The sequence below is a fragment of the Saccopteryx bilineata genome, chromosome 4 (genome assembly GCF_036850765.1).
Source record: "Saccopteryx bilineata isolate mSacBil1 chromosome 4, mSacBil1_pri_phased_curated, whole genome shotgun sequence".
Lineage (NCBI taxonomy): Eukaryota > Metazoa > Chordata > Mammalia > Chiroptera > Emballonuridae > Saccopteryx > Saccopteryx bilineata.
The window spans coordinates 184,255,558-184,327,646 of NC_089493.1; the positions used below are offsets into that span (position 1 = coordinate 184,255,558).

Here is a 72,089-nt window from a genome sequence, read left to right on the forward strand (position 1 = left end):
AAAAACTATTTGCCCATATTCATGTGATTTTATTTCACTATTTTAACATGCCAACAGTTCCACTTGTATTTCCAACTTATTTTCATCCACAATTTTACCTGAGAAATCAAACACTTGTGAAATTTATTTTCCTCTTTAATTCACTAATAATCCACTGTGATGAAATGCCATTGTGGTGAAACACGCAAAGGAAAAATATAGTCATTGATTGCTGAACATTACAGCTCTTACCTTCAAAGGTGCAATGAGCACAAAGTAAGCCAATACAAAGCAGTTATTTCAGTGTGGTGTTTGTAAGAGCTTAAGTGGAAATTAATAACACGAACACCACATGGGTAGAACTGGATGATGCAAGGTGCAGCTTAAGAAATTGCTTAGCTATAAACTCCTCCTTTCTCTTGCCTTCCAAAGCACTTAAATAAAATAAATATTCTCTTTAGGAACCTCAGTTCGCCATTTTGCTTTTGAACAAGAGTCGCTAACAAACTAGAGCTGAGATCTGATGTATGAAAATGTAATGACAGCTGAGAAGAAAGTACTCCTAAAAATGTCTGTAGGTGTGAACTCGATAGTGTCACTAGCCTCCATTTACACTTTGGTGAGACATCCTTAGAACATATGTCCAGCATCAAAGACTGGTTCCCCAAAAATACTTAGATCAAACTGGCGTTGGGTAACGCATTTCAGGCTGAACAGAGAGATCTGTTAAAATGACATTTCAGCAACAGGAAGAGCACTGGGATTTGAAGATCCAAGATGTGAAATCTCTGTCCTCGTGCTCTCAACACGGAAAGGACACAGAAGGTGCTGAAATATCCTGAGTGTCATCATTTCCTGGTGAGGCTGGCACATATGAATGATTTTAGATACTCGGCTAACAACACGTCCTTGATGAAATTATATTGGTATAAATCTAGTGTAGACTTTCTTTCTCAGGTAAAAACCCTACGTGTCTTTTTAAAATTCATGTCTCTTCGGAAGTGCGAAAGAAGGAAGTTTTCTAGCCAACACATGTTCAAAAGTAGATGGAGGACAAATCAAGTAAGAGGCCGCAGGAAGGTCTTCTTTCTCTCTTTTCTCACCACTTTCCTTGCCTAGGGTTTGCTTCAGAGGCAAGCAGCTTCCTTGAGAATTTTTGGCAGAAATATTCCCCCCAAAGTACTGTGAACTTGAATGAAAAATGGGACTTGTAGATATTTCAAAAGTAGCACTCACCTCTCTGCCAGATCAGAAGTGTCTCTTTTCTTCCAATTTGATTTCCGTCCAAACAGAATGAAGAACTGCATGCCGGAATCCTGCAGGTTGCTAGGCCTGAGCTCCTTCCCTGTAACCAGTTCCTACAAGTCTTCCCAATGGTTCAGGGACAAACTATTTCATGCCACTGAGTAAGGATGTTGTACTTAGCGTTATGCTTAGTGAGAAAAATAGTGAATAGCCCCGAAAAGATGTTATAAGAACTGGAGAAATAGACATATTTGGAGGCAACTGAAAGTCCACGGGTGCTAGGGATGCTTATCACAATACTCCGAGAGAACATCACGTTATAATACATTTTGCAAATCAGACAGGGGAAAAAAATATTCCACCTTCACAGGAGAGCAATAACGCAGCATGGATTTCTCACAACAGAAGCATATGATTTGTAAAGGAGTACATAACTCTAGTAGGTAGAGAAACAGCTGATAGTCTCTTTTCCCTCCCTGTTTTCTAGAACGTGTGGCCTGCAGGCAAGTGGAGGAGCTACCCACAGGCTAAGTTTTCTACCCCTTCTCTCCCATCCAAACATCAGTGAGGGGACTGGAAGGAAGTTCCAGAAAGAATGAATCTCTGCTTTCAGAATTGGAAATCGTCCGCTGAACACTCCCCGATTTAATTTATTTTTCTTGGGAGTCTTTGTCCTGGGAATCCACTTCTCATTACTTTTATCAGACAGAGCTATCACACATGTTGATATTATGGTGTATAATTCAATAACGCAAAGTCCCAAGATTGTTCAACTGAAGAAACTGATTGAGGTTGGTATAGGTTTAATAAAAGGTGGCTGTTGTTTATCCTCTGTTCCCCAAATGACTTTTCTTTTCCCTTAAACAAGCAAAATATGCCCACCATGGCCAGGAAAAAAAAAAGCTATGAATACCAAATTTGGACAAAAAATTGTTGGGCTCTAAATAAGGGTAGCAAAAGTGTCCATACTCAGTCACGCCTCATAAAGTTCCTTCTACATAACTGAATTGCTATGTGTTTTTATATTCTTTGTAAACAGGACATAAAATGGCATAATGGTTCAATGAGTCCCATGCTGGAAATATATATACATATATACTGAAAGAAACTATGATTTATATTAGTCACTTGAATTCGTTGAGTGCAACCAAAAGAGACTGATACAAACTAGACAAAACAAACTATGTCCATGTATTGGAAAGCTGCAAGTCAGCCATAAATCAAAAAGATTACCTACTAGGATATAAAATAAGTATTTGTTAAAATTTGTTAAATTTAACAAAAGAGTGAAAGGCTTTGTATACTAAAAACTATAAAACACAGATTTAAGGAACAAAAGGAAACTTAAATAAATAGAGACATTTCATGTTCCCGGATGGGAAAAAATTGAAAACATTAATGTGTAAAATATATATGGCCCTGTGTTCATTGCAGTATTATTATTCACCATGGTGAAGACATGAAAACAACCAAATTGTCCCTTGTTAGAGGATTAGATGAAGATCTGGTACACAGATACAAAGGAATACGACCTAGTCATAAGAAAGGAAGAAATATTGCCATTTGTGACAACATGGATGGATCTTGAGAATATCATGTTCAACAAAATAAGTCAGACAGAAAATGTCAAGAACCATAAGATTTCGCTCATCTGTGGAATATAAATCTAAAGGCAACAAATAAGCAAACAAAAACTTGTATAGACTCAGACAACGTGTGGTGGTTACCAGAGGGCCGAGGGGTGGAGGGCAGTAAAGGTAAAAAGGGTCAAGTACATGACAGAAAAAAGAGATTTGACTTTGGGTGGTGAATGTACAATGCAATATGCAGGTGCTGTATTATAGAATGGTACGCCTGAAGCCTATACAACTTTATTAACCAATGTCACCCCAACAAATTCAATAAAAAAATAAAGATGGCTGTAGTCTCTCCATTTATCTTCAGATTCTATGCAGTCCCTGACGGCTGTCTTATATAAATTGACAAGGTGATCACAAAATATTATAGATGCAGAAATGCAAGGGCTATAATTAACAATGTTAAAATAAGGACAAAGTTGTAAGACTCACCCCTCCCATTTTCATCTCTTCCTTCATACGTACAGTAATCAAGACAGTATGGTGCTAGTATAAGGTTAGGCATATATTGATCAATAGAGTAGAATTGAGACTACGGAAATAAGACTTTTTACATTTATAGTCAATTGATTTCTGAAAGGGTTCTGAAAACATTTAATGGGGAAAACCATTGTCTTCATAACATCCCAGACAACTTGGATATGCAACAAAATAAAGTTAGACACTCACCCTACACAATTAAAAAAAATTAACTCAAAATGGACCATAGAACGGAATATAAGAATGAAATCTAAAAAGTCTTAGGAGAAACTATTAGAATAAGTTTTTATTCCCTTGGATTAGGCAATTGTTTTTTCAAAAATGATACCAAAAGAAGAGGTGACAAAAAAGAGATACATTGAATTTTCAAAATTTAAAAAATTGTGCTTCAAAAGACATCATCAGGAAAGTGAAAAAGCAGCCCATAAAATAAAACAAATGTTTCAAAATTATGTTCTGATAAGAGAATTGTATCCAGAATAAATAAAGAACTCTACCCTCAACAATAAAATGACAAACAACCCAAGCAAAAACTGGTAAAAAGATCTGAATATACAGTATATTATTAAAGAAAGTGTATACAACAAGAGGCTCAAATCATTAGTTGTTACATAAAGGAGGATCAAAATCAAGGTGAACTGACACTTCAAGATGACTGCAATGGTAAAATACAGGAAATATGAAGTGTTGGCAAAGGAGGTGAGGAATTGGAACTGTCATATATTGCTGAGGGCAGGGTTTTTAAAATGGTACAGCCACATAGGAAAAGACTTTGGCAGCCTTTAATTTAACATATGTTAAATATCGATTTACCACATGACCCAACAATTTCACACCTAGGTATGAATACAAAAGAACTGAAAACTCACTTTTACACAAAAGCCTCTATACAAATATTCATAGTACATTACTCATAGTAGCCAAAAAAAGCCTGACCAGGCGGTGGCGCAGTGGATAGAGTGTCGAACTGGGATGCGGAAGAGCCAGGTTCAAGACCCTGAGGTCGCCAGCTTGAGCCCAGCTCATCTGGTTTGAGCAAAAGCTCACCAGCTTGAGCTCAAGGTTGCTGGCTCGAGCAAGGGGTTACTTGGTCTGCTGAAGGCCCGCAGTCAAGGCACATATGAGAAAGCAATCAATGAACAACTAAGGTGTTGCAACGTGCAACAAAAAACTAATGATTGATGCTTCTCATCTCTCCATTCCTGCTGTCTGTCCCTATCTATCTCTCTCTCTGACTCTCTGTCTCTGTAAAAAAAAAAAAAAATTTCAGAAAAACATCAAATGTACATTAATTGATTAATGGGTAAATAAAATGTGCTGTATTCATAGAATGAAATATTAATCATAAACAAAATGAAATTCTGGTATAAATAAACATTTGGATAAGTCAATAAATGAAGGGTAGGCAAGTCTGCTATACAGAAGAATTACAAATAATTTATGTAGATACTCTGCCTTTAAGTGGTTGGATCATAACTCCTGACACCTTAAATATGGCCTGCACACAGTGACTACCGTCTCCAGAGTACGGCAGAGAAAGGCAAGAAAAAGAACAACTATAGAGTGGAGAAATCTGACAAACACTATTTCAGCACGATTTTCAAATTCAACATGAACCATAATGAATCCTGTTGCTAGTTGATACCTTTGATGTGTGATGAAAAGAGGAAATCTCTTTGATGTGGGTGCTGTCAAGGAACAAACATCTAATAAAACAAACATGTTTTATTCCTTTGCAGAAAATTATGTTAGACTATCTCTATTAAACAAACAGGTTTTCATGTATTGGACACACTGACAGGCTTCTGTGAACATTGGTGAAGCCAGGAAAGGCATAATAACTCTATATGACCCCATTTCTCCATCTAATAGAATAACCATAGATATTTGGATTTTTGAGGTATAGTATGAGGTTCTAAAGAACCCATTCATGAATTATTTAAAATGTTTAAAAAAAATGGGAAAAGATTTCTTACTACGAAGAACTGAAGTGGCAAAATTTCTCAATAGTTTTCTTTACACTCCCCTCCCCTCTCGCATGTGGGTGTTTTTGGTGTTAAGTTCTGTGTCATTCAACAGGTAAACTAAACATCTGCATAGATTCCATCAATAAAGGAGCATCAAAGTAGTAAAAATAATTGAAATAATTTTATATATATTTTTTTAAAAATCACAAATACTGTCATGAACCAAAAAATAATACGATGTGTACTGAACTTCCTTACTTTTGTTTTATTTTGAGGGGGTTATGTAACTTGAAATCTATTCTTAGGAATATGATTTTGGTTCAATAATGTTTTACAGATATTCCTGATCATGTTTTATTAAAAAGGGAGTATAAGAACTGGCAAATGGTTGTGATATTACAATTTATACAATCCCCCCGAATGTGTGGTTTTCAGTCTTGGAGGGCATAACCTTTCCTGAATCTTTCCTGACCAAATACTTCCTATAAAACGATATTAGTAGAGAAGGGTTCCTATTGGCTGGCTCAGAAATCAAGACTTAGAATAGGCACTCGAGAACACGAAGGCTCAGGCTGACGAAGAATAACTCAACTGAGTGATGCATGCACAGAGAATCACGGGAGTTTTGGACACCGTGCACTTAGCGTGTTTATAACCATGATGCTTTAATATTTTTCTCCAACAGTAAGCAGCCATCGGCGAGGACATTCAGTGTTCAGAGCAGGGTTGTCTTCCTGGCAAATATGTGAGTAAGGTAAGTGTGTTAGCAAACGGAGGTGACTGGTGAGAAAAGAGTTGAGACAATCAAGCTTGTGGTTCCACTAGGGCAGAGAGGAGACTCCCAGAAGAGGCACGTAGACTAAAGAATCAGAGGGAGCAAAAGACTGACAATCTCAATGAGAGCAGAAAGCCAGAGCAATGGGAACGAGGCGAAGAGAACCTTAGACTGATGGAGCCGGTCTTCAGAGAGTAAATATTGTTAAGTATTTCTGAGGTGGGGCTTCGGTAGGTCCTGAAGTTTCCAAGATGTGTCTCTGGAAATAGGTGGCTGAAGTGGATTCAATGAGACCACAGATGAAGTAAAAATAGATCCAGGATGAGCCAGTTACGTGAACAGTAAAACATCTAATTACGATACTTTCGGTGGAGGCGAAAGGTGAGCATCATGTTTCTAAGTGAATAAGGCCAAGTGACTCAGAGGAGAGCAGCTGACTTTAGATGTGCTGTCATTTCTCTGTGGGACTGATAAGTGACCTTCTCTGTGCGACTCACTCTTCGTGGCACTCATTCATGCTGTCTGTCTACCATCTCTGACTCTCTGCCCTCCATGCACACAACAGGAGTGTACATCCTGACCCTCTTTAAAATCAAGACAGTAGAATTCAGATGCGCTCAAACTTTCATTGTCTCCATTCATTGTAATAACAGTAATAGCAGATGTTATTCACTGAGGGCTTGCCTGTGAGGCCTGCACTGAGCCATGCAATTTAAATACACCATGTCACATAAACCTTTTAACACCAGCTCTTGTTATCTCTGACATGGGTGAGACAATGAAGGGGCACAATGTTTATAACTTGAAAACAGTGTAGTTATTTTGAACCCAAGCATTCTGACAACAGAGACTATTAGGACTAAAAAGTGCCGTGACAGTAAATTTTATGTGTCGCTGTGACTGAGCTGTGGGTGCTCCGATAATAGTTAAACATTTTTTCTGGGTGTGTCTGTGAAGATGTTTCTGTATGTGATTAGCATCTGCAGATTGAGTAAAACTGTAGATGAAAGCAGACTGCCCTCCCCAGTATGAGGGAGAGGGGACATCATCTGATCCCTTAGGGACTTGAACAAGACAGGGGGAATAAGGCAGAATTTGCTTTCTATCTGCGTGACTGTCTTTGAGCTGAGATGCCACTTTTCTCTTACACTTGGACTGAAACTAACACCATTTGTTCTCCTGGCTCTCTTGCCTTCCGACTCACACGAGATCTTACACCACCAGCTCTTCTGAGTCTCCAGCTTGCCTACTGCAGATAGTGCAACTTCTCAGCCTCCACTGTCACATGAGCCAGTTCTTAATGATAAATCTCCTTATATCTTATTAGTTCCGTTTCTCCAGAGAACCCTGACTTAAACAAGGGGGTAACAAAATTTGGGCAGCTTTTTTTTTGTCCCCAGCACAGACTTCTCCCCTTTCCTATTCTCCTATTCTTTTTCTACCTCCATGCAAAGTCTAAGAACATCAACATTTCTTCTATTGAATTTCTATTGAATCGCATATCTATTGGTGGATGCTCTGTGGGCACTAACCAAGTAAGACTGTAATGTAATAAGAATGCTTGAGATTTGATTGTTTTCCAACTTCAATGTAACATAACCTGCAGGTTTCTGGGAAGTTTCTTGGAGTACACAGGGGCCTCCTGTGGCTGATTCATCTACACCCTTTTCTAAAAATAAGAATCCACACTAAATAAAATTAAGCACATTCCTGGCAATACAATATTAGAACACCCATTGAGATGTCCTTGTAAATAGTTCCAAGTCATGAACATTAGAATAAGTATGCATTTACACCCACCTTTCTATATAACAAAAAATTAAAATAAAATAGTGATAAAGTATTTAGTTTTAAAAAATAATATCCATATCTACTTATATTTTAATCACTCACATTGGCACTTATTAGTATTCTCGAATAACATTATTTGCAATCGAGTAAACCTTTTTTTTTTTTTCTTTTTTCTGAAGCTGGAAATGGGGAGAGACAGTCAGACAGACTCCCGCATGCTCCCGACCGGGATCCACCCGGCACGCCCACCAGGGGCGATGCTCTGCCCCTCCAGGGCGTCACTCTGCCACCTGGGGCAGAGGCCAAGGAGCCATCCCCAGCACCCGGGCCATCTTTGCTCCAATGGAGCCTTGGCTGCGGGAGGGGAAGAGAGAGACAGAGAAGAAGGAGGGGATGGGGGTGGAGAAGCAAATGGGCGCTTCTCCTATGTGCCCTGGCCGGAATCGAACCTGGGTCCCCCGCACGCCAGGCTGACGCTCTACCGCTGAGCCAACCGGCCAGGGCTAGTAAACCTTTTTTATAGCCCATTAAATATATTTTAAATCAAATACTCAAATTAAGCCCTCTATTCTTAGGCACTGCATTTTACTGATATAAACATTAAATAAAAAGTAAGATTTACACAAAATATATAAAAGCAAGAATACCTTTGAAAAGTTGTTTCCTAGTTTTGTGCATCAGAAATAGGAAAAAAAAAAAACCAACAGAAATGACGAACTTACTTTAAGGTTTATTTTACATTTACTCTGACAGCATTCTCGGTGCATGTTTATGGAATTTCTGATCCAAGTCATGTTACATAGAAATAAACTGCCTGTCACTGGGTTCCACCTCTAGAATACAGGAATACCTCATGGAATAGCGATTCAGTTTATTGCTTTTTTCAGATAATGCCCTCCCCCTTTTTTTTCACAAATCGAAAGTTTGTGGTAACCCTGAGAGGAGCAAGTCGCTTGATGTCATTTTTCCGACAACATTTCCTCCGTGTCACATTTTGGTAAAGCTCACAATATTCAAATGTTTCCATTATTATTATATTTGTTATGGTGCACCGTGATCAGTGATCTTTAATGTGACCATTATAATTGTTTGGGGGTATCTCAAACCATCCTCAGACGTGTACAATGAGACGGATGTTGTTTTTATGCCTGATAACACAACACGCATTCTGCAGCCCATGGATTAAGGAGCGACTTTGAATTTCAAGTCTTACAGAGGACATATATTTCACAAGGCTGTATCGCTGCTGCCAGAGATAGTATTCCTTTGGTGGAATAAACGGAAAACTTTCTGAAAGAGATTCACCATTCTATAGATGCCACTGTGACCCTTTGTGATTCAAAGTATCAACATTGACAGGAGTTTAGAATAAGTTGATTCCAACTCTCCTGGATGAGATTGAGGGGTTGAAGACTTCAGCAGGGAAATAACTGCAGACGTGGCAGGAATAACAAGAGAAATAGAATTAGAAGCGGAGCCTGAAGATGCGACTGGACGGCGGCCGTCTCAGGACAAAACTTTAAGGGATGACAAATTGCTTCTAATGGATGAGCAAGGAAAGTGGTTTCTTAAGATGGAATCGACTCCTGGTGAAGATTTTGAGAAGCTTGTTGAAATGACAACAAAGGTTTTAATTTAGACTAGTACTACGTAACTTAGTTAATAAAGCCACGTGAGGATTTGAGAGGGCTGACTCCACTTTTGAAAGATGTTCTACCAGGGGTAAATGCAAAAAACAGCATCGCATGTACAAAGAAATCACTAGTGAAAAAAAGTCATTTGTAGCAAATGTCACTGTTGCCTTAACTTAAGAACTTGCCACATTCACCCCAACGTGCAGCAACTACCACCCCGCTCAGTCAGTATCCATCAACATCAAGGCAAAACCCTCCACCAGCGTAAAGACTATGACTTGCTGAAGGCTCAGATGATTATTAGCATCTTTCAGCAATAAAGTATCTTTCAATTAGGGTATATACATTGTGTTTTAGACATTCTGCTATGGCACAGTTAACAGACTACAGTACAGCGTAAAGATAACTTGAATATTCACTGGGAAAGCAAGACATTTGTGTGGCTCGCTGAATCATGATATTTGCCTTCCCGCCCTGGTCTGGAACTGAAACATCAATATCTCAGAAGTCGGCCTGGAATATTCCGTTCTCTTCTGAGGAGCCAAAATGAAGGCACCTCTCTCGAGCAATAAGGAACTGTGGCCTAAAGTGAGATCACCTTTCATCTTTCATAAATCTTAAGGGACTGGGTTTCCAAGACCTTCGAACGTAACTGATATGATGTGATGTGACAAATTACAAGTAGGTTTTAGTGGGTTGGTTTGAACATGTTGGGAATTGTATTTTCCCTTTGCCTTACTCATTCTCCTTCTTGAAAATGTTTTTTTTTGACATTTAGATTCTGCTGCCCAGCACACTGTGGGTGTTGGAGGCACATAATTAAATTTATCTCGATGATTCCTTTTGCATAAAAAGCTAATACGGAGCTGCATAAATCTCCCTCAGATGTGCAAATACATGAAGCGCGCTCCATGGGAGAAGCATAATTGAATAACAACCTTGAATTGTACATCGTACCTCGGTTCTTACCTGGTCATGGAGCTCTTCCTGAGTAAGTGTTACCGGAATATTTTGCAAGCTTGATCCAATAGCAGAGACTGTAGAAAGGTGGAGGCGGGGGGGGGGGGGGGGGGGGGGGGGGGGGGGGGAGAGGGCAGGCGGGGGGAAATCCTTTGCTTAACTTGCAGTGTTTCAATTTACTCTAATCTCATCTGAAATGTTACTACCTGAGTCTTTTGCTATCCATTGTAAAATGACAGTTATTAAAATATCACCTTTGTATGAATATCTGTATGTGTATATATACACATGCACTCAAGCATTTATTCAAATATATTTGGGAAGAATGAAAGCAATGATATAAAGTTTAGTCATTCACATGCTCACTCAAGCAATATTTCTTAAATACTTACTGCGTTTCAAACATTGTACTAAGTGCTATGGAAGTAACTCTTTAAACATCAGTTTACATTCTAAGTCGGAGGAGGGAGCTTTTAAATAAAGGCTTACATTCAAATATTTAACTACTATTATGATAAATGCACAATAGAAGCACCATGTGCCTTGGTAATACATACTCAAAACTAGTTATATGGGGGAAGATGTTGAGAACGGGTACTCTGTATTCCCCCATAATTAAGATGCACTTTTTTTTCCAAAAAATTTGGTGTCTAAAAACTGGGTATGTCTTCTACAGTAGTTGTAGAAGTGTGGCATTTCAAATGCCAGAGATGGAACTGAGGACGAGGCAATACATGAAGACAGTGATTCGTCATCAGACACAGACGAGGACAAGCAAATGGATGGGAGTTTTGACAGTGATGAGGAGTTGTATGAATTTTATGATGAATAAAACTTGAGTTCATTTTTCCCCAAATTTTGGACCCCCAAATGATGGTGTGTCTTATACATGGGAGCGTGTTATTCATGGGGAAATACGGTAGTTTTAGCTGTGAAATTGACATTTAAGTTGCATTTTGGTGCGTCAGTTACAAAGTAAAGAGGATTACCAAGCTTTATCCATCATAAGAGATGCATTCCTTGAATTATAAATTTAGAAATCTCTGAGGGATATGCCTTGGTGTAAAAGAACACATAATGAATAGAAGCTAGGCATCAAGTCTGTGAATAGTTAGCACTACCTCCAACCATTAGTACAAATGAAACATTATTTTGTAACTAAAGACTGAGACCAAACAATGTTCTTTGAGAAGAAAATTGTTTATTGCTTCTATTTCTGTGTTGCACCTACTATTTTCTCCATAAGTACTTTTCCCACTTTGACCCCCCCCCCCTCAAAGAGTCCTGGAAAAGGATTAGGAAATAGTGAAAGAAGCAGTATTTGAACAAAAGAAAAATAATAAACAGCAGACCAGAATATTATACAGTCATCCCTCACCATATCGCCATTCACTTTTTGCAATCTCACTGTATTGCTGAGTTTTAAATCGTACATATCTAATTTTGTATTGTGGATTTTTCACTATATTGCAGGATTTTGCGGTATATAGGTATTTTTATATATTTAGTATTTTGATTATTTTGGGATAAAATAAGCAAAGTAAGTGTGGGAAAGGTTTATAAGAGTGTGGGGAGGGTTTATAAAGCCTTAGAATATATGTAAATAGTAAAATAAATATAAGGTCGCTACTTTGCAGATTTTTGCCTGTCGCCGGGGGTTCGGGAACCTAACCCTGGTGACAGACGAGGGACCACTGTATATCTGTTGCAGATGTAAATGTTTCAAAAAATTCTGGCATGGGCCCTGGCTGGTTGGCTCAGTGGTAGAGCATCGGCCTGGCGTGCAGGAGTCCCGGGTTTGATTCCCGGCCAGGGCACACAGGAGAAGCGCCCATCTGCTTCTCCACCCCTCCCCCTTTCCTTCCTCTCTCTCTCTCTCTCTCTCTTCCCCTCCCATAGCCAAGGCTCCATTGGAGCAAAGTTGGCCCGGGCGCTGAGGATGGCTCCATGGCCTCTGCCTCAGGCGCTAGAATGGCTCTGGTCACAACAGAGCAGTGCCCCAGATGGGCAGAGCACCACCCCCTGGTGAGCATGCCGGATGGATCCCGGTCGGGCGCATGCGGGAGTCTGTCTGACTGCCTCCCCATTTCCAACTTCAGAAAAAATAAAATCTGGCATGCACAAAATGAAACATTCTTTCCTGGTGCTACAGAAATCGGGTCCCATTCAGTGCCAAGGCATGTGTGGAGGGCCTGGTCCCTGTCTGCCTGGCTCTGTGAGTTCCAGGGGTGGTTCTTTGTGGCTCCTGAGCTATTCCTGGGGGACAGACCTATGTTTGTAGTCCTGTTTGCAGGGTCTGCCATGGCATTTCAGTTCTGGTGCCTGGCCTCCGGGTGGGGTAGCTGGGAAGCACAGCACAGCTCCCTTGTTCTTTCCAGATTTGCATATATTTCCATGTTTCTTTACACCCGTAGCCTGGGGGCACTGACTTGACTTCTGAGTGAAAGCGTTCTGTCTCTCTGTTATCTTCAAACTACCTTGTTGATGCTCACCACTTCGCTTTCTTGAAGCAAAATCTGGGAACTAAAGTGTATTCATGGCTTTCTGCCCTGCCACAAATTTGCCTGAGGCAAGGAAGGACAGAATTTGCCACCTGCTTGTAGGGGGAAAAAAAATAAAGGTATAATGAAGGCGATGAAATAAAACATAAGATTTCAAAATATTTTCTGAGCAAATATGGAATTTGAGTGGTCTAGGATAGGTGGTTAAGCTTTGGTACATTATATACTATGGAACACTACTCAACCATAAGAAATGATGACATCGGTTCATTTACAATAACATGGATGGACCTTGATAACATTATACAGAGTGAAATAAGTAAATCAGAAAAAAACTAAGAACTATATGATTCTATACATAGATGGGACATAAAAATGAGACTCAGAGACATGAACAAGAATGTGATAGCAACGGGGGTGGAGGGGTGGAGGGAGGGGGGATGGCGCAAGTAAGGAGAGAGGGGGTGGGGGAGGGGAGGGGCACAAAGAAAACCAGATAGAAGGTGACAGAAGACAATTTGATTTTGGGGGAGGGGTATGCAGCACAATCAAATGTCAAAATAATCTGGAGATGTTTTCTCTCAACATATGTACCCTGATTTATCAATGTCACTGCATTAAATTTAATAATAAAAAAATAAATTAAAAAAAATGAAACAAAACAGATAATCCATTATCACTAGACTAAAACTGAGCCCTTGGGTGAGGTCCCTGAAACTAAACTCGCACTGCTTCCCTCTGTCTGCCTGCCTTTCCCTGTGACCCGCCTGTTGCATTGTGGTCATTGCATCCTTGTGATGTTTCCCCTTGAGACAGATCCAGTGCTCTGCCTTTCCGGTTGTTTCCCCCTAAAATCCACTCCAGTATTTGGCCGCTGCCTATTTGCTATCCAAATGACTAACTACAAAAAAGGGAATATTTTAACAACAGCATTTCAAATACATGAAGATCAAAAGAAACACTAGCATAGCGGTTAAAAGGGAAATCAAACGGTGGGTAATGAGGCTTCACAATGACAGTACAAAGCCTTTTCCATCGAACCTCGGGAATCACATGTAAAGTCTAGTACATACTAGAGCTAAACATTTGTTGAAATGTTGTTTACTTACTGATTTTTAGAGAGAAAGAGAGAGAGAGAAATGCAGATTTACTGTTCCACTTATTTATGCATTCATTGGTTGGTTGATTCTTATATGTGCCCTGACCACGAATTGAACATGCAACCTTGGCATACTGGGGTGACACTCTAACCAACTGATGTACCTAGCCAGGTTGTGTTGAAATATTGAAAAAAAATGCATAGCGTATATATTTTCATAATATATTCTTTCAAAACAGTCATTAGCAAGGTATTTGAAATTACATGTTGCCTAATTACCTGTTGGACCATACCTACAGATCTTATCAGGAACAGGTAGCTTACCACTTAGACATATAAGATACAAAAATGAATATATATATATATATATATATATATATATATACAGCTCACAAAAATTAGGGGATATTTAAAACTTCATATTCATTTTGAAATATCCCCTAATTTTTGTGAGTAGTAGATACAGAAAAGGTTGTTCAAGAGGCCACAAAGTGTTAGGCTGCAATGAAGTTCCCAGTGAATCACATGCTGCATGTCCCATACAGAAGAGCCCGTGACAAAGCTGAGCATGCAGGTGGTTTATAAGGGAGATTACCAGCTGAGGGAAAGAAGGGGTTGGACCAGAGAATTTTCCATTTTGACAATGGCCCAGCCAACCGAATGGGAGCTCTGAAACTGACATGGTCCCACACATTTGTCTCAAGTTCCAAGGAGAGGGCTAGATGGATATTTGTATCCACGTTATTGAATGCTGCTGGTTCCCCCCCCCCCCAAAAAAAAGGTCTATGCTTAGCAACAAGACATCAGCTGAGGGAATATAGGAAGGGGCTCCCAGCACTTCCAGCAGGTAGAGAGACAATTCCCTCATTCTTAAAAGAAGATTGCAGAAAGAGACACAGAATCTATTCCACAGAGTGTTTAAGGAAAATATGAAAAACAATGGTGTGCACACATAAGCAAAGAAGTTGGTGAAACAGAATTGAGAACCCAAGTACGTTTCCAGCAAAATGGAAAAGTGTAATATTAGAGAGGGGATACTACAATTCAGTAAGGAAAACATCGACTGTTCCACATTTGATATTAGAACATTTGCATTATAATTACGACAGGAACATAGATTCCATTTACAAAAATATAACCCAGATGACTCAAAATTTAAATAGAAAAATACTTTAAAATGATCAGAAGAGTATGTATTAGATATTTTTGTTTACAGGAAGAAATAATTTCTTAGATAAAACCCTAGATCAAGGGTCCCCAAACTACGGCCCGCGGGCCACATGCGGCCCCCTAAGGCCATTTATCCGGCCCCTGCCGCACTTCCGGAAGGGGCACCTCTTTCATTGGTGGTCAGTGAGAGGAGCATAGTTCCCATTGAAATACTGGTCAGTTGGTTGATTTAAATTTACTTGTTCTTTATTTTAAATATTGTATTTGTTCCTGTTTTGTTTTTTTTACTTTAAAATAAGATCTGTGCAGTGTGCATAGGGATTTGTTCATAGTTGTTTTTATAGTCTGGCCCTCCAATGGTCTGAGGGACAGTGAACTGGCCCCCTGTGTAAAAAGTTTGGAGACCCCTACCCTAGATCATATATTATTAAGGAAAAAAATTAAGAAAACATTAAAATAAAAAATGTGCATGACAAAATATACTATAAACAAAATAACAGATTGGGAGAGGCATTGGTTGAACATGTAAGCGCAAGGTACTATATATATATTTCTATATATCATAAATTAATTTAAAAATATGAACAACTAAGTAATAAAACAGATAATGGCTGTAAATAGGTAATTGAACTATGAAGAAATCCAGCTGGGCTACTAAACAATTTTTAAAATGCTATATTAATAGTAAAGATATGCAAATTAAATCAACAATGAGATATGAAGCCAAATGTTATCAGATTAGCAAAAAATAAAAAAATAAATCTAAAAATATCAAGTTTTGGTACAAAATAGACAAGAATTTTCAAATAAAAGTGCTGATGAATTGATGTATTGGTAAAACCACTTTGAGAAACAATTTTGCAATATGTAATAAAAGGGAAAGGGCACAAGCATGAAGTTCTTCAATGGCATTCATAATTGCATAATAAGAGACATAAAACCGAGGTTGTGGGTTTGATTCCATGTCAGGGCACACACAAGCATCAACCAATGACGGCATGAATGAATGAAACAATAAATTGATGCTCTCTCTCTCTCTCTCTCTCTCCCACTCTCTTTCTCCCTCCCATCTCTATCGCTCACCCTTCTACTCTCTCTAAAAATCAAATAAAAATTTAAAAGGATATGCATTATAACATTATGTGGAGTCTAAAGAATCAGAAACAATACAACTCAAAGGTTTATCCACAATTCAAATATAAAATTAAATTGTGGCACATACAGCAAGTTTAGAAAGTAATATTAGTAAAAGAAAACAAATGACAGATTGATAGAGTATAACAACATCTTTGTAAATTAAAAACATAAAATTCTCTATTGTACAAACACACACATAAAAATGCAATTTTTTTTTTTTTCCTGAAGCTGGAAACAGGGAGATACAGTCAGACAGACTCCCGCATGCGCCCGACCGGGATCCACCCGGCACGCCCACTAGGGGCGATGCTCTGCCCACCAGGGGGCGATGCTCTGCCCATCCTGGGCGTCGCCATGTTGCGACCAGAGCCACTCTAGCGCCTGAGGCAGAGGCCACAGAGCCATCCCCAGCGCCCGGGCCATCTTTGCTCCAATGGAGCCTTGGCTGCGGGAGGGGAAGAGAGAGACAGAGAGGAAGGCGCGGCGGAGGGGTGGAGAAGCAAATAGGCGCTTCTCCTGTGTGCCCTGGCCGGGAATCGAACCCGGGTCCTCCGCATGCTAGGCCGACGCTCTACCGCTGAGCCAACCAGCCAGGGCAAAAATGCAAAATTTTTAAAGGTGTATAACATATTTAAAACTTAGTTTACTTTCTCAAGTGAGTAGCATAGACTATAGAAGGAAATGAACAAGATTTAAGCTTGATCTGGAATTTTCTATCTCTAAAACATTTTACCAGAAGGAGAAAAAGACAAGGTTATGTTTATAATTCCTGTACAGGGTAACAGAATGCAGGGTTACATTCAGAATGCTCTCTATACATTTCTGTATTTGGAAAAGCTCTTCAGAATAAAATAGCTATTGCCAAGATGTTAGTTCTTCCTAAAGTGATCTATAGATCCAGTGCAATCTCTATAAAAACCCCACCATGTTATTATGGATATTGACAAACTGATTCTGAAGTTTATACGGAGAGTCAAAAGATCCATAATATCCAATAAAATACTGAAGGAGAGGAACAAAAGTGGGAGGATGGATGATACCTGACTTCGCCACTTGCTATAAAACTAATCAAGACATTGTGCTGTTGGTGAAATGGACAAACAGATCAATGGAACAGAATAGAGCCCAGAATAGACTCCAATAAATATAATCAACTGATCTATAACAAAGGACCAAAGACAATACAATGAAGCAAAGACAGGCTCTTCAATAAATGGTGCTGGAACAATTGAACATTCACATTCATGCAAATCATAATAATATAGATAGAAATTTAAATCAACAATGCGGAACAGGACGTTGGATTCTCACATAGAAATATGTGCTGTGTGTTTTGAGAATACAGACGAAGGGCACTTAAGCCAGATCCAGTTGATTAACACCTTTTTGAAATCAGTGATACTTGAGCAATGTCATACAGTACAATGAAGAGGTGAAAAACAGGGATGAAGCAGAGGGTAAAAAAGGTGAGGCGAGTAAGCAAAAAAGAAAAAAAAAGACATAGATAGTAGTTCAGTGAATGCCCAAGAGAAAGGGGGTTGGGGCAAGGTGGAGGAGGGCAAAGGAGGATAACTGGTGATGAAAGGGGACTTGACGTGGGGTGGTGAACCCACATGCAATATGGAGAGGGTGTATTATAGAGCTGTCTACTTGAAACCCGTAAAGTTTCACTAACTAATATAAGCCAAAGAAATTCAATAAAAAAAGAAAAGATGCTCCAGATCCTATGTCATCAAGAAAATCAAGTTAAAACAACAATTAGCTACCACTACAGACCCATTGGAGTGGCCACATCCAGAACACAGACAATAATACGAGGTGCTGGTGAGGACGTGGAGCCACGGAAACTCTTATTCATGGCTGGTGGGAAGCATGATGGCACAGCCTCTTTGGAAAACAGTTCGGTGGTTTCTTACAAAATTAAACCTATTCTTATCATGTAATTCAATAATTGCTTTTTACCCAATGGAGATAACAATTTATTTCTACACAGAATCCTGTATACATAGGTGTTTACAGCAGCTTTATTCACTATTGCCAAAACTTGGAAGCAACCAAGATGTCCTTCAGTAATGAATACAGAAATATACTGCCCCATCCCAATAATAGAATACTTTTCAATGTTAAAAAGAGACGAGCTGTCAGACAGGGAGGAAGCTTACATGCGTGTTTCTAAACGAAAGAAGGCAATCTGAGAGGATACCTACTATATAATTCCTACGATGGGATATTCTGAAGAAAAGCAAAGCATTAGGAACAGTAAAAAGTTCAGTGATTTCCAAGAGCTGGGCCAGGGGAGGATGGAACAAGCAGGGGGAGCACAGAGGATTTTTAGGGCAGTGAAACGACTTGTACGACCCTATAGCAGTAGACATGTCATTCTACATTTGCCCAAACCTAAACGTCAAATCTCTGTCGATTGGTCCTTGTATGTATAGTGGCTGAATTACCCATATTAGATAACAATGAATTTAGCAGAGTCTCTTAAAACTATTAAAAAGATACTGTGATAATAAGAAAAAAATATTGAAAACAAATTTCTCAAAATTCTCATTGGATTTTAGCACATATTCATGTAGACGTTGCCTGGCCCCTAAGAGCTGGGTGTGGTGGTGGCTGCAAAGATGCAGCCTGTGCCCTACCTACCCCCTGAGCCTTTAGCCCAGAGTAAGGGGTATCTCACTAGCACAGAAAAGGATGGGGGTGGTCAGATAGATCCTGGCTTTGGCGGCCAAGCTACACAGAGCGGGTTCCCTGCCTGGGACGAACCTCTTTGATGGCCAGTTTATCGTTCGTTCCTGACCCTCATCCTGCTTGACCACCTACATTATAATGGATGAAGAAAAGCTAAAAAGGAAGGTCCCTTGCTCTTGTAATCAGCCCAGTTTCCTAGATTTCTACAGCACATATCAAAAGATTTATGTTAAGATCCACCTAGACACTTATCTGTAGATATTCATTCCCCGATTCAGAAAGCAGGGGATATCCTAACTGTGTAAACCTCTGTAGCTAGCGACAGCCATGTGAGTCACCTCTCCTGCTTTCTCTGTGGAGTGCAGATGCCGTGACAAACGGAGGGAGCCGTGCTGCCACCACAGGGCAATGCAGCATGAACGCCAGCCGTGCCAGCTGCCAAAGCCAGGGTCTGACGACCTCCATCCTTTTCTGTACTGTGAGGGAAAAAAAAAAAAAAAAGCCATCGTGTGTATGGCACTGCAAGTTGGGTGTTCTAGTTTTCTGCCTAACACTCCTCACTGATAGGACGCCGTGATAAGCAAACAGGCGGCGGCCACAACAATGGACTCACAGCAAGTCCACAGAGCTACAGCTCTTTTCATTCTGACATCTCGGACACTGACTCTTAGCCTGTTCTCGGCAAAGCCTCTTAAAAGTCTATTTAAACATAATTAATTTGTTTCATGACGGTCAGGGTTTGTTAGAGAGCTATTACCAGTTTTTTTTGGGGGGGGGTTGTTTGTTTTTTTGTAGAACATCATTAGTCACTGATGAGTCATTAGCTCCAAACTATGCATCAAACACCTCCTGGACTCTTCCCTGAATGACCCCCCCACCCCCCGCCACATACACACACACACACACACACACACACACACACACACACACCAATCATTTATTTTTCTCTGTCTCAGGTTAAACCACGACTATATAAATAGCAATCCTCTTATATGTTAACTGAACAGGAAACATTAAGTCCCGTAGTGTGAGAACACGAAGGAGGCTTCTGAACCTCTCCCCGGAAGTCTCAGATGTTTATTTTCATCACTTGGCTTTGAGACTATCCCTTCACCAGCCAGTCAGTTTGGAATTTACATCTTATCCAAGTCCAACAGAGTCCATGTTAATAGACTTCCATTCTGCTTGCGCTTCTACAACATTTCCCCAGAGCTCATCACTGGGCTTGAACCCAAAGTGCTGTCCTCTCTCCTGGACTCCGGGCACCTGATAAATAGGCGAACAGATTCTGGGGTGTGGGGAGCATTGCCAGAAGACGACGCTCAGAAGTCCCCTAGTGGCCAGAAAGAGTTCATGCAGTCTACGAAAATGTTGCCTACTCCAGGGAGATGTGAGAGATTCATGAAGCTGCAAGAGCAAGCAGATGCCAATCAGCAGGCTCCTTCCCAGAAAGTCCTGGAAATGCACCCGGGATTTTACCTTGCCTTGGTTGGCTCTCTGTGGTTCATGCCGTTTACCCAAGGGTCCTACTGCATCTTCCTAACCTGGAAATTTTGCTCTTCATTTCAGGATACAGTCTTCTGCATTAAATAGCTCCTTTTAGGAGCTACTGACACTAACCCAATTATCTGAAGCAAAAAAGAAGAGGAATTTATAATAAAGATACAGTGCTTTCGGGAGGAACTGAAGGGCAGAAATGACACCTAGATTATGAAGAAATCGGGGAGGCTGTCAGAAATATAAGCAGCGGTTAGCTCAGTTTTTTTTTTTTTTTTTAAGTGATGTGTCTACTTCTTTCTGTACAACTACTGCATTTCTGGTGTGTGTTTTTTTTTCTTCTCCCTTTCTCTCTCTCTCTCTCTCTACATACCTATTTCTCATGTTGCATGAACTTGGTCCAGGAGGCCCTCCCCAACACCGGCAGCCTTAGCTGATGACACAGACCAAATTCTAATTTTTTGACTCCCTTTCTAAATGCTGGAGAGAAAAGATTTGATTTAGCCCCATATGATGACAATGATGACCATGGCAGTAGCAGTGGTAGTAATGCTGAGGGGTGTTTTTAATTCTTGTTTATTATGGGAAATCCCCTGTAATAAACACCTTCACGCATCTTTTCTTTTAATCCTCCACTAAGACCCCATCATCCCATTATATCAGCGATGAAGATGATGTCTAGAAATAATAATTTGCCTACATAACCTGCCTGCTCATGAGCTCAAGTTACTTGGTTTGGAAAGGGGTCTAATCAACAGAGAGTTGACATGGGATCAAGTAGTATGAGCATGACAAATAAGACCTTAGCTTGTGAAACAGCTGGGCAATTCTCACAGAAAAAAAAAAAGTGCTCTCATGAATAGTTTCAAAAATACAAGGAACCCTCATACACTGTTGGTGGGAATGTAAAGTAGTACAGCCATTATGGAAGAAGATATGGTGGTTCCTCAAAAAACTGAAAATAGAACTACCTTATGACCCAGCAATCCCTCTACTGGGTATATACCCCAAAAACTCAGAAACATTGATACGTAAAGACACATGCAGCCCTATGTTTATTGCAGCATTGTTCACAGTGGCCAGAACATGGAAACAACCAAAAAGCCCATCAATAGATGACTGGATAAAGAAGATGTGGCACATATACACTATGGAATACTACTCAGTCATAAGAAATGATGACATCGGATCATTTATAGCAAAATGGTGGGATCTTGATAACATCATACGAAGTGAAATAAGTAAATCAGAAAAAAACAGGAACTGCATTATTCCATACGTAGGTGGGACATAAAAGTGAGACTAAGAGACATTGATAAGAGTGTGGTGGTTACGGGGGGAGGGGGGAGAGGGAGAGGGAAAGGGGGAGGGGGAGGGGCACAAAGAAAACTAGATAGAAGGTGACAGAGGACAATCTGACTTTGGGTGATGGGTATGCAACATAATTGAACGACAAGATAACCTGGACATGTTATCTTTGAATATATGTATCCTGATTTATTGATGTCGCCCCATTAAAAAAAATAAAATTATTAAAGAAAAATAAATAAATAAAAAGAAAAAGAAAAAAATACCATTATGGTCCGCTCTAGACGCTTATGCTTTTTCTCAGATTCTCTTGTAAGAAGCATGCAAATCTCCCTCTCTCGAACCAGTTTTCTCTTCCAAGCCTTTGTTTATTACATTTCTGTTTCCCATAGTCCAGTTTCTCAAGAGTTATTTGCTGTTCATAAATGTAACATAAATCACCATACCTCTGAGCTCATTATGCAACTTGGAAGGGCCTTGTCTAATCCACTAAAAATTTACTCAACTTCTGAACCTCAGTCCAAATGCCATCTTTTTCATGAAACAGTCACTGACTCCCCCACCACACACAGCGACCTCCTCACTGTGTTTCCATAGCAGACAGCTACTAAACCATATTTTTAGCACTCAGCCTCTTGTCAGTTCTATTATGTTGATCTGGATATCTAGTCTGCGGGCTTCCTGAGAGTGACTGTTATTTTTGAGAACTTCCTTTATTCCCAGCACATGACAAGCACTTAATAAGTAAAGGTCACACTGCACCGATACTGTTGAATGGGTATAAACCATGAATTGGTATAGCTGTGTTCTTCTACAAAGGACTTGTTTGATCCCTCTAAAATTTGTGTCTTGAGATTTGAAATTGATATTGCCTGCTATACTTTTTGGGGGGCACCAAAGTGCCCTATAATGTGTGCAACATTCTCATCCTAACCATGCCAGAATAACTTGAAGCTGCTGTCCTGAGGACAGTCCTTTTCATTGTCCTTTGTTCCCCAGGGCAATTCTGTCCCATTGCACTGGAGTCCTAAAAGGGACCCCATGGGGATTTTCTACAGTGTTCCCCAAGAGCACGTGTATCCCTTAGCAACAACAACAAAAAATTATGCATAGGTGGGACATAAAAATGAGACTCAGAGACATGGACAAGAGTGTGGGGGTTATGGGGTGGGGGGGAGGAGAGGGAGGGGGTTGGGGGAGGGGAGGGGCACAAAGAAAACCAGTTAGAAGGTGACGGAAGACAATTGGACTTTGGGTGATGGGAATGCAGCATAATCAAATGTCAAAATAACCTAGAGATGTTTTCTCTGAACATATGTACCCTGATTTATCAATGTCACCCCATTAAAATTAATTAATAAAAAAATTAATATAAAAAAATTACGCTAGTCCAGTGTTTAAGAGCCCTAACTTTAGAAAACAAAAATCAGGTCTGTCATACAGAGAGCACAGTAGATTAAAAGTCTATACTTTGGGATTATAGGCCCTAACTAGCTCTGGGACAAAAGATGTTGTGGTCATCAGATGAAGGAAATTTCAAGTAGAAAAAAAAGAATCGAGGCCCATCCATGTTATTGTAAGTGTACCCTGATTTATCAATGTCATCCCATTAAAATAAATTTAAAAAAAAGATATACAAAAAAAAAGAATCAGAAGCAAGGCGGAAGTCAGGTCCTATAACCAAAAGGAAAAGCATTTAGGAGTGTTTAGCTTAAAGCGAAGAGGAAGTGATAGGTATCTTTGTTTAAATGGCTGCCATGTGGTCCTTCCCCAGGAAAGACCAAAGGTGCAAACTAGAACTAGAATGAAAGTTTCAACTCCACACAAGTAAAACAATTAAATAAAACAGATACTAATTATCACTTGCCAAAAATGCTGGAGGGAATGCAGATTTTGTTGTTGTTTTCATGAGTAATTCTAAAAGTCAATAAAACTATGCGATTCAGTAACATTAAGAAAAGTATCTACTGATAAGATCTGATGATTTTTATACTTTATTTTGTTAATGTGGTGTATTACATTGATTGATTTGCATATGTTGAACCATCCCTGTGCCCATGGAATAAACCGTGCTTGATTGTGGTGAATTATTTTTTTAATGTATTGCATTAGATTTGCTAGTATTTTGTTCAGGGTTTTTCGCATCTATATTCAACAGAGATATTAGTCTGTGGTTTGCATTTTTGTGTTATCTTTCCTGATTTGGTATCAGGGTTATGTTGACTTCACAAAATGTGTTAGGAAGTATTGCTTCTTTAATTTTATGGAAAAGTTTGAGAATAACAGGTATCAAATCTTTGAATGTTTTGTAAAATTCACTAGTAAAGTCGTCTGGTTCTGAATTTTACGTTTTGGGTGGCTTTTGATGGTCATTTTCATTTTATCACTGTTGATTGATCTATTTAGATTTCCAATTCTTTGTGATTCAGTGTAAGAAGATAATATATTTCTTAGAACTTACACATTTCTTCTAGGTTATTGAATTTGGTAGTGAGTATAGAAAGAAAATACTTCAACATAATAAAGGTCATAAAAATGGGCAGAGGACTTAAATAAACACTTCTCCCAAGAAGACATATAAATGGCCAATGGATATATGAAAAGATGTTCAACATCTGTAGCTATTAGGGAACTGCAAATCAAAGCTACAATGAGATATCACCACCCACCTGTTGTAATGGCTATTATCAACAAGACAGGTAATAACAAGAGCTGGAGAGTTGTATAAAAAAGAAGTAAAACCTCATTCACTGCTGGTGAGAATGTAAACTGGTGCAGCCACTATGGAAAAGATTATAGAGGTTTCTCAAAAAATTAAGAATAGAGTTACTGTATGATGCAGCAACCCCTCTTCTGGGTAGCTATTTGAAATATTTGAAAACATTTATTTGCAAAGATATATGTGCACATATGTTTATTTCAGTGTTTTCTATTATTTCTTTTTGGCTATACATAATCCTTTGAAATGCTTCTCAAATGACTTATGTCATTTCTTCAGAAATGACTCTTAATATTGTGCTCCATGCCTGCAATAGTTGCCATTGCTTTTGTGGAATTTAGGTTCTGAAGGTACAGACTTGGGTGAATTGGGCAGATAGTGAGTGGCTTTGATTTGGCAGGAGGATAGTGAGGCGCTACATTGAAGTCTTGTTTTTATGTCTCTGAATTAATATATGCATATTAACACATATAATCAATATATACATAATATATAACTAATATTATATATATATAATGCTTTCCTTTATTGTGTTTAACATTTAATTTAAAGATTAAAATTTTAAGTCTCTTTAAAGACTTCTCTTACTCCATTTTGCACCTACCAGACTGGGTAGAGAATGCTATTTCTTGTGTTCAAACATTTCATTTTGACCTGTGGCAAGCCTAGTAAAACAGTGCCAGCAACAGCCTCATTAACCATGCCCATGGATGCTTTACTCTCACAGCATTTCTACATGGGGAACTGTAATCAGCTGTTTCCAGACATTGTATCCTATAGGCAGCACTCATGAAACTGGCCAGGTTTCTAAAGATAGTGGTAAGACCCACTTACATATTGTGGCTTGAGAGGATGCACATTTGATGGGAAGGATCAGCAAAATACTCAAAGAAAACACTAACCCACTGGCAAAATGGCCAGGAATTGTTCTACTGGGTTATGTTTGTCTTTTTTTAATGAATAATTAGGGTCAATTTTTAAACACACAAGAAAGGTGTGTCTGATGCAAGAAAGCTGATGAAATCAGAAAGAAAACCCAAGAGGATCCCAGTATCACTAGACTTTTTCAGCAGGAAGAGCTGGGTAGGAATCCTTCTGTGAACCATAGAAATAATAAATGCTAAGCCCATTGGAACATAATCTCAATCAGCAAGATGCCACTGCTTTCCAGATTCTCTCCCAGGGCTCTGCTAATTCCATGCCAACACTAGCGGTGGATTTCTTCCTTCTAATCTCCCCTAATGCCTTATTCGATTATTGTCACTGTTCTCCAACCATGCACTGCCCTTTCCGACTCTCATTTCCCAAATGAGTCAGTCAGAGGTGGCTGGGTGTCCATCGGGACACAGTCTAAGATCACAAACCACCGTGTTCCAGGTGAAGAGAAAGAAACGAGTCCCCAAGAGAGCAAGGGGGACCCTTGCAATTTTTTTCTGGCAACCTTACCCTCTACTGGATTACTGGCTGGACACAAATGAGGAAAAGGGATATGAGGGGTCCAGAAGGTTGCTCTGGTTGATTGGCACAGGGGAGCTGGTCAGTGGGGAGGAGCAACCAGGACGAAGGCGAAGTGGGCATTCAGTGCACTGCAGAATGGCATCCCCTCTGCCCTGGCTGTACATTATTTTGTGGTGAGTAAGATTTTTTCTTCCTGATTTCTTTCCTTTTTAGCTCAGGGGAAAGGGAAAGCACATATCTCCCCCTGGGTGACTTCTATACCAAATCATGAAAGGAGCCTGGGTGGCATGGCATGTAGTTGTGTGTGTGTAGAGGGAATACAAGGGGGATTGAACAGCTCATTTTGACTGAGGCTGGCCGTGGGGATCATTGATTGTCTACCCACAGGGTAGAAAATGCCCTAGGGAAGCTTGAAGATGAAGGGAACTTCTACTCGGAGAACATCAGCCGGATCCTGGACAACTTGCTTGAAGGCTATGACAATCGGCTGCGCCCGGGATTTGGAGGTGATAAGCAGCATCCTTTGGTAGACCAGACATCCATACTCTCCTGCTCTCTCCCCCCCCCCCCACTTACTGCCATTCCAAGGTCTAGAGGCCTCAGAAGGAGAGCTGAGGGGGCAAGTGCAGGGGTACTGGAGAGAGGCTATGTGTGCATTCCCATTCAGGCTCTGCCTGTCCTCAGTTAGTGACCTTACATGTAAGCTATTTGCATTCCTTGAGCATCAGTGTTCTCCATTGAATGCATGAACAGTGCTCGCCTTCTAGAGTTCTGTGTGTTGGATGGGATTCTCCATGTAAGACACTTTTTCTTAGCGTTGGTTCTCATCAAAGCCATCAATATGTTAGTTACTGTTATTATTTTTATTGGAGTACTGACCTAGTTTGCTTCTTTTCCTTAAATTCCCCCAGTTGACCAGATTAACTCAAAATAAGGCAACTGGTATGAATTGTCAGAGTTGAAGAACTCAAGGGCCCCATTCCTGGGATTACTTTAGGTTGGGCTGCAGATTCTGGCTGTGAGAAGGGGGTCTATTATAAGGTCATTCAGTTCAGTTCCTTTACCATCACTGGTGATAACTGCCCCCAACCTTCTGGGCTAATTTCAGGTGCTGTCACTGAAGTCAAGACAGACATTTACGTGACCAGTTTTGGGCCCGTATCAGATGTGGAGATGGTGAGTGAGCTCTGAGTGAGGAGGGTAACTTTTCTTAGAGGACGAGTGGGCCATGTCCCAGACCCAATGATAATGGGCATTGTTACCAAGCAATACAATGCAATGTGCAACTCAGGCTGGGAGGGCATAGCCATTAGAGCAGCTTACTGGCTTAACTCCTTCACTAAGGGCTTTGCTTGCCCACTTTAATCTGAGGGATTGTATAAGACAATATCCTCTCTTCTATCCACACGTCATGCACTGATTCTCCCCTACAAAGAGAAGGTTTTCCTCATCCTTATGAAGTCCTCATAAATGTTTGGTGTAGCAAAATGAAAAGCCAACAAAGGCACCATGTAAGAGTATGTGGAGACTTATCTATGAAACTTAAAACATAGATTTTTTAATTTATTTTTGGAGTACTTCATTTTCAGTATACTTAATTAAAAGAGTAAAGGGAGTTATTTGTAAAAGCTAATGCATTTTACCTTTTCTTTTGTGACTAGACAAGTAGGTGATCTGGGGACTCTGCTGTAGGTACAGATGGTTGTGGGATTCATAAAAGGATATTTATAGGAAGTGGCAATGAGAACCTAAACTAGTCTTCTAGAAAAACAGTAGATTAAAATATGCTCTCAAAGTTCTTAGGTAGCCTTTCCTCTGAAAAGTACAATATAAATCCTAAAACCGAAATAAACATAACTTTCTAAAGAAGTGTCTCATTATGTTTTACTATAATTATAGATGAAAGGTTATTAGCGTATTTTTCAAAGGCTGCTTTGCAAGTTGTCAAGAAAAGAAAACAAGGAAGAGGCCTGACCTGTGGTGGCGCAGTGGATAACGCGTCGACCTGGAAATGCTGAGGTCGCTGGTTCAAAACCCTGGGCTTGCCTGGTCAAGGCACATATGGGAGTTGATGCTTCCAGCTCCTCCCCCCTTCTCTCTCTCTGTCTCTCTCTCTCTCCCTCTCTCTCTCCTCTCTAAAAATGAATAAATAAGAAAAAAAATTATTAAAAAAAAAAAAAAAAAAGAAAACAAGGAAGAAGGAAACAAAGGAAAAAAGGAAGAGGTGAAAGAGGAAGAGAAAGAGGAGAAAAGAAAAAGAAAGAAAATAAAGGAAGAGGAGGTCACAGGGAGGAGTAGTTTAAGAAATAAATGTCCTGAGACTCAAAAGGAGATCATTCATTAACCAGAATCTTCAATCATTTTACTATCATATGTTCTATTTGAAAACTGAGTCATCCAAGTATAAATACCCATAACAGCATTCTACTGTATTATTTGAAATCTGGGGATACTTGAACCTTATTTTATGTGGTTAGACTAGCTGATGGTAAGGAGAGCAGCACAAAACCTAAACTCTGAATCTTTTTCATATTTTTCTTCTAAATTAAGGATGGGGGAATTGATGGGCTAATAGATGGAGAGAGATGGGTAACAGAAAAAGAAGTATGGTGAGGATGTTCAAGAATAAAGAGGGAAGTTTGCACAAGACAGCACTATCTTTTATAACAATACAATCGTTGAGTTTGAGAAAAATAACAATTTACTGAAATTATGTCTTTCCTGATAGGTTATTATCATGAAAAGTTGTTTCACTCCTTAAGTATTAGGACTGGGTACATTATAATATTTGAGTAGTGAATAAACTATCCTTAAGAAACCATCTCCCCAGCCTGCATGAATATCTTATTTTCTCTTAGGAGTATACCATGGATGTTTTCTTCCGCCAGACTTGGACTGATGAGAGGTTGAAGTTTAGGGGGCCAACTGAGATTTTGAGTTTGAATAACTTGATGGTCAGTAAAATCTGGACACCTGACACTTTTTTCAGGAATGGCAAAAAGTCAATTGCTCACAATATGACAACTCCTAATAAACTCTTCAGAATAATGCAGAATGGAACCATTCTCTACACCATGAGGTAAGGTTTCCCCAGTTCTACTTCCTCTGCACAAATGCTTTGTCCATGATACTAACTCAGAACCATTCATTTCAATGTCCCTAGGCTTACCATCAATGCTGACTGTCCCATGAAGCTGGTTAACTTTCCTATGGATGGGCATGCTTGCCCACTCAAGTTCGGGAGTTGTAAGTTATCATAAAAAGCTTCTGAGAGTCCAATAATGCATTCAGAATATGTAATTATTTGGTTTTAATGAGAGACTGGAAAGCAAAAACAGGACTATTGCTATGAGATTCAAAGTGTGGTTCTAGTAATATATTCACTTAATCATATCTGTCATAGTTAGTGATTTTAAGTCACCCAGATTAAAGAAAAGCATTAAGTAAAATTTTCTTTTCATATAGACAAAATCTGATTTGAAATTTAAATCACTAGCCAGATTCACTATTATTTTTAATTTGTTTAAAAATTCAGATGCCTACCCCAAAAGTGAAATCATATATACATGGAAGAAAGGACCACTTTACTCAGTTGAAGTCCCAGAAGAATCTTCAAGCCTCCTGCAGTATGATCTGATTGGACAAACAGTATCTAGTGAGACGATTAAATCTAACACAGGTGAGAGTTTGACCAACACATAAATGCAATCCTGCAAGGTGACACCAATGTGCACCTCAACATATTTATTTCTTTTTCCTCTACATAAGCCATCCTTAGATAAGTTTCATGTCATGAAGTGATGAGTAGCTTTCTTTAAATCGATTTTGCAACCATAGCAGTTTGTGTATCCTTGGAATGAGTAGGTTTGTATGACTCAATGAATCCCACCCCAAACAATGAGCTGATGATGTATCTATCATCTGCTGATCAATGTATCTGCCACATATTAAAATATGCCTTCACTTGTTTTCTTCCAGCCCTTAATTTAAAGACCTGTGAGATTTATTCCCAGCTATATTCTTTTTACACACTGTCAACACAATAATACTGATATATGGGTCTTCCAACAGGTGAATACGTAATAATGACGGTTTACTTCCACTTGCAAAGAAAAATGGGCTACTTCATGATACAGATATATACACCTTGCATTATGACCGTCATCCTTTCCCAGGTGTCTTTCTGGATTAATAAGGAGTCAGTCCCCGCCAGAACTGTCTTTGGTAAGTGTCATTCTTTGGGCTCTATGCCAACTCATCCTCCAGCTCCTATGCCTGTTGAACATGTTGGGAAATATTCACACCAGTGCACTTTTTCAGTCCACAAAGGAAACAGCCTCATATCTCATTAAGACACATGTATCATGGAACATGACCCTTATATTATGGTAAGTTTTGTGCAACAAAGAAATCAGTCTCAGTGAGAGTTCTGGCTGGTTTCTTGTGACTTTCCCATGCCCTATTTAGTAGGGTTTCTTTTTTTCTAATCTTGATTTGATTTTTCATAACCAAGGGCAAGCATAAAAGTAAAGACTGACATGTAAATCCATAAAAGCAAAGGCTAAGTTATTGAATTCACTATCACATAAGTTGTAGGTCACTTACTTGTGTTAGTTTGAATTATAAAAATATTGCCATCTTTTTAGGTCTAAAAATAAATACTACTAGTTTCCCATGGTTCAACCTAAATATTTAGTTCCACTTATGATGTATAAAATCACTACTAGTTTTGATAAATCAAAGTAAAATAAGAAAAAGAGATGTAACCGAAAATATCATCAAAACTGTTTTTTCCTGAGTTTTCATGATTATGAATTCAGCAGTTCCTAAAGAAGACCTACATTGAACTTAAATCTCAGATGAATTTTGACTTTTAAATTTACTGTATTAAAATAGATCTTTCTGCAAATTATAAAATATCTATATAATCATATTGACAATAATCAAATTATATAAATTCCTCAGGTCATAATTTAAGACAGAAAACTTCTGGTAGATTAATGATGAAATTATTTCCTTACAAGTAAATATTTCACCTTAAAACCAAGCTAGAGATTTTTTTACAAATTCAGGAACCTAATTTATGATTATTACTCATACCAGAGAGACATCTTAACTATGATACAATATATTATTAGTTATTAAAATTGATCAGGAGTTCAAGGTTTTGTTACTTTAGTTATAATTTGCTTTAAGTTTTCTCAAGAAGTAAACAACTAGAATTTTCATGACTTAATTTATACAGTAGTTATGCTACATCAATTAAAAAAATATGTTTTGAGTTAACTAAAATGTACAAGTCACTACACTAGATATTGAAGGATACAAAAACGATAATGCTTACGATAATAATTGTGAACAATTATAAAACAATAAAATAACAGCAAAAATTACATTTGGAGAGTGTTCAATCCCGACCACTAACACGTTCCCATTTTAGCTTATTATTTGATCCTCAATGCTAATACTGCATCTCATTCTTTTCTGTGTTAGGGATCACCACCGTCTTAACCATGACCACTTTAAGCATCAGCGCCCGCCACTCTTTGCCGAAAGTGTCATACGCCACCGCCATGGACTGGTTCATAGCCGTTTGCTTTGCTTTCGTCTTCTCTGCTCTTATTGAGTTTGCAGCTGTCAATTACTTCACCAATCTCCAGACCCAGAAGGCCAAACGGAAGGCGCAGATGGCAGCCTCACCCCCCGTGACAATATCAAAAGCGACTGAACCCTTGGAAGCTGAGCTTGTCTTGGTAATTGTTTACTTTACTAATCTCACTAGAAAAAATAAATAAATGAGGCAATCCAAACAGTGATCACCAACAACCAGATAGTCCAAAAGTCCTATTAGTTGAGTACAACTTACATAAGCCTGGTTACAAAGCCAACTTTTATTTTTTAACTTCATAGAAAAAAGTCAAGCAACCATCCTTCATTTATCTTTGCCCTAAATGTTTGGCACTCCGTTCTCTCCCTCTCTAGTAGCGACAGATTCCAAGCTCTCAGAGACAAAAATTCTTCTTAGCCTTTAGATGTTTGCTCTGAACAAGTTCCCTTAAAACAACCATGGAGAACAAAGTAAAAAAAAAAAAAAAAAAGATCCTAATAAACCTTTGAGTCTTCAGAGTCTGAAGAAAACAAACAGGGACTCCTAAGGAACAGACAATTTTTATTAGAAATCTGCTTGCTGGTTTATGTCATGAGGGCAAGACGTGAGTATTAGGGTCTAGAAATGCTGAGTCATTAGCCAAGGTTTCAGTTCAGATGAAAACATCCTCATATTCATATTCATATATGATATTAAAGCTTGGATAATATACGTAGATGTGGCTTTATTCAAAGATTTATAATCAGTGAGAAATATCCATACAACTAAGTTTAGACTTCTGGCTAAGCTCTGGTCCCCTCAGGTGGTTTGAATATGAAACCAATGATAGCATTGATAATGCAAGGGTCATAAATGTGCCCCCAAATTTCAATTTCACATGTGAGTTCATTCTCCCAACAATTAAGCTGCACACACTTTTTAATGGAGCATAGAACTGACTGACAAGTATACATTTGTATATGAATATAAACTCCAAATAGTGGCTCTTGAAAATAGGAAAACTTTGTTCTGTAAAAGTTAGTAATGCAGGTACTTTAGACTGAAAATTTCCTTAGAGTTGATCAATTCTCATGAACCTTTCCAAATCATAAAATCACATTCAGTTCAGCTAAGTCTTGGTTAACTTTTATGACAAAAATTAAAAAGCTATGTGTATTTTACCTTAGATATTCAGGCATTTATTGGCTAAAAAAATAATTTTTTACTGAAACTTTTCTCTTTGGTAAATTAAGAAACTTGTTTGAGAATTCACATTTTCCCTAAGGAATAAAATAAGGCTATTCCCATGAGAAGCAGAAATATATCATTTAAAGGTTTTTTTCTTGAATTATCCCTTGTTAAAAAAACAAAAAATGTTATCTAGTGATTCAGTCTAATTACTTCCACTTACAAATTGAAAACAGAGAGTCAGAGAGGAAAATTATTAGTTGGTAGAAAAACTAGGAATTGATTTTATAATTCCTGATATCAACAGCATTGCAGAGCCCTCCCCTTCCTGACAATTCCTTAAACACTGAAACATAAAATATTGCCTGGCCTGTGGTGGCGCAGTGAATAAAGCGTCGACCTGGAAATGCTGAGGTCGCCGGCTCGAAAGACTGGGCTTGCCTGGTCAAGGCACATATGGGAGTTGATGCTTCCAGCTCCTCCCCTCTTCTCTCTCTCTGTCTCTCTCTCCTATCTAAAAATGAATAAATAAAGTAAAAAAAAAAAAAAAAAAACATAAAATATTTTCAGAATATATGTTATGTCATCTCCAAAATTCTTCCCTTGATGTAATGATTTTTAAAAAAAATATAGATATATTTTGAAAGGTCACAAAAATATAATTTTTTTCACAAAAATGTTAGTCTGAAAATTCAATCAAAACACTTGAAAATTATTTTTTTTCAGAAAAGATCAATTCCAAATATTTTTGAGAATTATTTTATGTTTGTAAAAATAAGTGATTATGTTGTAAGTCATAAGTCATCTGTATTTATATAAACATATAATTGACATATTGTCCAAAGGTCATATATTAATATATAGTTATCAGAAGGAAGAATTAATGTTTATCAGAATTCAGTTTAACAGTCTGTTACTTAAAAAACAGTAAAAATCAAAGAGAATTTTATAAGAAACAGGGTAAAAGAATAACTCCAATGACTTTGAATATGCTCATTGATCTGATATAGAAATAAAAAGACCATTTTCTTTACTTCAACTCTTTTGAAATATATATTAATGAAGGGAATATGATTTCAAATCTTTGAAGAAAGTGGAGTTATTATTTCCTTAGCCTATTATTTTAAAGTTATAATTTATTAATAAGATGGAATTTAAGATCTCAGGTCTTCATATAAACTATCTTCTGCAATTCTAAAATAGTAATATATAATGAGCAGTTCTTTTGGGAAGTTGGATAAAATATTGCATTTAAATCATCTCAAAGTACATTTTTTTTGCAAGTTGACTTTTTTTTTTAATGAAAAATATATTTCTAAGCCTGGCTCTACTTAAAATGTTTTAAGGAAATGAACAGTAATTTGGTTTCTAAAAGGCTAGGTCAAAGTGTAAAAATAAAAAAAAATAACTAAACCTAACAGTACAAATCTTGGAGATGTCAAAAATACATAGAGATGATTACATGGAACATTTTATTTTATTTATTTATGTCAAAACTGGGCAGTCTGCCATATATGTGTGTGTGTATATATATATATATATATATATATATACACATACATATATACATATATATATAATGTAGGGGAACAAAAATTACACATTTGCAATTTATACAACACAATAGTATATTATGATTGCTAGGTCATTTTTTTCCTTTCAAATACCATGACATTTAATAATGTCTATTCAGTTGTAACCAAAATAACATAATTTGAGTAACTTGGGCATTGCAATAGCAAGCCAATGATGAAGCTGAAATGAAATAAGTGCTTGGAAATTTCATGTAATGCTAAGTTGTGTATTCTCACGGACTCATTGCTTTTTATAAGGAATTACTTATAATGGATGTGGAGAAAAGTTTATCACTGATTTTAACCTTAAAATAAATTATAATAATAATAATGAATTCTAAACATTTCAAATCTAGTACTGCAACTGGAAGGACTCCTCAGAAGGGCTCTATAGACTAATTACTTTTCTGTTTTTAAGGCATTTAGAATACATATTTTAGATTTTGAGAATAAATTGTCCACAATTTCTTTTCTACTTATAGGGCACTTTTTTTTTAATGCTTGTATGTGGTATATTATCTTGGTATTAGAGAGCTATTTCTGCCTTCGTATTTCAGAACTTGTGTCTGAAGTATGCTTATTCTCCATGTAAAACCAAGTTCAGAACTTGATGTCTTTCTGAATGTTTTGCTAGCTTCCTTGTTAAGTTGAAAGCTAAAGCCCACATTACTTATTCTTAAGAGAATGCCCACTCTCCCTGACCCATGAACAGAGCCAGGATCTTTTTTTTTTTTTTTTTTTTTTTTTTCAGAGGAGCTGTGGGGTTCTTAGTAAATTATCTACAAACAAAATTGACCAAAATGTCATTAGTTAGGACAATAGGTATATTTTATACTGATTACATTGTTTATTCATTTATTCATTTTTTCCTTTGCACTTAGCACCTATTTATTGAGTACCTATGTGTGCACTGACCCTTTTTTAAGTACTTTCATGTGCCAGATCCTTTGTAGAAAGCTGAGGATACATTAATGAGTGACGTCAATAAGGGCCTCTTCCCTCATTGACCTTTTTTAGTGGGAAGAGAGGCAAACCACTGAGCCACATGACAAAGGCTGTGTTTAGATGGGTGGTGGGCTGACAGAGAGCCATACAAGAGACCCTAACCCAGACTGGAGTGGTCAGCATTCTGAGGGAAGAGATGCCTAATCTGAGAACAGAAGCAGGAACTTGGTCCTGCTCCAGAAGCGCTAAGTCAGTCGCTAGACACTTGGGCATAGAGAGGGAAATAAGACGTTATGTCCTTTCTGTTTCAAGGTTGGAATATCTGCTGGGCCATTACCATGCTGCCCTTTGAAGCACAGGAAACTGAAAGATTTACCTCCTCTGCTCCAAATATTGCCAAGGTTTCTTTGAGTGCTACCATCCCTCAGTAGAATTAAGGGTTGACTTAAGACCATCAGAGACACTGAGCACCAGAAAGTTCATGGCTCCCCTTCTCGTGGCTGTGCCATTGTATGACTTTAGAGAGAGCGAGGTCAATGACATGAGGGGTGTAGATGGTTAATTCTTTCCCCATATCTTCTATCAAATCCCCATAGAATATGTCATTCTTCCCTGTCCAAACACTCCGATATGGTTTCCAGACATGCCCCTAGAACCACCGACCCACTAGATTGCTGCCAATAAAGCTGCTTCTTTCTAGAAATTCCTGGTTCAGCTCTGTTTCCAATTCTACCAGCTGTAGCCTAGATGCAAGGAAATTTGACAGTGTTCCTGCAAAAGTGATGCATTATCTCCACAGTGATATAATTTAAAAATACTGATAGTTTAAAAATGTCAAATACTTAATGTTTTCAGAAATATTTTGTCATATTTTTTATGTCCCTGTTTGCTGGCTCTAGAAGCAGATACAGTGTCTGCCCCTTGAGTGATGCAGCCCCAGTCAGAATCTCTCTTGAGGGGTAACTCATTGCCCCTCCTCTGTCATATATTAGACTCACTGACCATTGTATGCAAATTGCTCTAAGTACTTCCCCAATGCCTTATCCCTACCTCCAATAATTGATTGTCATAAAGTCCAGTTTGATTCAAAGCACCTTTGCAATATGGTGTTATTTAAGACAAAGCTGCGCTCTAAAAATACCCAAGGCAGGATGGCACTCAGCAGCAGGGGAGCCCTGGAAAAATTCAAAACCACAGGTGTTCCACTCAAAACAGTGACAGCCCCAAGCTGAGCCCTCATCTGGACTCTGACAAAAGCCTGTTTTACCATCCATGGAAGCCGCTGAGCTTACAATGAGCAGGCGGGCGGGGTCTCATGCAAACCTGTGGCTTGGTTTGGAAAATTGGCTTTCTGTTCATTTCAGAAATTCAATGTGATTCTTTTTTTTTTAATTTTTTTTTTTAGATTTTTATTTATTCATTTTTAGAGAGAGGGGAGAGAGAGAGAAGGGGGGAGGAGCAGGAAGCATCCATCAACTCTCCATATGTGCCTTTACTGGGCAAGCCCTGGGTTCTGAACCGGCAACCTCAGCGTTCCAGGTCGACGCTTTATCCACTGCGCCACCACAGGTCAGGCTCAATGTGATTCTTTTAAATTGATGCCCATTCTCCTGTACTGCGAATTCTCAATTATCCAGGAGCTGCTTACCCAGCCTGAGTGTTGGCTGGGCTTCATGCATTTCCTTGGGTACCTCGTATTGCTGCCTGCTAGGAATTCTCCTATTGCCATTGGGCCATGGGCCAGGTGTAACTCTACAAGCCAATGATTCTCAATGGTAGCTGAATTTCCCCCAAGAGGATATTCTCAAGGTCTGGAGATATTTTTGGTTGTCAAAACTCCAGAGAGAGGGGGCTCCCCGCATGCTGCAGGCATCTTGTGGGGAGAGGACAGCAATGCTGTTCAACATCCCATGCTGTACAGGACAGCCTCCCACAACAAAGGCATATCCCACTCAAAATGTCAACAGTTCTGGGGTTGGGAAACCATCCCCTGCAATGTAAAGCTGACGGGAAGAAACAATAATTGTGAGTGTGTTCTTTGGAATCTGAGAAAGATTGGATTCAGGCACTGCCAGCTACTACTTGTGTGAGCTTCCTGCCTAAGCCTTCATTGGTTCATCTTCAAAATGCAAATGAGATTTTTTACATGGCAGACTCCTTCTAGGAATGAGCAACATGATGCTGCAAGGCGCGGCGCCGTGCTTGCCGCCAGTATGTTACCTATAGCATCATGTAAAATAATACACTAAAGTGTGATGAGTCAGAATCATAAGATCTTTTGTTCCTTTCTTTTTGCCTGACTACTGAAAGACATTTTGAAAACTGTTTAGATTTTCATTCATTGGTTGATTCAGCATAGGTTTATTAAGCATATACTATGTTCTGTGCACTGGCTAGGCATGGCAGAGCTCTTACACATGACAATGATAAGCCTCTACCATGCATGTCAGGAAAGGAGGCAGGGCATCACAGAAGTAGTATTAGAAGGAAGGATGTTGGATAGCTAGGAGAGCTGTAGTAACTAAGCAGGCCAAAAAGTTGTACAAAGTGTGTGTGTGTGTGTGTAAAAATTTCAAAATAATTTTGAAAACGTGAAGTGTTTGATGGCGTTTTAGGCTATCTGATTTTTTTAAAACTATCGTATCACTGTGGAGAAAATATATCACTATGGAGAAACTGTCAAATTTGCTTGCATTTAGGCTACAGCTGGTAGAATTGGACACAGAGCTAGACCCAGAATTTCTAGAGTCTTTCTCAAATTCTTAAAGAAAAAAAAAAGCACAAAGAAAGTAATAATTGTCCCTAACTCTAAAGAAAGTAAATTGAAGCTTATGGGGAGTCTATAAAATCTATGACACGTTTTAGTCATACAGCAGCTGTGTAGTATATGTGGGCTTGAAATCTAGGGCTTTCTGACTTTTCTATCCTCTTAACTTCTTTTAGGTGAGAGGAGGGGAGATAGTGAGGCAGACTCTTGCATGCACCCCAACTGGGATCCACCAAGCAACCCCATCTGGGGCTGATGCTTAAGTACCAAGCTATTTTTAGTGTCTGAGGCTTATGTGCTCCAATGAATCTTTCCTCAGTGCCCAGGGCCATGCTCAAACCAATCAAGCCACTGGCATCAGGTGGGGAAGAGGGAGAGAAAGGGGAAAGAGAAGAAGGGAGAAGCAGATGGTCACTTCTCCTGTGTGCCCTGACCAGAATCAAACTGGGACGTCCATATGCTGGGCTGACACCTATCCACTGAGCCACTGGCCAGAGCTATCCTCTTAGCTCTTAAGCAACCCTCCATAGAGATTGTTTGGGAAAATAAATGAGGAAAAGAGGGAAATCCTATTGTAGAGAACCTTTAATTCTAGGCTAATGCCATTGTGCTTAAATTTTTCATGGCGTTTGTTTGGTCTTGAATGATGTTGCTGAATTCTGGACAAGGAGTAATTTGGCAACCTCATTTTAAGTCATTTGTGACACTGTGACAATGTCAGGAGATTGACAGTTATCTTTCCCTCCCCCACATCTCTTAACAAAGAGGGAGAGAAGAAACAATGCCTTGCATTTTCATGACACATTATGTTTTACAATCACTAGCTCATGTCAATAAACTTTTTAATACCTGCTTCCTTTCTCCCTAAAGAAGAAAACAAATAAAAAAAAACACCCCACCAGTCTCAGCCCATGTGTGCTATTAAAAGCTGACAAATTGAGAAAAAAACTGCTCTGAAGGCTTACCCTCTATTGACTTAATCATGATTTTCAGAAATTTTACCAGAGTTAAATATTTTAACTGTCCATACATCTGGGAGGAAGAGACTCTTTTTTGGAAAACGAAACCATAACACATTTTGCTACATCTGGTGAAGGATATATTAATAACATAGTTACTGAATGAAAATTCAAATTAGAGTCTTAGATGATCAAAGCTTACATGAGATGGTGCTTGCTGTGCTTACTCTCTAAGAGAGCAGCATACATTGAGACCAAAACACCACTGCCCTGGTCCTATCCATACAATATCTGGTGACCCTGGGCACAGTAGTCCTTAGCTGTCATTTATTTTTAATAGAAAGTATCACTTATTTCCTGCCCTAAATCAGAAGATTCTTCCCTCAACTATTTTAAATTATCTTTTGCATACAAAACCTGTCATTTCTTCAGTTCGGTCCAGAGTGCCCAAGCACAATACTGGGCCAAAACAACTAAAGATATTACATGCTAGAAATTCACCATGATCCTATTGAATTAGACTTGACTACACAGCTTCACTTCCACTTTTGGGGAAAGAACAGATGTTCCCATGTCCCCTGCAAGCATCCTGGGCTTGAACTCTTCTCTGTTGACGATTATTATTATTCAGATACTCAGTAAGAAATCAAACAGCAAAATTCAGGAAGGGAAACAGCAAAGTGGCTCTCATGGCCGTTGTCTCCCGCAGTCCAAATGTCACCACATCGGCAGGTCGATCTGGTCCTGTGGCTCACCCAGCGCAGGAGAGGTGGCTGTCTCATCCTGTGGCTGCAGGGTGGCTGGCTGAAGCCACAGGAGTCTACCCACGTGAGCAACAGACCCTGCCAGGCAACAAAGTGGTGATTCCGCTGCCAGGGAGGAAACAAGGTGGTTTTACAAGAGCAGGTGATTACGCACAGCAAGTGTTGGGAGGGGGAGATCCAGCCAGGATGACCTGGCCACAAGGAGAGTGACCATTACAGCCGCGGTCCCCAACCCCCGGGCCGCGGACTGGTACCGGTCCGCAGAGAAAGAATAAATAATTTACATTATTTCCGTTTTGTTTATATTTAAGTCTGAACAATGTTTTATTTTTAAAAAATGACCAGATTCCCTCTGTTACATCCGTGTAAGACTCACTCTTGACGCTTGTCTCATAAATTCGACAATTATATTTAAAAATAGCACAGATTTTACGCCGGTCGCATAATTTTATTTTGTGCGTTTATCCGTCCCACCCTGAAGGCTGGTTTGTGAAAATATTTTCTGACATTAAACCAGTCCGTGGCCCCAAAAAGGTTGGGGATCACTGCGTTACAGAATTCAGGTAAGAAAAGAGAGGAATCAGAGGAAGGGCCCCTAGTCTTCAACAGCATGAAAGGAATTGAGAGCAAACAGAGTTAGAATTGCTGAATGAGGCCCAAGGCTTTAGCATAAAGATGACAAAATTGGGGGATGTAACACACACTGAAATTGACCAGGGCGGTTTATCACCAGCTGTGTGAGCCACCAGGGCGGTGGTTGGGGCGGGGCCACATTTCCCCCACCTGAACCTAGGCTTTGTCACCTATCAATTCCTGTGCTCAATATCCCTTTCAGGACTAAAATGGGTTGTCTTATGATTTCAATGGAACAGAAATTTAATGACAGAGAAGAGTGTATAACAATTTTAAGGTTAGTAGTAAATGAAACACTTTATTGGCTTCTTAAGGTGGAGGGAAACCAGTGGAGACTCTCTGAGTGGGAAGCAGAGAGCTCTCCGTAGAGAACTTGTGAGCGAAGAGGCAGTTGTACTGCAAGGGATGAGCGGTTATCTTACTCAGCTAAGGTTACTTCTACTCCGTCACTAGCTTTGGACACGCATGAGCACCCTCATCTGTTTTTTCTTTATTCTCAGCTGGCTCAAATTTAGGAGTGGGCAAAGGTGATGAGGCAGGCTGGGCATCCAAGCAGAAGAATGACGTCAATCAACTAAGCTGCTATTTTCTTACGTGAATTGATTGTCTGCATAGCACACATTGAAATCTCCTCCCATTGCCCAAATTCATTGTCCTGTAGGCTTAACCATGACTGGGGGTGGATAAGCTTTTCCAACTTGGTTCATTTCCTCCTAATGGTACAATATTCAATACAGTGTCCGGGACATGGGCCATGCTTGGCATCAATTGCTGATGTAGTAATTCATAGGATGTTGGATGAAACCAAATCAGTTTCTTCTAAAAATGTGTTTGACTATTTACCTGGAAAAGAAGTACCATTATACACTATAAAAATTTGTGGCTCTTTTGTCTTCTATAGTAGGTCATCAACCACTATCTATCAATAATGAAAACAATGAATCTAAATACATGGTCTCTATTCTTTATCTAGGCTGTATATTTATGTGTGTCCTTTTTCCCACAGCATCCTGATTCCAAGTATCACCTGAAGAAAAGAATCAGCTCCCTGACCTTGCCCATAGCTCCCTCCCCCGAAGCCAGCAGAGTCCTCACTCGAGCTCCTATCTTACAGACAACACCCGTCACGCCCCCGCCGCTCTCGCCAGCCTTTGGAGGCACCAGTAAAATAGATCAGTATTCCCGGGTTCTCTTCCCAGTCGCGTTCGCGGGATTCAACCTGGTATACTGGATAGTTTATCTTTCCAAAGACACAATGGAAGTGAGCAGCAGTGTTGAATAGCTGGCAGACAGGACACCCTGTATTATATAAGTTCTCATTTTCTGATTTTTTAAAAAAAAAAAAAACAGCATTGAGACTTGTGTAGATGCTTTTCTGAACATAAAATCAAGACTGAAAATCTGTAACACATAGCTTTCAGTAAGCATATAGGATCCAAAAAGCAATAATATTACTTCTCAGAATTGGAAGTTGAAGGTTGCTGAAAAATATTACTTAGGGTGGTGAGTACACAGTGCAATATATAGATCGTGTATCATAGAAATGTACACTTGAAACCTATATGATCCTATTAACCAATGTCACCCCAATAAATTTAATAAAATACATGATGTCTGTATATAACAGAGAAAAAATTTTATAAGAGAATAAGATGATTCAAGGTGAATTTGCCAATCTTTGCCCTTATTGTTCAATATTTTAATTGTCACTGTGAATAGTACATACCACAAAGCAGATAAAATAAGAAAGGCTGACAATTAAAAAGGTTGCCTTAAAATATATTCTTATTTTGGCTTACTTATCAAAAGAGCAAAATATAAATAGTCTAAATATTTATCAGTAGGTGAATACCAGCCCTTTGGAGGCCTTTGTGGTAGTAGAGTAGCTTTCAACAGTATTGAAAAGCCTGTACTGAACTTAGCCATGTGTTTTTTAACCTTGCTGTGCTATTTTACCTCAATAAAGTATGGTGTTTGTACACATATGAATTATACATAGATCATAAATTATGTAAGCATATGTACATAGCTTTAGTTGGGCTGCAATACAGCATTGCTTTATCTTATTATGCTTTCCTTTTAAAATAATGTGTTCATCATGATTCCATGAACTTATAAGAAAAAATAGTGACCATAAGGAAGCCTTGTGTATTATGACTGTGGTTATATGTTGTATTTTCTACCTTCCTGTGTATAGCACTAAATAAAACAATGAACGTGGTTAACTGGATCTGACCAACAAAGCTAGGATGCAGAGTTTTTTAAGTATAGAGAAATGGAGTGGTTACCTCTGCCCCAATGTTGCTTCCCTGCTGATTCTAACAGAAGATGTAGAAGGCTACGCTTGGGCACTGAGCTCTAAAGAAAGACTTGAGTTTGTATTCAGATAGTCAATCCTTCCTCTCCTTTCTGCTCACTGAACACACCTTCCGTGATAAGATGAATACGATCCGAGGGTCTCATATGTAACATGATGGCTACAGTTGCAATATTGTATTGTATAACTGAAATTTGATTAGGGAATATGAACATAAATATTCTCCCCCCCCAAAAATAATAAGAAGGTTTATATATGGGGGGATAGCTATGTTAACTGAATTGATGAGGAGAATCATTTCACAATGCATATATGAATCAAACCATCAGGTGTGCACTTTAAATATCTTGGAATTTTATATGTCAAACCTACCTCATGAAGCTGAAAAACAAATGAGACTATTTTCCCTTTCTACCATTCCAGCCCTTCCTTAATCTACTGCTAGCCATGTTTCCCCACATAGAACAGCCTTCGGGAAACTGGAACGAGGAATGAGAGAAAGCATCGACTGTAGTCTGTCCAGACCCACAAACCCCTCATCAGCTGATGCTGGGCCTTACTTATCGCTGGGACCACCCTCAGCTTGAACCCAGAAGGAAATATTTTCAAATGACCACTCTTGCTTTTATCCAGGAAAATGCAAAAATCCTACAGCCAAACAAGTTAGATTTTACTAGAAATAACACTCTCCTGAAGGTGAAGAGACAGATCTCCAAGCAACCTCTCCATTAATGAACTTCCTTGACCAACTCTCTTGGTCTCTGGGAGAGTTTGTGCTATTTTAATCCGCGGCATCAGGGGCTGGAGTGGACGCCTCCCCAGGTCCTTCCATGGTGAACAACTTGTATTTGTTTCCTGACTGTTCTTTTCTATCGAAATTAAAATAGTCAGTGATACACAGCCTGCTTCTCTTTGAGGAAGCACAGTAAATAATTCAACTTGAGGTAGATGTGAATCATTTTGTAGCTATATTACATTTAGTCTTGCTCACAGAGTTAAATGGATCTACTACTATTGTCTCTCCATTTAAAGATGAGAAAGCAAGGCGCAGAGAAGGCAATTGTGTTCAAAATCAAGTGGCACTCAAGTGCCACCACTGAGTCATACCCAGGCCCTGTGAGCACACAGCTCATTCCCTTAACCACAACCATTCAGGTCCTTATCTAATCCAGCCTGCCTCCACTCTAATCCTTTCCCTGAGCTTCTCACCTTGTCTTTTGTTTCCTGTAATAACTTCCCTGCTGTTCTGACATCCTTCCTGCCTTCCCTTGGCATTCATTCTACGTTTTCCTGCCAAGGGTGTTATGCTCAGTCAACATGTATGATTAAAAATGAAACAAATAAATAAATCCAACTAAAGCCGTTAGATATTAAAAACATTAGATTTTTTCTCAATGAAGGGATCTTGAAAGATTTATAAAATTACAAAGCTTTTGAATAGCTAAGGACTCCAGGGAACACTATTTCTCAATGTTCATCATGGAGTGGTAATAGAGATTACTTTACAATAAAAGTTTCCCTAACTCAAGGAATGTGGAGAGAGATGTTGAGTCAAAGTGAAATATATAGGTTGCTTTCTACTGGTCTGCTTGGAGCCTTTGTTATTGTGCCCTATGGCTTTCTCATGGTTTGCTATAGTACTTAACATTCCTCAAATCCACTGGCTATAAGTATCATTTTGCAAGGGAGAAATGCTGAAACTAGCATTCCCCACAAAATGATTTGGGATACACTACCTTAGTATTATGTATACTATCCATTCTACAACTATCCCCCAATTAAACACATACGGGATTAAGTCTCTGAATGACTTACTCCAGTCCTCACAGCTATTAGAATAAGCCAAATTAGGGCTGTGTTAAATAGAAACCAAACTAGGCATTTCAGTAGAATGAAAGTTAGAAGGAACTGTGCTGCTGGGGCTGGAACTGTTTAATTTTCATTTCTTCTTTGCCACTAGGCTTTCTGTCGGGTTCTTGCAGTAGGAGGTACTGGAGAGGGCCTAGCGTGCAGGTGTAAAGGGAAAGGAATGTTCTTCCCTTTAATGTCCTTCTTCACCTTGTAACAATTACTTCAGTCTCCAAATTTTGCACTCCCGGAAGCAGCCGCATTGTGCCCACCCCAAAAGTATCCGTTTCCGCGAAACAGATTCCTCCTTCAGCAACACAGAAGTAGTAACTGCAAGAGGCAGACACAGGGAAGATGACAGGGTACCTGAACTTAGCAACCTGACCAATGACAGAGCTGGGCTCAGTCATCTGAACAGAGGACCCACTGGGATGGAGACAGTAGCTCAACAGCTCAAAGAAGGAAACCCAAGAGCTGGGACCAGAATTCCAAGGACAGGGTGACACCTGGCCGACACTCATATCACAGGTAATTGGAGGAGGGGCTGCTTAGAGCTGAGTCTTGGGCCTCTGAATTCTGCCCACATGCCACTAGCACTCCGGATGGGGCAGGAGAACAGTTGCACACCTGTGATCAGACTCACAAGGAGGAGACGGTTTGGCGGAAACTGATACTTTGGGGTGGGCACAATGCGGCTGGTTCTGGAGTGCAAAACTTGGAGACCGAAGTAATTGTCACAAGGTGAAGAAGGACATTAAAGGGAAGAACATTCCTTTCCCTTTACACCTGCACGCTAGGCCCTCTCCAGTACCTCCTACTGCAAGAACCCGACAGAAAGCCTAGTGGCAAAGAAGAAATGAAAATTAAACAGTTCCAGCCCCAGCAGCACAAATTGGAGCACAGAAGGTTGGATATCAAGCTGACAGATAAGTGCTTAGTAACAGACAAATCACCCCTTTGGTTATTCTGTTCCATATATATACTTCTGCATGCATTTATACTGTTTCCAAATGATAAGATGAAACTGTCCTTCATACAAACAAAAATGCTCTCATCATTTGTCCAAGCAGGAGATACAAAACACCAACAGTCATTGTACCCATCTCTAAGCAAGAATCACAGTATCCATTTCTGAGTGATGATATTTAACCTTCAATGCAATTACAATACCACCTGAATATTCTATTTCTCAAAACTCAATTGTAAACCTATTTATGATGGAAACATTTTATATAGAACAGTAAGGGGATAGGAAAAGGGAGGTCAAAAGATACTATTCAATACATACAAGTGACAACATGTTTAAATATCTATGTGATATTTATGGATAGATAGAGCTATATCTATCTCTGTGGAAATAACAGCAAGCAAAAATAAAATATGTGTAGTCTATATAGCCCCCGTTTCTATAATTAGTTACATGAGTGTAGTCAATATAAAAGGCTTTTCTTTTCCTCAGTCAGCATCTCAGCTCGATGATTTTGAGTTCATTACCTGGCAGAATTACAGAAGACATATTGGGTAGTCTTCTCACATCCATGAAGGTAAGACTGCTTCCACCACTAAGAGAATCTTAGAAAGCCTTGGCATTCTCAGATTCTCAGCATTGCTCTAGTCCACTCAGTTGTTACCAATCAAGTGTCAGCCTCACTTTCCTTCCCAGTTAATGTCTTTTATCATGAGAGTCACAGCAAGTGTAAGATGTTGATTTATCATTCTATAATCAGCATTCTTAAAATATGCCTCAACTTTTTCTGAGAAGCCAGCCCTGCAGCTAAAGAAATCAGGGATCCTTTTAAGATTGCCATGAAAGCTCTTTTGTTCTCTGTTACTGAACTGAGAATTAAAAGCCATGAATTTGAACATTTCTGTCCATAGATTCTCCACTACAGTCAGATGAGGTCATCTCCCCACAGTTCCGGTAGTCATCATAAATACTATAGAAGTTAAGGTTTGAAGGCAGTTGGTTCTCAGGATATTTCATGACAACAAGAAGCAATATTTTAATTAAACATGATGCGACTTCATATTATGAATTACTAATATCTAATTTCCCACTCGAAAAGAGATCAGTGTTTATTAAAGAGCACGAACATGAACAAGTAAATCTCAGAATCTTCTGGTATCAGGTACAGCTCAGATAAAGAAACAGCTACTCTCCTTATGGATGGGGAAGAATAAGAAGGGACTGGGATTGTCATCTTGGGGAAGATTCCCAAGGAGCTGGGGTAACAGACATTTAAGAAGGGGAGAATGCCTTGGGCATGACGACGCTGGTTCTGGGAATACAGCGAGAATCGAGCCACTAAACCAAGTGCAGCTTGTAGAGCTGGGGGTCACTATCAGGACATGCCTTGCACAGGAATAGCCTCAGAATGGAATGAGGGAGTCCCTTCCCTTTTCCTCCTGCCTCAGCTCCCTATAGCGCCTCCTATTCTCAGCACTGAAGAGGAAACATCTTAAAAAGAGAAACAAAACCGGGGCATTTTAGATCTAATGTAATAAAGTATGGAGGGTGGGTTTGCGACTTGGAAAGAACAATTCTAATAGGAACACAGATGGGGGCAAAAACCATGCTGGTATCCAGCTTCAGCTCTTTAAATGGCTGGTTTTGAAGAGCCATACAATCTGGTGGGGCAGGGGACTCATCAGAAAGCACTCACTGCTTAGGTCCCATTTCCATAAGGTATCATCAAATGAATTGACATATGTAAATTGCTTAGAACAGTGTTTGATATATACATGGTGCCATAATCAATCATTGTCTATAGCAGTGTTATCATCATCATTGTATCACCTTACTATAGACTGATATCATGCGTCAACGTACAATTGGTAAAATTAAGGTTAAAAGTGCCTGTGAGTTCTATGAAATGTATAAATATAATCATGTCTTTGCTCACAAGTATTAGCTGGTTTCTGAAAAAAGTTTTCTGCTGAGGCAAAAAACTCTAGCTCCAAGTGATTATAAAGTTCAACCTGGAAATAGTGATGTCCTTCAGAACAAATTATTGATATGTGCACTGTCATAGTCCATTTTAAAGGAATCTCGAAACAGTATTTTCTATATATAAATAAAAAACTCAGCATTTCAAAAGTAAAAAATTAAACTGTTTGCTATCACACCAGAAATAAAACAAAGAAAACCACACATCACTGTGGAAAGTATGAGTGATGTGCGGTGACAGTGACCCAAAGGGTTCACTTTCAAAGAGCTTCTCATAACGTTTGGCGATTTGATTGTGTGTTACGGTTTAATAATGTCCTTTCCCCACGAGTTTGGCAGTCTAATGCTTTATGTCTCAGAAAAATCAATGATGATTATTGTTAAATCCTCCAGAAGGTGAGCTCCATTCGTCTTTCTGACTGTGTGTGTTTGTGAGCACGTGGGCAATGCTGGGGGACACGGGAGGTTGGCACTGTGACAGTGGAAAGTCCCTTTCAAGGGGAATTCTTCCAGACCAGATGTCTCATGTACAGAGTCAGACAGGTAACCATCAAATAGACTTTCCTTCCATTTCTAAAATTGATTTGCTTATTGCCCAATTATTATAAAATGAATCGAAAGACTGCCTTCTATGTTTAGCTTCTACATTTTAGTTCTCATTGAATGCATTAAAATCTCATAATTTAGGCACTTCTTGGATTTTTTGTTGTTGTTGTTGCTGGTGGTGGGTCATGGTAATTTATTAATTCATTTTCAATGTCTCTCATTTCTGTATTACCCGAAGGTCAATGTGACAATATCTCACTTTTCTCTGTATAGGAGTTTACTTTCCTAGGGATTATAATTTTTCAGAAAACTGAGAACCTGATGCTTATGCTAGAATTCCCTTAACTCCCACCACCATCCACGACCATGGACTAGTCAAAAATATAAACCAAATGAAGGTGTTGGAGGGCAAATCTTTCACTCATAGCAGAGTCACTCCACCTTCCCTCAAAACCTATGTACTCGTATTTTAAATCGAGTTCACACTAATTAATTTGTTTCTTAGCTGAAAGTGAGTAAGAGGAGGAAAATGTGAAAAAATAAGGGGGCTTTCGAGTCAAACCAAAAATAGAAATGACAGTGAGACAGAGGACTGTAAAAAGCAGCTTCAAAACTAGGGGCTCACTGTCACTGTGGGCACACTGTCCTCCCTTATAAAAGTAAGGTGGTGCAGCCATAGCACCCTGATGTCATCGGTGCATCAGGATAGATTCTTGCACTGGGTTAAGGAACCCATGAGCAAGTCATTTACTTCCACAGCCCTTCAATTCTACATCTTTATAAGTGGGGGCTCTGCTTAGATGATTTACAAAATCATTGAACAAACTTTCTATTATTTTATAATAATTTTATAATGTTTTTCATGAACTCAAATAGAGAGCTCAGAAATAAACCCACATCTATATAGTCAATTAATTTATGGCAAAGGCGATGAGAACATACAACACCAGGGTGAAGATGTTCTATTCAATAAATTGTGTTGGGAAAATTAGATGAATACATACAAAAAAATTTTTAAAACTAGACCACTTTCTTACACCATACTCAAGAATAAACTCAGAATGGATAAAAGACTTCAATGTAAGACTCAAAACCATAAAAATGCTACAAGAAAACAGGCAGTAAAATCTCTAACATTTCTCTCTGCCATATTTCTGACATATCTCCTCAAGCAAGGGGAAAAATAAACAGGACTACACAAAAACAAAAAGGCTTTGCACAGCAAAGAAAACCATCAACAAAATGAAAAGACAATCCAATGAAAAGACAACCCATTAAATAAGAGGAGATATGCACCAATGACATATCTGATAATGGGTTAATATCCAATTTTTGTGTGTGTGTGTATTTTTCTGAAGCTGGAAACGGGGAGAGACAGTCAGACTCCTGCATGCGCCCGACCAGGATCCACCTGGCACGCCCACCAGGGGGCGACGCTCTGCCCACCAGGGGGCGATGCTCTGCCCCTCCGGGGTGTCGCTCTGTCGCGACCAGAGCCACTCTAGCGCCTGGGGCAGAGGCCAAGGAGCCATCCCCAGCACCCGGGCCATCTTTCCTCCAATGGAGCCTCAGCTGCCCGAGGGGAAGAGAGAGACAGAGAGGAAGGAGAGGGGGAGGGGTGGAGAAGCAGATGGGCTCTTCTCCTGTGTGCCCTGGCTGGGAATCGAATCCAGGACTTTTGCACGCCAGGCCGACGCTCTACCACTGAGCCAACCGGCCAGGGCCAATATCCAAAATTTTTAAAGAACTCAGACAACTCAACACCAAACAAACAATCCAATTAGAAAGCCGACAGAGGACCTGAATAGACGCTTGCCCGAAGAGGACATGCAGATAGATGGTCAATAGACTTATGAAAAGATGCGTGACATCACTAATCATCAGAGAAATGCAAATTTAAACCACAATGAGATGTCACCTCACACCTGTCGGAATGTCTATCATCGGAAAATCAATGAACAAGTGCTGGCAAGGATATTGAGGAAAGGGAAAGCTAGTGCACTGTTAGTGTACTGCAGATTGGGGCACCCACTGTGAAGAACAGTGTGGAGTTACTGAAAAACTTAAAAAAGGAACTTATATGTCTGAAGAAATCCAAAACACTAATTTGAAAGAATATATGCACCCCTATGTTCACTGTAGTATTATTTACAATAACCAAGATATGGAAGCAACTCAAGTGCCCATCAATAGACAAGTGGATGAAAAAGTGGTGGTACATATGTACAATGGAATATTCCTCGGCCATAACCAAATGAAATCTTACTGTTTGTGACAGAGTGGATGGACCTAGAAAGTATTATGCTAAGAAAAACGAATCAGACAGAGAAAGACAAATATCTTATTTACATGTGGACTCTAAATAACAAAATAAACAAACAAAATAGAAACAGACTTATAGAGAACAGACCGATAGAGGTAATAAGTATGTATGGTTCCAGGTGGATACTTGAAATATGGAGGGGGGGGCATTTTGTAAAATATATGCAAAAGAGCATCAGACCTATGGTAAGTGTTTAAAAAAATGTTAGTTTCTATTAGCTGCCTCAGAACTGTCCCTTAGGAGCCCACTGGTAACTGGAGATACTCTAAGGCTCTGTTTGGGATCTATTTTCCTTTCTTTCCCTACTGCCCAGTACAGTCAGCAGCTGGCATTTTATAGATGCTCCATTCATTTTTGAATGAATGTCATTACTTCTCCCAACTTGTATTTTTTTTTCTTCTTTAATGGACCTAAAATGCCAGCTTTGCTGACCTGAAAGGATTATTAATAATAACAGGTCAGATAATATAGGAAATGGCTGATTTTGTTTATTTATCTCTTTGCTCGTTTATTTACCTTAAAAACTCTCTTAGAAAAGGTATTATTAAGAGTCTTTCCCTACATTTTACAGAGAAGGAAAGAACTCATGTAATTTGCTCACAGCAAAGAAAAGCAGAGTCAGAACTTGAATCCGGGCTGCCTTGTCTCTGAACCAGGATGCTTTGCAGCTTGAGAAAGGGCTGAGAATATTCAGAAGCACTGTGCCAACACATCAGGCATCTGTAAATGCGAGCAAGTTTGTAGCAACGGCCTCTGAACAACTAGTTCCCTTCCGGAAATCACGATCTCTCTCCCTATTTATAGCAATAGTTTACGGATTAAAAAGCCATAGTCAGTCTAGAACAAATGACAGTGGAGTGGTCTTGCCATTGCCACACAGATAATTCATGAGAGTTAACTATCCAAAATGTGCATTATTCTGATGCTTTTATCTTTCTAAGTAATTGTCCAGCTGCTGGCTCTTTGCTCACTGTTTGTAGCAAAAACATATCTAGATAAAGCCCTTAGGAAATTCATTAGCAAGACATCTGAAAGTCTGTTGGACAAAGAAAGAAACGCTGATAAATGTGTACAATTATCTATGAATTTAGTATCATCATTTTTACTTCCACGCTCCAACATACTCATTTGTATAATAAGAATGCCAAAATCCCTTCACTATATTCATGAGAATTGAAATTTAAGTGCCGCGATCCCACTACAGCACTGTGAGTCTATTTGGAGATCAACAAAGCATAGCATATTGTACACAGCGACTGGGATGAAGGTTGTAGTTTTTTTGTTTTTGATTTTGTTTTTGATCTACAAAATAACCAATGTCAAAGAAAGTGTGGCTCAGTCTTCATATATTATGCAAATATTTAATTCATATCAAGTGTAGCCATCAAGTTAATAGGACTATACAGAAAGCACATGAATTTAGCAAGTATGGTGACCATAAATTATGTGTCAAAATCTCCATGGTATATAGATTGATTTCTACTTCAATACATGTTGTATATATGGCTTCCTGTGCTTTCTATTTTTCTGTATTTGTTTCTCATTATTAATCTGAAATCTAAGCATCATTCATTCATACTGAGCACTTGTAAGGTGCCAATGTCGTACTAAAACTTTAAAAATAATAATATATAAAATATAATAATAATATATATCCTATGCCCTCAAGAACTCAGTCAACTGAAAAGATAGAAATATTAACAGATAATTAGAATCTAGGCAAGGAAGGGCTAATAGAGATATTTATTACACAACAGGACAGTAATGAAGAAGACATGGGTAAGTGAGCGCCATGCTCTGCTAGCGACATTAAGTAACAGAGGAGGAGAAGAGTAATCTTTGCCAAATTGGCTCACTCCCCAAATTTGTTCGTTTTATTTCTCAGTAGAAACTGCTTTAATGGAAGATAAGAAATATGGAGGCAAAATAGAAATATATACAGGTTGATGACTACATATTTTTCATCCATGGTCTAGTCCAGGAGAGGAAAGAAAGGAAGCCATCAGAAAACTAAATCAAAGAGAATTCTTTCTACACACACACACACACACACACACTCCATCTAGTAGCTCTTTGGACAAAAAGAAAGCACATTTTCTCATCTCTTTTGTTACCTTCTATTCTTCCTTCTTTTATTTACAGCTTATCTAGTCCTTAACACTGGCAGATCAGTGAATAAGAAATTAACAATTTGGTTACAAAACTGCATTAAAGCCTGACCAGGTGGAGGCGCAGTGGATGGGGCGTCGAACTGGGATGCGGAGGACCCAGGTTCGAGACCCTGAGGTCACCAGCTTGAGCAAGGGTTCATCTGGTTTGAGCAAGGGTCACCAGCTTGGACCCAAGGTCGCTGGCTTGAGCAAGGGGTTGCTCGGTCTGCTGAAGGCCCACGGTCAGGGCACATGTGAGAAAGCGATCAATGAACTACCAAGGTGCCACAATGAAAAACTGATGATTGATGCTTCTCATCTCTATCTGTTCCTGTCTGTCTGTCCCTATCTATCCCTCTCTCTGTCTAAAAAAAACAATGCATTAAAAATAAGGTCTAGGTTTTGGCCAAATCTGCAGTGCTGATTAGTGGTAATCAGTAGTCAACTTCAGATGTTTTTAAATACTACCTTTTGAATCCCTCTCCCGCATCACTTCTATACACTGAGAAAGGAGAGACTAGGATCTCATTACTACAAGGATCATGACCGATTATAAAATACTAAAACTTTTTTTTAAGCTTCTAATTTTATTTCTAATTTATCTATGATTCACTTGTTCAATGAAAGAGGAGATAAGTGAGTCCTACTTAGCTGTATTCTTCATATACACATTGTGCACACACAAATATATCTTTGTACCTACATGTGTATACATTTGAGAATGTCTTAGAGCATTGTGGTATACACAATTAGTTGTTGTTTCAATAGGCATTATCTTATTTTTAATTTTTAAATTTTATTGAGAAAATTAACTTTAACAGAGTGACATTGATCAATAAGCGTACATAGGTTTCAAGTGAACATTTCTATTGCATTTGAACTGTTGATTATGTTGTATACCCATCACCCAAAGTCAAATTATTTACCATCACTATATTTGTCCCTCTTTACACCCTTCTCCTCAAACCCACCCCCCCCACACACTCTCTCTCACTTCCCCCTCCCCCTTCACTTTCATCTATGTCCATGAGTCTCACTTTTATATCCCACCTTGTATGAAGTCATACAGTCCTTAGCTTTTTTTGATTTACTTATTTCACTCAGTATAACGTTCTCAAGGTCCATCCATCCATGTTGTTGTAAATACCACAATGTCATCATTTCTTATGGCTGAGTTGTATTCTATTGTATATATGTACCACATCTTCTTTATCCAATCCTCTATTAAGGGACACTTTGGTTGTTTCCATGTCTTGGCCACTAAATACTGCTGTGATGAACATGGGGGTGCATGTGTCTTTACATACCAGTGTTTTTTAGTTTTGGGAGTAGATACCCAGTAGAGGGATTACTGGGTCATATGGTAATTCTATTTTTTAGTTTTTAAGGAACCACCATATTTTCTTCCATAATGGTTGTAATAATTTGCATTCCCACCAGCAGTGAATGAGGTTTCCTTTTTCTTCACAGCCTCTCCAACACTTGTTATTATATATTTTGTTGATAATATCCAATCTAACAGGTATGAGGTGGTATCTCACTGTAGTTTTGATTTGCATTTCTCGAATGGCTAGTGAAGATGAGCAACTCTTCATATACCTGTATTGCCATTTTATATCCTCTTGGGAGAAGTGTCAGTTCAGTTTCTCCCCCCCCCCTTTTTTTGTGACAGAGACAGAGAGAGGGGCAGATAGGGACAGACAGGCAAGAAGGGAGAGAGATGAGAAGCATCAATTCTTTGTTGTGGGACTTTAGTTGTTCATTGATTGCTTTCTCATATGTGCCTTGACTGGGTGGCTACAGCAGACCGAGTGACCCCTTGCTCAAGCCAGAGACTTTGGGCTCAAGCTGGTGAACCTTGGGGTTTCAAACTTGGGTCCTCCGAATCTCAGTCCGATGCCCTATCCACTGTGCCACCTCTTGGTCAGGCTCTCCCCATTTTTTAATTGGACTGTTTGCTTGTTTGTTGCTGAACTTTGTGAGTTCTTTATATATTTTGGATATTAACCCCTTATCGGAGATGTTGTTTGTAATTTTCAATTTCAATGGATAAATACTGTTATGAGACATGAGAACAACATTATTTTAAATTTTTACAATGCACCTAAGAAATTTATCCTACCTGACGATGATGCATCTAAGAAATTTAAATACTAACAAAGCAAATAAATTAACAGCCTTCTACAGTGAGGAACAAAGTTAAAGAACTTGGGCACAGACACATGGTAAATTAATAAAAGAGCTGGTAAGTTCATGAAGGTTGGTGAACCAATTCAGTTATTAAATTCTCACTTGGAAAATCAGGAAAAAAACTGGAATTCATTAGGCTGTGGAGCATAATTGCTTTTCTTGAAATAACATGTTCATGAAATAAATCTGTAAGATAATCTATTTTTGACCACATGAAAGGAACCTATGTGGTATCACTGGAACACTTCATCAAACCATAGGTAAGGAGGTAATTAGTGTTAAAAATAAAGCTAGGGAAGGTGTTTTTTAAAGTAAAATTGGGCATCTGTAGTCATCTAATAATACTTGCTACTTAACATCCCTCAAGGGGATATTATTATGATTAATTGAATTGTGACTAGAGAGTAGTTTTTGAAAAAAAAATAACACCCGAGTGCTCAGAATTATTATCATGATTTCACCACAGTTATCTCTAATTTTTGTACTTTATTGACTTAAATTTTTTACTTTATTGGTTGCTTGAGAAAAACAGAAAAATTAGTGCTAGAGGCACAGTTTCTTTTAAGAGGCTGTGGAAAGGATAAAGAGAAGCAAACTTTAGTGACTCCATTTGCAATTTGTCATCTCACGATCTCCTCAATCAAATTTTCACTATTTGGCAGCTGCAGCTCAAAGAATTCAGGAAATCTTAGACATGTGTTATGGAATGGTATGGCGAAAGGGAATCACAGAGAGCAATTAGTCCGAGTACTCTATTTCATGTGAAAAACTGACAGCTAGCATAGTAAATGTTTGACCCATTGCTTGGGGCACACTTGACTTGAGTTCTTCCACTTTCTATTCTGTTGTTCAATTGTTTCTTTCTTCAGTCTGTGGGCATGTGGGCTTTGGGCACTCAGAGAAGTGGTAAGAGTGTATCTTTTTCCCCGTATGTAAGAAGGATGCCTCCTGAAACAATGTTTCTGACATCTGAAAACAAATAACCTGTTAGATTAATAGTGAGATACCCACAGAAGCTCATCCACTGCAGTGCTTATCTTTAGCATGAACACTGCTCAACTGATAACTCCTGGCCAGATTATGTCCATAATGAGAACTACAACAAGAGGCTGCCAATCAGAACCTACCCATAGTAATGCAAAACCCACTCTGGGCTCTGGCAGGAAAGCTTATACTTATTTGCTAAAAGTAAAAGTCATCGGGTTATAGCTAATGTAGCTTTACTAGCTTATTGAGCTCAACAAATCAGTGTTCACAATTTTTTTTAATGATGTAAGAAAAAGCAACCCACACTTCCAAGTTGCTATGATGCTGCCACTAGAAAATAAATGTTTAAACTAATTTTAGGAGTGTCATCAATGGATGACAATTTTCTATTTGTTGAGTGACAAAATTATTTTTCTATTTTTTTTAGCATAAATCCTAGGCTCCTCAGAAAACACTGTAATTATACTTGCCTGATTTCCTTTACAAATCAAGTATTTGTCTATGAGGTCAATTACACAGAGGATAAGACTAGAAGTTCAAATAATTTAAAAAGAATTAGTTGTAAAGACTAACATTTTAAACTAATGGACAGAGCAAAGGGACCTAAATAATGCTGACACTTCTTTCAAGCAATCATATCTATAAGATTGTATTTACTTAATTCAACTTACTTGCCTCCGTTGGAAAAGGAACAAATAATAAATAAAAAATTTTGCCTGACCTGTGGTGGCGCAGTGGATAAAGCGTCAACCTGGAAATGCTGAGGTTGCCGGTTCGAAACCCTGGGCTTGCCTGGTCAAGGCACATATGGGAGTTGATGCTTCCAGCTCCTCCCCCTTCTCTCTCTCTGTTTCTCTCTCTCCCTCTCTCTCTCTTCTCTAAAAATGAATAAATAAAATAAAAAAAAAAAAACTTTACAAAACCATGGGCTTGCCTGGTCAAGGCACATATGGGAGTGAATGCTTCCAGCTCCTCCCCCCCTTCTCTCTCTCTGTCTCTCCTCTCTCTCTGTCTCTCCCTCTCCTCTTTAAAAATGAATAAATAAAAAAAAATCAATCAAAATTTCCTGCAAATTTTGTTAAAAGTTTATTTTTCATTTATTTCACTCTTCTTTCTTTTTTAAATAAATGCAATTCTCAGATTATTTAAAAGGAGTTTGTGAAGGCAACATCAGTAATTTATAATAGTGGATTACATATTTATTCATTTTTGCATTGTACAACAGATCCACAGTATACCCTTTAGTGTATTAGTGTGTGTGTGTGTCACTGTGTCAATATATGTATGTCAATATGTGTACTCTAGTTTTATTTAATTTTTTGCAGCAGCTTTATTGAAGTATGATTCATGTACAAAACTCTGCATATATTTAGTGCCTACAATTTGATGAAGTTGAACATATGCATTCATCATTGATAATATCACCTCAATCAAGATTGTAAACATATTTATTACCTCCAAAAGTTTCCTGGTTTCCCCCTTTTTTCCCCCTCTCTATTTGTGGGTTTATTAATTCTATAAAAATTCACACATCCTTATCATTTTTACATACATTTGGTTGCTGTCCTTATGTTTCATACATTTCAAAGCCATTGAATTCTATGTTCTGAATCTATCTTCAGACTTGCAGTGAAATCCACATGAGCAGGTATCATTATTCTCATTTTGTAAATAAGAAAATAGAGGACACAGGTGGTCAAGTGCTTCTGAAGTTCTCATAGCTAGTCAGTTGCCATGATTTATAGAGAAATGAACTCTCCGCTTCTCAGAGTTTAGTTAATTTTATAGCATCCTACCTCATGACATTATAATTAAGACTGAACCTAGAAAAAAACTCACAGAAAAAGCAAATGCATAAAATATGCTAATATGATTCAGACAAACTATAATAGCTTTAAGCAGTATTGTACGGCTCTTTCTTTAAACGTACGAGAGGGGGTATTGCTTTTAAGATCAAATTGAAGATCTAATCTGGAAATTGGTTTTGTATAAACAGGGAAAACATTTTTAGTCTTATATCTCTGTTTTACTCACAAAAACATGAAGCCTGCTGGAAGTCAAGGACTTCAGAAATTTCCCTTTACACAAGTATTTTTCTTAGCTCCCAAGTACCACACAATTGTTTAGTCTCTTTGAACAAGGGAAATGGAACATGTTATTCCCCCATTTCTTTGCATTTACTCTTTAGGAATTTTCTTCAAAGCTAACTTTATAATGTAGATAGCTTTTCTATGTGTTCTGTAAACCTTAAGAAAGGCAATAATTATATATCAAACTCCATTTGTGTCACAATGATGCACATTTAGTGCTGCTGTCAAAAGCTTTTCTCCCACACTTGTTATTTATTACCTGTCTTGTGGATAATAGCCATTCTAACAGGTGTGAGGTGATATCTATCTCATTGTGGTTTTGATTTGCATTTCCCTAATAACTAATAAAATTGAACATTTTTTTAATATATCTGATGGTCTTTTGTATGTCTTCTTGGAATAGGTGTCTTTTCAGATCCTCTGCCCTATTTTTAATTGGATTGTTTGGTGTCAAGTTACAAGAGTTCTTCATATATTTTGGATATTAACCCATTGTTGGAGCTGTTGTTTGCACATATAATATCCCAGTTGACTGGTTGTCTTTTTGTTTTTTTGTTGGTTTCTTTTGCTATACAGAACCTTTTTAGTTTCGTATAGTTCAATTCTTTTTTTTTTTTTTTTTTGGCCTTTGCTTCCCTTGGCTTTTAGGTCAAATTCATAAAATTTTCTCTGAGATCAAGGTCTATAAGTTTAGTACCTATGTTTTATTCTATGTAATTTATTGTTTCAGATTTTATATTTAGGCCTTTGATCCACTTTGAATTAATTTAATTTTTATACATGGGAACTAACTGTAATCTAAGTTTTATTCTTTTACATGTAGCTTTCCAATTTTCCCAGCACCATTTACTGAAGAGGCTTTCTCTTATCCATTATGTGTTTTTGGCTCCTTCGTCAAAAATTATTTGCCCTTATACACCACCAAAGCATTCTTCAATAGAGGATTGGATAGAGAAGATGTGGTATCTTCACACAATGGAGAACTATTCAGCCCTAAGGAAAAATGAAGTACTGCCATTATGACAACCTGGAGGGACCTTGAGAATACTATGCTAAGCAAAATAAGTCAGTCAGAAAGAGCCAAGAACCATATGATTTCACTCACATGTAAGATATAAAACTGAAACTCATAGACACAGATAACAGTATGGTGGTTACCAGAGGGAAGGGTTGAGGGGAGTGAAGAGTAAAGACGCCAAAATATATGGTGACAAAAAGAATGATTTGACTTTGGGTGGTGGAAACACAACACAATGTACAGATCATGCATCGCAAAAATGTACACTTGACACCTACACGTTCCTATTAACCATTGTCACCCCAATAGATTTAATTTTACAGAAGCTTTTTTAAATGTGTTTCTTGGAGCATTGTAGAAAATTGTGGAGGGGAAAAAACACCAAAATAGTTTAGACTGCTTTGATTTATTGATATATTTATGAGATTGTATGCTATGGGGTTAAAAAAATATTAAAATTGTAGCAAATAGTGAAACAAATGCTGGGGTAGTTTAAAGGATAGTAGAAAACATGGGAATTTGAGGAAAAAAATCTGTTAGGTTATGTATAGAAATGTTGTCTGTTTCAGATTTCCTCTTCTATTTATTGTGCAGACATTTAGAATCCTTATTTTCTTTACCTGGGATCTGATATACAAGGGCTTCATAGAACTATTCTCCTCATACAGTATTACTAATACTGCTTATGCACATGCTATCTACTGTTTTAAAATAATGACGTAAAAAAACATAAAAAAAATAAAAAATAAAATAATGACGTAAATCAACCCACTCTTTGGCCTAATAGGTAATACATTTCCCAGGTGAATTTTTTTTCGATAGCCTAGAATTTTTTTCTAAAAGGGCTGTAGAAAACCCCTTTACACATTTTTCTATACAAGTTGACCTTAATAATTGAGTGAACATTTTATTGATGAACATCTAAAAGTAAATGCAAAAGGGTATTAAATAAAAGAACACTCAGAACTTCTGTCATTTCGTAGCTCTCAAAGGCAGCTTAATTGTTAATATTCAGGTAATGGCACTTGATAATATGATATTCGAGCATGCTTTTCTTGACAGCTTGGAAAACAAATCAAAGTGAAAGCTTTATAATCATGTCAATGTTAGTCTGGAAATAGCTGCATTTTGTTTATTTCTGAAATGCTGATTTTAACTTGATCATGTTTCTGGGCATCTTCTTTTTCTTTCTTTCTAGTTCTTACCAAAGAGGGTTTATTTTATTCAAATATGCCATAATGTGTGTGTGTGTGTGTGTGTGTGTGTGTATTCTAAGGACCCTGATGGTTTAAATAATTTTATTTTTGAATCCATCTTGACTGAAATAATTTTATTGTAATTTGCATTCTGGGCATTTCCTTGGTGAGTGTGATCAATACAGAAATATTTGCCCTTCACAAAAATTAGTATTCCTACCATCCAATATCTTCACATGAAAACAATGTAAATATTTAATTTCCTTCTTTAAAGGCTATAATAAAATTGCCGTTCAGGGCACAAAGAGAAAGATACTTTTGGAAGGTATCATAATATGGGTAGGAATAAATTATGGAGATTTATTATTTAAAGATCAATATTTATTTTGCCTTAAAAGATATTACAGAACTCTCAACTACTATTCTTTTGAAAGATACCAATCCCTATAGGTGATATATTTGTCATTGTGCAGCAACTTTATTTTTTTAAAAATTATTTATAACTATGATACTAAATATTTCACATTTAAATTTTCTTATATTAGGATGTATGCAATAAGGAAACACAGCATATAGGTTTTGCTTTCAAAGCCAGTGTGTAAGGTAAGAATCATATGCTAGCAAAAATAGGCTTTACATGTTACCTAAAGCTACATGCAGATTTTATGCAACCTCATTATAATCCCAAAGACATTTTTCACAGAAAACTAGAAAAACAACATTCAAATTACATGAAATCATAAAAGACCCCAAGGAGTCAAAGCAATCCTGAGAAAAGTGAATAAAGCCAGAGGTATCATACGCCCTAATGTCAAACTATACTACAAAGCTACCTGTTGGTCAAATAAGTTTTTAAATATGACATATATGTTTGCTCGCTTTTGGTGAGGGAGACAGGCTGTAAGCTGGCAAAGTCATTACACACCCTTGACTGTTGTATGATAGGGGGTGATGCACTCTCATGAGGAATCCCATTATGCCTCAGATAAGTGACTTTGTACAGAGACTTCCTTGTTTGTATATTGGATTAAAGATTTTGATTTCTACACTATAAAATGGGGCAGACCAGGAGCTTGCTCTCTCTTGGTTCTTGAGATTAGCATTAGAGAAGAGAGCAGAGAAAGGCCAAGTAGAGGAGAGGAGAAGCAGCCAAGATGGCAGAGTGCTGAAGCAGAAGTCAGTTTGTGCAGAGAGAAGGAGATGGAGAACAGAGGTGAATAAGGCTAATGAGGTACAGACCTTTGATCCTAGGAAATCTCGGATAAGTCAGTGGCTTTGGGAGCCCTGAATGGAAAGGGAAGTGTTTTCCCACTGTGTGTATTTCTTGCCCGCTGGGTACAAGCTAGGATTAAAAGGTAATGGTCAACCAGTTCTAGGCTTTGTTGTTTCATTACTGTCTGTCTGAATCAAATGCAAACCTGCACAGGCCAGGTAGCTGTGATGGTGGCCGAGGCTACTGGCTTTACACTACCATAATCGAAACAGTACAGTATTGGTAAGAAAGGAAACACACATGCACACACACACACACACACACATATCAATGGAACAGAATTTAGAGGCCAGAAATAAATTCATACACATAGGGACAACTAATTTTTGAGCCAAAGGAGCCAAAAACATTCAACGGGGAAGAAAAGCCTCTTTCTATATATGTGGGAAAACTGAAAGGCCACATGCAAAAGAATAAAACCAGACTGCTATCTGGCACCATACATAAAAATTAACTCAAAATGGAGTAAAGATTTGAGTGTAAAACCCAAAACACTGAAATACACAAAAGAAAACATAGGTCCTAAACATATAGATATTGGTCTCAGAGAAGCTTTTGTAAACTTGACCCCAAAGGCAAGGGAAATAGAAGCAAAAATGAATTAATGGGACTATATCAAACTAGTAAGCTCCCACACTGCAAAAGAAACCAGCAGCAAAACAAAAAGGGCAACCAACCAAATGGGAACAGATATTTGCAAACAATACCTCTGATAAGGACCTAATAATCCAAAAATATAAAGAATTCATGCAACTCAATAACAACAATAAAAACAACAACAACAAAAGATCCACTTAAAAATGGGCGGAAGACCTGAATCCACACTTTCCCCAAGGAACACATATATTTGGCCAACAGATATATAAAAAGATGCTTATTATCACTAGTAAAAGGGAAACGTAAATCAAAACTACAATAAGAGACCACCTCACATCTGTTAGAATGGGTGTTAATAAGACAAGAAATGACATGTTGGAGAAGGTATGGAGAAAAGAGAACCCTTGCATAGTGCTCGTGGAAATGTAAGTTGGTGCAGCCACTACTACTATGGAAAAAAGTGTGGAGGTTCCACAAAATATTAAGAACAGTGCTACTGTATCACCCAGCTATCCCTTTTCTGAGTATCTAAAAATTTTGAAAACATTTATACATAAAAATATATCCATCTCAGCATATTTACAATGGCCAAAAAAGAAAAAGAAAAAAAAAAAGAAAGAAATTAAGTGTCCTTCAATACACGATTAGATTAAAAAAAAAAGTGGTATAATAAAATACTACTCAGCCATCAAAACAATGAAAATTGCCATTTGTGGTAACACAAATGGATCCAGAGGATATCGTGCTAAGTGAAATTGGTCAGCTGGAAAAAGACAAAAACTGTATGATTTCACTCATATGTGGGATATAAAACAAAAAGCAGCAAAGGAACAAACAAATGAAACAAACAAACTCATAGATACAGACAAAAGAATGGTGGTTACTAAAGGGAAAGAGGGTTGGGGGAAGAGCATGAGGGTAAAGGGGGTCAAATATATGGTGACTATATGGAAGGAGACTAGATCGGGTGGTGAGCACACGATGGTATATTGTATTATAAAGGGGCACATCTGAACTTCACATAATGTGGTTAGCCAGTTACCCAATACATTTAATAAAAATAAATACATAAAATATGAAGATTAAAGTGTGGGCACAGGTTCGGATTCAAGACGGTGACACCTGATCTCACTTCTGGCCAGGAACACGTGACTTCCACAGCTGCATATGGAACTACTTCTTCTAAGAAAAAAACACACAACAGCCCCTAAAAATTGGCTGAACAACTCGTAAGCATCAGTTAAATGAGAGAAAGTTCATATGGAAGCAAGTCAGAGAGGCTGAGACACAATCTCGCCATAAACTCCTCCAGGGGTTGTGACCCTCACCTGGGAGGGAATTCAAAACCCAAAGCTTCTCCCTAAGGAGCAAGGGGTTTGCACCCACACTGAGCACACCCCCAACTTTTAAGACCTGCACCTGAGAGATGAGCCTTTATAACAACTAGCTTTGAAAACCAACAGGCTGGCATCCATGAGAACACAAGGCTCTGAGATCTGAGAAAGGGGCTCAGGGCTCAGCCCAGAAGTAGAGCTCAGGGCTCTCCTTATCTATGGAGAGGTTACTGAACTAGGCATGGGAGGGACCTATCTGCTTACCTCAGGGCATCAGCCTGAGTGGCAGGCATCTGATTTGACACACATTTGGGGGCCCAGCTAGAGAGGGTGGTCTTGGGTATGGGCAGGTTCGCACTCTCCCTCTGCCCAGCTCTAGCTAGTGGATGCCAGCTTTTTTTATTTTCTTAAATTGCGGGCTCAGAACTGAAAATGAGTCAACCAAATTCTCATCTGATATAAAAGTGTACCATCTTACCTCTTACTCTATTAATTAAGCCTAAGATGACATGGTGGCCATAGGACATGGTTGGCTTGTGTTGTTCTTATTATCAACCCTTCAAACATTTTTACAAATACTTTTATTAAGTCATATGATCCATGTCCTCCAAGCCGATGAAGTACTTGACGGAGGCACCATGAAGAGGAAAACGTATTATTTCTCTACATACAAAATGTCTGTATAACAGTAGGCATTTTATTAACTTTTACAGGTAGAGTTTCCCAAGAATAATGCATTAAAGTAACAGCCAGTATATAATCCATAATAAAGAGATGCCTTTTGAATAGCCTGGGTATGCAGTGCCCTGATATATCCATCAACTAACAAGCATGAATAGAGCATCTACTAGGTACAAAGCACTATGCAAAATGTAATGACTGATAACATGTTGCATTGCTCTTAAACAGAGAACAAGATCTCTATCACGTTTTTATTATCAGCAGCATTCCTTTTGTAAACTGAATTACGGAGGCTGCAGAATCTGTCACCGCTAGAGTCACCAGTATCCATAATCACTAAAATGTTGTTTTCCTCAACATTCACCCATCTACTGAGTGTGTGGAAGTGTGGTTGTGTGTGAATGATACTTAGGACAAGTGCTGGAGTTAAAACACAGTCCAGCAATACACCTATGTGTTACTGTCCTAAAAGACTATTGAGAGTTCCACTCCTGAACCTAAGATACATAATATCCATCGCTGAGCTGCACAATGTACTCTGGATTTATCTGGGAGATCTTTCACATAGAATGTGTGCAGGCAGTTAAAACTCATAAATTTCATGAATCTTATGTGTCAGGAGGTCAAAATCTATCCTAAGTGTAGTTAGAAACGTCTGCACTGGGAGCAGCATGTCAATGCCATCATCTGTATCAGATCTAATCTGCTCATCGCCTCAGGGCACGTAGGACATGTTTTGACTCACTGGCTTGTTTTGGACACAGATTAGGAAAGAAAACTTTGAGTGTATCATGAGACTTAAAGAATTAGGGGCAAGGGTTATCAAATACTTAACACAATTTGGCTTTCTTTTCTTTGAACTATTTAATATAGATGACTAATAAAACATTCAAATATTTATGAAACATGACACAAATTATTAAAAATTGCTACCTAGGTTTCCGTAAAGAGAGGGTAAAGATTAGTCATTTCTCCGTTAAACCCTTGTGTTCCATGCTCTGCAATTCAACTTCAAACCCATGAGGGCTATCTCAGAATTTCAAAATCATGATCATAAAGAAGTGGGTTTAAAAAACCAGGTTGTTTCAAGGAAAAAATCATTCCTACTACTATAAATATGACAGCAATTCATGCACTGAGATCAGTATTGTTTTAAGATAATAACTGTTCAAATAACATCTTTGTAGAAAAAAATACATTTTTTTACCTACAAATAAGGGTAGTTCCTTCACAATTCCTCAAAAAATGTGTTAACATATATGGGATAAGAGAAAGCATAATTGTTATTCCGAAAATAAAATAGAGAAATATATATATATATATATATATATATATATATATATATATACTAGAAAGCCCGGCGGTCATATGAAATGACCACTGTTCTAGATATTATAAATTGTAATTAAAATGATTTGTGCAAAGGTGTCTGCTAATTCGAACTGAATTACCCAGGGCAGGCAGCAAGGATGCCCCTTTGCTTAGTGCCCCACGGGGTTTCCCCCTTCTACTTGCTTAATTGCTTAAAGTAGAGTGCAATGAAGGAAACCACTGGCAGTACATTTCTTAAGAGCCACCGCTAGCTCAATAAATAAAGGTGATTTAAATAATAAAATGTTAATTCACATGTCAAAGATCTCTTTGTACACAACATTTCTTGTGTAGATCTTTCCATCATTTTCAAGCTCGCTTTGCAGAGGACCATCAATTATTTTTAATTTTACGTCCGTTCTTTCACGAACTCTTGAACAGGCAACATAAAGTTGACCGTGTCCAAATGCAGGCTCAGGTAAAAAAATGCCAACACGCTTAAGCATTTGGCCCTGAGACTTATTGATGGTCATAGCAAAGGTAAGTTTTACAGGAAATTGTCTACATCTCAATTGAAAGGGCAACCCTGTTTGAGATGGAGCCAAATCAATTCTTTCTGCGTTTTGGTCAGCATTACTCTGTCGTTATTTTTGCATTTTTCTGCTGCCTTTGTTCAAGGAACACATTTTGTCGAGACAGGCTTTTTTGTCTTGCATCTGAGGCAAGCCTTGTTTCTCTATGCTCATCAGTCTCATTTTGCCGAGAAAGACTCATTTGCTCTGTGACTGAAGCAAGCCTTGTCTTTCTCTGCTCAGTGGTTTCTTTTTGTCAAGAAAGCCGTTTTTGTGCAGCTTTAGCTCCTTTTCTCTCCTCTTCAGTGCTGTATTTTCCAGGAGGCATTCTTAAAAGAAATTACGTTAAGATGTAGTTTTTATGTAAAACAGATGATTGCCAATGCAAACAAATGTTCACCTTCCCCCTGACACGCTCAATTTGCGTTCAGCCTTAAATTGTTTCAAAAGCAGATGATTGCCAATGCAAACAAATGTTCACCTTCCCCCTGACCCACTCAATTTGCGTTCAGCCATGGCAACTTCACCCCATTGGCTAGTACAGCTACGCAAGCAACCAATAAGCTATTGGCGACAAACAGACACTTAAGCCGCATATAATAAAGATATATATTTTTTTCCCCTGAAATTTGCACATTTTAAAGTAGAAAACCACAACAGCAATTTGTGCCTTCATTATTCAAATACATTATTAATAAATCTTTCTCCTGTTTTTCTTTTCACTATATGCCCTTGGACATAACAGAGATTGATAACATATAGGCTTGAATTTCTTACAGAAGAGAATATAGTAAAAGGGAATTGAATTTATTACTTATAATTTATAATTATTTATATATTAAACTAAATTATTAAAGTATACTGCTCACAAAAATTAGGGGATCAGGAAACACGCAGATACTCCAGTACTTTCAGCCTTTTGTACAGTACATTTTCACCAATGAAGTAAAAGTTGGTTTTGCATTCATTTGATAATGAAATAACTTTCTTTGACTTGTGCTTTGCTTTTCTGATGTTCTTGTTTAATAAAAAAAAAATGCTTCTTTCTTTTTATTGCTTCACATTCATTTTGAAATAACCCTTAATTTTTGTGATCAGTATATTTCACCATAGTCCACTATTATTATAAATAGATTAAATGAACTTATTTGGGTACAGTCATTTTATGTTCTTGTCTCTTCTTTCAGTCCTCTTAATTCCCTACACTTTAGCATTCTTTTTCATGTATTTTATTTAGTCTTTTAGATTTCTTTTCATGTCCTTTATAACACCAAGTTTTAGTGAGAAAAAAAAATAGAGTTGAGCATTACCAGATATTTTGGATTACAGAACTTGTTCAAAGATATTACCATCTTTACCATCTCTGAAAAATGTATTAAGGTTTCCTGCAAAAGTGTTTAATTATAAAGAAATGCCATCTCCTTGCCAAATTTATAATTAAAATAATACAATTTTATATCAGACTAATTAATCTGACATTTCTATTCTGAGACAGAAATAAAAAAATAAAGGATCCTTGGCTTTCAAGTAATCTCTAAAGAACTCAGAGAACTCTTTCTAAATGCCTACTGGTTTAGCTGGCACCTACTGGCATAACTCCTGCCGTTAAGTTGCTCAGCCTTGCAACAGGACAATAAATAAATATCATAAAATATAAGAAGAAATGTGATCTGAACTATAAAGGAGCAAGAACAGTTTGCATCTGTTCTGAGAGAACAGTCTCTCAAAGCTCTGCCTAGGATCATGTGAGGTAATACACAAAAATTGTTTAACATATTGTAGTATCTGTTGCAAGGTAGTGTTTGATAAATTGTTGTTTCATTGGTCTTTGTCTTGGTTTGGGCTCTCCAGAAGCAGATAAGAAGACAAGGATTTGAGGGTAAATAGTTTATTCTAGCTGACCCATAGCACTTACAGTAAGTACCAAGCTAGTTAGTACTATAAGCTTAGTCCTGCAGGTGAGCTCAGGGAGATGGTGAAGTTCACAAGGTTACACCTTGGAGTTATCCCTTATCAACTAAGGATATTGATCCAACCCATAGACTGTCATTGATAGAAAATGAATTCCCAGGATGTTAATTCTCTTATACTCTGGCTTGTACTAAACAGGGGCTCACTGTGTCTGTTTCCTACCCCAAAGGTCTTCATGTGGAGAATGATTTATATTCACAATAAGAATCCCTTTTTTTTTTCTTCTGGAGGCTAATCCCAAGTATCCACAGAGTCTTCTGCATTCTACAGTGGTTGTAACTGTTATTACTGAGATCACGGAAAACAAAGAAGAGTCACCCAATTTAATCTCTGAAGGAAGAGGCTTTCCAAAGGAAGGATAATCAATGTATAATAATTGAAAAACAAGCCCCTGGAGGTTAGGAGACAGCCAGATAAAGAGGAACGTCATGTTGAGAGGTCTAAAGGCTGTGGAGAGCACCCACCCTTTGATGACTAAAAATAGTTTAGTTGGACTGCAGTGCAAGTTGGGGATAGGCCCTCCAAGGGACAAAGACAAATAGGTTGCCATAGGCCAGATCACAAGAAATGTCACATGCAGTGTTACAGTATTTGGATCTTATTCTAAGAGTAATGGTGGCCCATACAAGTATATTACACCAGAGAATGACAGGATCCCATTTGAGTATTAGACAGATTACTTTAATTGATATAAAAAATAAGGATGAAGAAGAAGGTACTAACCAAGAATGAATGGAACTTCCAAAGTGCTTATTCATCATTTCTACCATGGAGATAAAAATGTGACACAGTTACTGTGAGGCATAGGGGTCAACCGGCTGACTAGACCCAATGGGATGTAAAGGTTTTGAGGTCAATGGAAGGTCCTTCGCATAGGGAGCTGTTTTGGTGTCTGGCTATAAAGACCCTAAATGGCCATATAAGCATTTTCTTTCCTAAAGAAAAGACAATAATTGGCCAGTAAAACTGAGATTTCACACTTAAAAAAAATCACCCAAATGCCTTGAGAATGAATCATGTTATTTAATTCATATTTAAAATAAAGAAATCTTGTTCATATGGGTGGCAAAAAATTGGAAAATGAAATAGTCCAATTAAATCGCTCTCAAGAAAAATTTATACAGGATATAGTGCCAAAAAATAAAATTTCTTGAAAAGTATTAATAGTAGTTATTCTAGGTATGGGGTTGGCCATTGATTGTTAATGTTTTTTTTTTTTCTTTTGTTTAATCAAAAATGTCCTATCTCTTTATATCAATTAAAGTAATCTGTCTAATACTCAATTTTGTTAGTGGTAATAGAGGCCGAAGAGATAGGACTGAAGGATAGTAAATATACTTCTGTTCTAGCTCTAATTGATACACAGTTGCCTAGAGCACTGTGCTAAGAATGATTCTGAAGCTTCACTTGACTTGAGTCAAGAAGAGTACTGTGTTTGATAAGTGATGCCTGCCACGGGTGCAGAATTCAGAAAATATGGTATGTGTCAGGCATTTGACATTTGTTATCTAAATAAGCTCTCTTGTTTTATAGATGACAAGATGGAAAGCCTTTGAAAGGAAGAGATTAATTGCCCTAGACCATATAGAGTTCAAATTACAGATCAATTATATTCACTTCTAATTCAGTATAGAAAAAGATGTATGTCATGGAAAGCCTCACTTGTATATTAAACATACTATGTGGTGAATTTGCAAATAACATGAGGATCCTTTAAAAATGCAACACTAAAGGATGAATAAGAATAGTCCACCTAAGCTGTCCTAATCGTGAAATCATTTTTTCTATTCAGAACGCCACAGCCTGAGCTAGGTCCACCTGACTCTGAGCTCTTACATTTATTTTTAAAACCACAAACTAGCATGCCCGGACACGAGGTATCATTTTCTCTAAATTAAATAACAATCAGGATTCTGTCACTTTCCTAATGGAGGCTCCTGCTGCAGCACCAAGCCTTCTGAAGTGTATTCAGGTGAGGATGTGTGATTTTTAACAACCGGATCTAAGAGACTCATTTAAAGGAAAAGTGTCCTAAAAGAGCTCTTGAGATTCAACACATGATTAATCAGAGAAAAGCTGGTAGAATTCTGCATTTTTCTCAAAGGAGAGCAAAAGCACAAGGTTATCCCTTCCAGGAGGAGACCTGCTATGGACTTCTTTCACAATGAATACAGAAATTTCCAATGAGGGTGGTTGGTGACGTTTAGGAGCAGTTACCACTGTTTTGTCACTCTGTGGACCAAGTGGTTTGACTGCTCTTGCTCCCAGGATTCAGAGCTGATCTTATACATAAGTCTCTATATATCCGCCTCTGCTGGGGTCACTAAGGTGAGGAGGTACCTCCTGTTTGTCCTTTAGCTCTCAGCAGAGTTGTGATTTCGGTCAAGAAGTTTTTTCTTTTCCCCAAACTGAATCTTGTGTCTTTCCTAAACATTCACTTAGTATTCTTTCTTTCTTGGGTGCCAGCACGTATTAGTTTACAATAGTCCCCCCCTTATCCAAGGGGCACACATTCCAAGACCCCCAGTGGATGCCTAAAACCCAGGATAGTCCTGAACCTATATATATATTAACGTTTTTCCCGATACAAACATACCCATGATAAAATTTAATTGTCAATTAGGCACAGTAAAAGACCAACAAGAATAACTAATAATAAAATAGAATAATTATAACAAAATATTGTAATAAAAGGTGAATTTGGTCTCTCTCTCATAATATACTATTGTGCTGTCCTCATCCTCTCGTGATGAGGTGAGAGGACGCCATGCCACCGTGACGTGTTAACGACATAGGCACTGTGACGTAGCATTAGGCTTACAAAGGGTGACTTGAACAGAAGCCCTGAGGCACTGCCACCCTCAGTCTGATAACCAAGATGGCTACTAAGTGACTCATAGGTGGGGAGCGTACACAACAAGGGGACACTGGGCAAAGGGAAGATTCATGTCCCCAACGGGACAGAGTGGATCTCATCACACTACTCAGAATGGTGTGTTTTCTCAAACTTATAAATTATTTATTTCTGGAATATTTTATTTAATATTCTAAGGCCCAAGTTGACTGTAGGTAATTAAAACTAATAAGGAGGAATTACTCACTACCTTATTTAGTTATTTGCAATTCTTTTACACCACATTGTGAGCTCTGGGAGGGCAGAGAGCACTATTCGCCCCTACTGAGACCTCTTCTATTCTTCTATGCCTACAGTGGTGTCTGCTGTACAATATAAGCGATTACTAAATGCATAGAAGTGAAAGAACAAATTAATGAATTAAAAGATTTACTCATTATATTTTTAGTAAGGTGTGAGAAATGTCAATTTCCTAGGTCCATAGCCCTTAGTTCTCAGTTTGTCACTAATTTACATGGGGTGGGGGTCATTGAGAGAGCAGTATTCCTGAGAAGTCACAAAAATCATAAAAGATATTATGAGGTGAGTAGACCTTTACATCTTGACTTGTTCTCAAGGTCTAAAGAATCACCGAATGAGACAATAAAACCTCACCTATTTCTCTGATGATCAACAGATCAAAGGGCTCTGTACTGATTTTGGATGCTAGCGTTCCCAGTCAGAGAAAGTAAAACAATAAAAACTGTGGGAGACAAGTCTCATTAACTTGCACATTTTGAAGTTGATAAAAACAAGTAAAATTGGCTTTGCTTCATTGCAGAGTAATTACTGTACTCAAAACTTAGAAAGTCAATAAATGCATTTCAATGTATATGGTACAATAATCATGCATTATGGTCCATTTTCAAACAAATCATAATTACTGTCTGAATATGACTCAGATCACCAAGGGACCTTCAGAAATGCTAAATTACTTGCAATTTGAGCATGCTAAAAGTGCCATGCCATTTACCACGCAGAACAGATGAATGATGGGCCAAACTTAGAAAATGCAATTCACTCTAAGAGATGTTACTAAAATGCTTAACAGATGGTATGCTCATTGAGGTTACACAAGGCCTATTTATTAAAAAAAAAAATCTCATTTTAGATATTTTCAGGGATTTCTAATTAAGATGCTTTTAAATAGTCTAAACCTCTGTTTTGGAATATTAACTCAATCCAATTCAAAATCTGTTTTTTTGCACAACATGCATAAAGCTCTCCTCTGGCCATGTAAGCCAATTGAGTTCTCAAAGTGTCTCTTTCGGTTCAGGCTTTCTGTCTGTTGATTTAATTTAGTTAACACATTCTAATTGAGAATATACTAACCACTAGGCTCTGTGCTAGGACTGACTAAAGAGAATTTAAGACACG

The 72,089-nt window shown here is 38.3% G+C and overlaps 1 protein-coding gene across 1 annotated transcript; it reads left to right on the plus strand.

The window, feature by feature from the left end:
• The first annotated feature begins 25,905 nt into the window (after positions 1-25,905).
• Positions 25,906-42,680, plus strand: GABRA6 (gamma-aminobutyric acid type A receptor subunit alpha6). The gene is made up of 9 exons (XM_066277490.1): positions 25,906-26,224; positions 26,439-26,557; positions 27,160-27,227; positions 28,910-29,130; positions 29,215-29,297; positions 29,587-29,730; positions 30,123-30,275; positions 31,545-31,804; positions 41,475-42,680. Exons 1-9 carry the CDS (start codon positions 26,187-26,189, stop codon positions 41,748-41,750), a joined length of 1,362 nt encoding a protein of 453 aa, XP_066133587.1. The 5' UTR covers positions 25,906-26,186; the 3' UTR covers positions 41,751-42,680.
• Positions 42,681-72,089: the final 29,409 nt, after the last annotated feature.

Coding starts and splice junctions, on each gene's coding strand:
- GABRA6 (XM_066277490.1), top strand. CDS start 26,187: ATGGCATCCCCTCTGCCCTGGCTGTACATTATTTTGTG. Junction 26,558..27,159: donor GCTGCGCCCGGGATTTGGAG/GTGATAAGCAGC, acceptor GGCTAATTTCAG/GTGCTGTCACTGAAGTCAAG. Junction 30,276..31,544: donor CCCCGCCAGAACTGTCTTTG/GTAAGTGTCATT, acceptor TTTCTGTGTTAG/GGATCACCACCGTCTTAACC.